Source organism: Alexandromys fortis, unplaced genomic scaffold, assembly GCF_014885135.2.
Source record: "Alexandromys fortis isolate MF-2015 unplaced genomic scaffold, M_Fortis_MF-2015_v1.1 scaffold_36, whole genome shotgun sequence".
NCBI classification, from domain to species: domain Eukaryota; kingdom Metazoa; phylum Chordata; class Mammalia; order Rodentia; family Cricetidae; genus Alexandromys; species Alexandromys fortis.
This window is the reverse complement of record NW_026067915.1, coordinates 4,871,025-4,931,972: the sequence shown is the minus strand read 5'-3', so window position 1 is coordinate 4,931,972 and position 60,948 is coordinate 4,871,025. Positions and strand designations below refer to the sequence as shown.

The following is a 60,948-nucleotide window of genomic DNA, read 5'->3' as shown; positions in this document are numbered from 1 at the left end:
GCTTTTTTGAAGATTCTTTTAGAGTACTGATCACAGATTACTGAAGTTGTTTGAAGGTGGTAAATATGATACTTTTAGTGTATTAAATAAATCATGAAATAATCAGATTTTAAGCTTTGATAAATTAGTTTTAAGATCAATATCTGTGAATTCAATTATTTTCACCTTTCACAGGGGCAAACCACAAAAGATAAGTCATACTTATATTTTAGCTTTTTCCTCCTGAACCTTGAGCCTTTTCTGTGCATCCCTGTCTAGTTTAAGTCGCCATAATGGTGTCTAGATTTTAGTGGTGCTTCTGAAGCTCACAGGCTCAGGAGTCACCTGGCCACCTAGCTCTCAGGCTGCCTCTTAGTGGCTCAGGGCGAGCCTTGCAGTCTGACTGTCAGTTCTGGATGGCAATGGCGCTGGCCCAGCCTGCGCTCACCACAGTTCTTCAACTTGATCAAAGTACCAAGTAAACTTGGCCAATATTCAAGTCTGCTAAAACATGTTCAATGTTTATTTTTAAATAATTGTGCAAAGTGTAGCCCTTTAGTACAGAGTGCAAAAAAGAGAAATTAGCAATTGTACTTTTATTTTAAAACAATGGAATACAATTTCTGTGTCATCTTCATAATAATACATATTGAGATCTTACAAAATTTTTAATTGATGAAAATTTTACTATAAATATACAAATAAAAACTAATGTGGCAATATTTATAAAAATCTATAAAAATATTTAATTTCAGTATAAAAGTGACAGCTAATTGACTGAGGTATAGCAAGATTGATTTAGACCACTTAAGGAAAGAGAACTGTCATGACTTCTTTTTGTGTGTTGAGGACTACACTCAGGGTCTGATGCATGCCACCACTATGTCCCCAGCTCTACTTTTTTATTTTGTGACAAGGTCTCACTAAGTTGCCCAGGCTGGCCTTGAACTCACTCTAAGCTGGCCCTGTCTGTCCTTGAGAACTCCGAGGCCTGTGAGCAGCTGGGAGTCGGGCCTGGCCTGTGCCACAGTGAGATCAGAGTGGTACAGAGCCTGTGGTTGCCCTCAGACACGGCAGTGCGGCACATTGCTAAGCTTCCCTGGAGACAGCGCAGAAAGCAAGGGCTGACTAAAGCAGCTTAGCAGAAAGGAAGACTGGAAAGCAAAGCCAGGCATGCACTTGTGATCCCAGCACCCAGGAGGCCAAGGAGGGATGATCAACCTGAGCTGCACAGACCCACACACCCAGTAAGAGGCTGGGGAGATACTCAGTTGGTGAAGCGTTTGCCATGGGAGCATAAGGACCTAAGTTCAATACCAGAATCCCCTTTAGAAAGCTGGGCATAGGGATGGAGGAATGTAGTCCTGTCTCGGGAGGTGGAGACAGGTGGTTAGGTTACCAGGATTCAGGCAGGCCAGTCCGCCTAGCTAAGTGAGCGAGCACCAGGTCACTGAGACACTGTCTCAAAAACAAAAAACAACAAAAAAAACAAGGCTGACCTCTGATCTCCACATGTACAGGTACATGTGTGTGCATATTCTCACAAACCCAGAAAAAGAAAAACAAGAATTCCCACCTAGTTGGTTTCTCTGAAGACTGTTCAGATCTTTCATAAATATCCCTTTAGCCCTTGGGCATTGTTTGAGGTAGAGGACAGGGTCAGAGCCCTGCTGGGGACACCACCAGTGACTGGCAGGCAGGCTAATCATGGAATTCCTAAACCCCGGGCTCCTGCCAGCTCTTGTTCAGAGACAACCCACTCCTCAAGTCATTAGAGTGCTGATTTCTACACCCTGGATCTCATCCCATGGGAAATGGATTCTTTAATCAAATCGGACACAATAATTCATTATAATTCAATACAACCTCATACAAATACCAGTTAAATAAGTAGGAAAAATGATTTTCTTTAAAAATACTGTTTTGAATTCAAACGCTCCAGATGTCTGTTTTATCCTGAGGTATTCCTGCAGAAAACTGGAGCTGTTACCTTTGTCCTTGGGGAAGGAAAATATTAGGTGAATGAGTTGCTTTAAAGATAAACGTGTCCCCACTTGACGACTGCCTTGAAGGAGCTTTTCCACCCAGAAGTGATGCCTCTGCTTCTTTTATCTCCATTGCCCTTTTGTACAGTTCAGCAGCCTTTTCAAAATTCCCTTCTTCATAGCTTTCAAAGAAAAAGACACAAGAAATAGGCTTATTATCAGGAAGCAGCTCTCCTTTCTAAATAGCCATCCTAGACACAGAAAACTACATTGCAAATAATTTCCCATTCCCATTGCACTTTCTTTCTCCTCGTGTATGCATGCGTGTTCACTCAGGTAGACCAGTTAGCCAGAGTTCCCAAACTCACCTATATCTACACTGGGGAATTCTGTCTCTTGTATGTGCACCATTAAAATCATGTTGTAATGGTGTAATGGTAACAAGTGTTGTTGTCATCTGTGTCCCGAGGTGAACACACAGGAGTGAGCTAAACTCAGCACACTTACCTCATCAGCTCTGACGTAAGTGGCCCTATCAGGCCAGAGGCAGTAGCCGGATAAGCCATCTTCACTAGTGGCCACGATACACGAAAAGTAAGCCCACCTCACCCTGATTCTGAGTATCACTTGAGTATCTAAAGCTACATGAGACCAAAACAACTAGTTCTCTCTCCAAGAAAGACTTCTCAGCAATGAATATTTCATGCTGTCCTGTGACAAGTCAAAACTATTCAAGAACTGGGATAAATGAGAAGCCAGGAAAGTTCTTACCTGAGCACAGCTAAGTTTTTTAATGTTTCTCCAACCCGAGGATGCATCCGCCCCAAGCTATCTTCATAGATCTTCAGTGCTCTTTCATAAAGTGGCAGGGCTTCACTGTGCTTTTTCTTATTAAAAAAAATAGTGCTCGCTTAAACATACTGTTTATGAAATTACTATTAATGTATTCTATACTGAGCTGACCTACTTTGGTCAGCATTTTAAAAATCTTAATATCCTCCTATGAGATGCAAGTAAGCATTATTTTATGACCAGTTTTAACTGGAGAATCGGTACACAAGAAAGTCAAAACTCATTTAAGTCCTGGTACCAATTAACCTGAATCCGTGATGTAAGCACAAGCCTGCTCGTGACCCAGCAGGTACTTAGGCAGATGCTCAGAGACTGTCCTGTGGGTGACAGGGGTCCCCAGAAGGTGAAAAGCAAACCTGAACCCAGCAGTCAGCTGGTGTTTAGCTGAGACCAGCTTACAATTCTAACTTCAGTAATGTTTGAGGTATTTAAAAGAGAAGCATTAAATGGTAAAAAGCATTATTTTCTTTACTGTGCCATTAACTCGCATATATATATATTACCTTCAGATCATTCATTTGTAAACAGCTGAAAATGTAGATGCTTACCATTTGGCTGTGAAGGACTGCCAAGTTCACCAAGGCAGTAGCGACACTGGGGTGCTTTGAGCCAAAGGATTTCTGCCGAATTTCAACAGCCAATTCATACAAAGGTACAGCTTTGTCAACTCTTCCCTGAAAAACAAGAACGTAATCTAACAATATGAGAGCTATAATAGATACTGTCTGACCAGAGCTCTCCCCAGAAATAAATGCATCAAACAAAGATGCAGAAGCACCTTCTACAGCTGAAAACCCAATAGACCAAATGGAGCTGTTGGGAACTCAGCCATTGTCTGATAACTTGGAAAACGCTCTGTTTACTCTTTAGTGTTTGCGGTGGGAGAAAAGCCCAAAGGCGTAGATCTGTTACTGTACTTAACTCATGGAGGCATCAAAATAAAACCACTTCCCAACTGCCAAGTCCCCTCTGGGGTTTCCTGGGATTTCTCAGCCACAGAAGCTGGCCTGAGAGACAGCGCATTAGCTCACTACATGAGCTTCGGTGCCGGGGCCACCAGCAAGGGAGCCACCCAATTCTTAAGAGAGCCAACCGCTCTGCCACTGCACCACTCAGAGCAGACTGTGGCCAACTTTTGTTTTGCACAGATACAAGAACCCAAACTTTACCCCCAAGGCAAAGAGCTGATATTTAATTGTTGATAAAATCAGAGAGGATTGAAATAAAACAAAAATTTTGTAAAAATAAATAAATAAATAATAAGGCACTGTCTGCAGCCTTGGCCGCTGGCCATTTGGTGTGTTTTTGTTAATAGCAAGTACAGTTAGTGGGTTTGAAAATTCCTGAGATGTAATATAAAAAGAGATCACATTCATAATGTTGATAAAACAGTTTGTATTTGAAAGGAACTCATCTACAATGTTGGTGGATTTGTAGTTGGAATGTATTTTCCGAAAACTAAATCAGTATCTTAATTGAATTAAATCTGAAACAATAGAAACCTTCACATTCTCAATCTGCTAGAAATTAAACAACGTTGTTTTAAAAAGCTCACCTGAAATAACCTCCCATCGGGACAAACTAACTAGCTCGAGCAGTCATGGCTTCTCTGGTACATTATAAAGCATGCAGGCATGGTGGGGCGGACTTACTGTTTTCTTATACAAGATAGCGAGATGCTTCACTGTGTAGGCCAGAGAAGGGTGGTCGGGCGCCAAGGCTCGTCTGCGGATGTCCAGGGCTCGCTCGTAGAGCGCCTGGGCTTTATCATACTGCTTCTTTTCGTTGTAAAGAGCCGCCAAGTTATTCAGGGACTGGGCACAGTCTGGGTGATCTGGCCCCAGAAGCCGCTCCCTCATCTCCAAGGAACGCTTCAGAAACTGCTCTGCCGTTCTGCAACAAACCCCCAAATGCCTTAAACAATTTCTTCTCTAGGCGTCCTAAGCCCTAGTGATGTGGAGGACAGAAACCTGTTTCTCCCTAGACACACCAAAGTGAAGGAGTCAGGCCAAGTCCAGCCCTTTACCTTCCCCCCACCCTTTGTTTTCCATGAGGCATCAGTTCACCATCCACTTCTCCCAGAAAATCCCACAGCTATTTTTGGGAACCTAAGACCTTCATAGTGATCAGACCTGTGCCAATGAAAGGCGTTGGCATCCCTTCCTTTTCCTTAGGAGTTAGTACCAACAAAACAAAACCTGTTAGTAAACAGAACTTAAGTGAAGTGGATGAATGCTGTGGGAACTCCTGCTGCCAATAGCCTTTAAGATACCAGCCTGCTTGGGCGTGGTCTCTTACACTATAAATGTAGCTGTAAAGCCTGCACTCGCTTTCTGCCTTCCAGATCTCCCTTCTGGCTGCTAGACTGTTCCTGTTCCCCATGGTTCTTGTTCCCCATTTGTGCAGAGGACTATAGTCTAGGACTATGATCTGTGAGTCTACTCCTAAATAAATACCCCTTTATCATAAATGATTCTGAATTAGTGTGGCATCAGATGAGAGTTGCACTTTTCTGAAGTTTCAAATTTGCTGGCTGTTTCTGACAGCTGAAGAGACCTATACACACGTGGCTTTCAGACACTGGAGGTGGAGGTATGTGGAGGCTCTTCTGTTCACGTGAATTAAAGGGTAATACAGTAGCCGGCCACAGTTTCTACCATGGCCCTAACAGTTTGGAGTTGCCTCTGAGATCTCATATATGAGCACCCACTTTTCACAAGCACAAAGGCCACACCAGGGGAGCTGCAGAATAACCCTGAGGCTCAGAGACTCCATGGAAAGGAAAAACCATCAAACAGGAAGCTGGCAGAGCTCTTTTCTAAATCTTTGTTTCCCCTAACTTTGGATTTGATTGACATGTAAAACAGCTTTGTACCAAAGAGCCACAGTGAGTACTTAATCTCCGAATGCCCTGGTACTCACTCGAGGTTGTTTTGAAGGTAGTAGAGGACACCCAGTTCGTTGAGGGTGCGGGCATTCTCAGGCTTCTCCTGGCCTAGCGTGAGCTCTTCTAACTGCAGAGCCCGTCTGCGGAGCAGGGCAAACCCGTACTGCAACACAAAAGCGTAACCACTGAGCACCAACCTTCATTCTGGAAGTATCTACTGGTGTCCTAACAACTTTCTCTTTCGTCTTGATGGCAGCTATTTTAAGTAGCACGTGTATTTATTTCTACACGGAATCTTGTTCACAAATTCATTCAACTTTATGAGATTATTTTAGTATGGGATATGTCAAAGCACTTCAGAAAAGACTAGAAACAGCTCGCTGATCTTTACCAACTCTGGTGCTACAGATACAAACATCAGGTCCTTGCAGTTTGCAATAACCGTGCTTGTGTGCACAGCGTGCAGGCAGAAGCCAGCTGTCAGCTATGGCAGGTCCTCGGTGTTGACTCCCAGTTTCTGCCCACCTTATATTTAGAAATGGTGTCACTCACCGGGACCTGGGATCACCAACTAGGCTAGGAGAGTGACAGTGATTCCCCGGTGTCTACCTCCACAGTGCTGGGATTACAGGAATGCCAGCAGGCCTGCCTTTGATTTCATTAATGTGAGGGTTGGGAATCCAGCACAGGTCATCATGTTGGTGCAGCAAACATTTTGCTCACTGACTATCTCCTTAGGCCCAGGAACAGAGAACTTTAAGCCAAACATGCTATATTTAGGTTTCTATCAGCAACCTAGAAACATTTAAAACATTGTTTGCTTATGGGAAACAGTTTTCTCATTTGAATTTCACAGAAGATGCTGAACTTCTATTTCCTTCCCTAACTTTGTAAAAAAGAGTCAAAGTAGCTTGAACAGCACCTCCCAGAGTCTACCTTCAGCTGAGCTTTCTAACTTAAAAGCCCGACTGAGGGTTGGGCTGTTCACCAGCACCACTCTCAATATGTGCTTAGAAATAAGAGGACACAGCCAGTCAGGGCCTCGCCTGTGGACACCTGAAGCTTGTGGACACCTCGCTTGTGGACACCTGAAGCTCTCCAGCGCGAGGTGTGCGCACTCATGAGTTCCCGTCTCATCCTCCCCTCGGGTTCAAAGGACAACAAGGACGCAGTCTCATTACCAGGCCGCCTTTTCTCCTTGTGGCTTGCTGACGGATTATAACGGATTTTTTCCTAAAATGTTCAGCTTGTTCATATCTTTAAAAAAAAAAAAAACGAGAGGGAGGAGGGGGAGAGGGAAAATGGTGAGTCAGGGAAAAGAGCATTCCAAGAGCATAGTCATGATTCAGGGAGACAGAAAACACTCTGGTACAGCCTGGGGTGGTTTCAATAGTTAAAACAACAGGAGTCTAGTGGCAGCTCGTGCAGTTCAAAATCTATGAGGAAACCCACAGAGTCCTCTATAAGGCTCACATTGAAATGTTTTAAACTGATTTAATGCAGTCTGAATCTCTAGCAGTCTAAATCACTGAAAAATCTCAAACTTAGGTTTACAGTGAGCACCTTTTACCTGGACAGGCTAATTTTTGGTTAGCTATAGATGCAAAACTCCAGACAAAGTTAGAGTATAAAGCCATACTTACAGAAGTTCAAAAGAAAAATTTCCAGAAAGCCCCTCCAATGGTGGGGGAAGAGAAAGGATTTCTGAGAGAGGAAGAGAGGCCACTCAGCAGGTGCCTTGTAGGTAGAAAAGCCTTACAAAAGTGTATTATTGTCTTACTCAAATGGCATCAGGGATCACACCTGGGGACACACACAAGCTAGGCAGATGCTCTACTGCTGACGTATACCCTCACTTTGACAGCCTTTTTATTATACTTTCTCCAGCCAACATTTCCTATAAAGGATCTGTGGTTGATAGTTTAGGCTTTGTGAGCACGCGGCCTCTGCCAAAACTAAGGAAACCACAGAGTCGACCACAGATAAAACCTAAATAAAAAAATGTGTCTGGGAGTCGATAAAACCTTCTTGCCAAACTGGACTTGGCCACCAGGCAATGGCTCATGGTCCCTGAAGTGGTGATGTGCTCAGCTTTACAGTGATGGCTGGTGGAAGAGTCGGAGTTCAAACCTCAAACGACATTACTTCCACACTCACGCTCTATCCCTCATGCATCTTCAATGAAAATCCAAAACCAGAGACCCGGGGATTCTAATTTTCTTTCTGTATCCCAGGAAGACCAGAAAATGCCACCTGAACACCATGCATGGGATAAAGGGCCCCAAAGCAAGTTCCTGCATTAGAAACACCCGCCCCCTCCATGACGTCAGCATGTGAGGCACGGAAGACTTACTTATTTTGTTTATGGTACAAGGCTGCGAGTGCCTCGAGCTCCCGGGCAGCATGTGGATGGTCGACGCCGTAAGCGTTTTCCGAGATCTCCAAGGCCTGTTTATAAAGCTGCTCTGCATCCCCAAACTTCTTCCACTGGACGTACACACTGGCCAGTTGGTGGAGGGACTGGGCTACTCTCGGGTGGTCAGGATCTAACGCGGTCTCCCGAATCTCTAGGGATCTCTGTAAGGGCACCACAGCCTGGGAACAAAGGACAGAGGCTGATCGACGCGGCAATTAAAGGGCTAATCAAACCCCACAGAAACCCCACCAGAAAGAAAACGGCTGGGAAGAAGAGACATATAAACAAGGAAACAGGGAGAGTCATCCTGCCTCTGAATCACTGAGGTTACCTGGCTGAGAAGGCCGAGATCCTTTAGAAACCGGCCAAGGGTTTCATACAAGTCAGCCAGGCACAGCATGTTCTCCTCGCCTTCGCAGTTCCCATACTGCTTCAGGGACTCAAAGTACTCGGCCGCCATGGCACCTTTGTCTTTGCCAACGAACTGCCAGTAACTCAGCAACTCGGCAAAGTGTCCTCTGTTCCAACAGACAATGTTAACTTGACGAAACCGTACTTTAAAATCTACAGCGAATAAAAATGCCGGAGTTCCTTTCTAGGGAGCTGTTGACAGTTTGTGCAGGGGCAATCATAGCGCAGTGACAATTTGTCCCACTGCTCCCAGCTGTGGCGTGGAGGAGACTGTCTGACCTCCCCCCACCCCTCACCATTGTCTGCACAGAAAGGGACGTCAACCTCGCCTGCTGTGTGAGTGCACAGCGTGGCGGGAAGGCCTTTGCAAGCTGCCAGCTGTCACTAAGATCTTGCTTAGTCTCTGGTGCAGATTCCCTGGAATCCCTGGTAGACATTTCATGCCGAAATCATTTTAAATGATGGGAATTAGAATAGGAGAAACTGGCGAAGCTGACCAGCTTCCATTGCATATCCACCTCGTGATTGCCACTACATGGGTGTGTGTGTGCGCGCGTGCACGCACGTGAATGTGCGTGCGTGTGTGTCAGAATAGCAGAAACTAGCACAGCATATCAGCTCCCATCGCAAATCCACCTTGTGATTGCCTCTGCACGGTTGTGTGTGTGTGTGTGTGTGTGAGCGTGTGCATGCGTATGCCTGCTTGTGCATGTGTGTGCGTGACCGTGTTCATCTGCAGGTAATACTGAGGAGAACAAGAGGGATACCATTCAAAATTGCCCTGGGGTCATTGCAGCTGACTTTTGTAAAGCAGAACTTACTTCCCCCTGGACAAACAAGATCTCCCGATAATTTATAAACTATCATGGAAACCCCCGAACCCCCACCCACTGTCTGTATTTCAGGTGCTGCTGAAACTATTCTGATTTAAATGTAAAAACAATTCCATTTTGTCAGCGTTGTTAAGCACACAACCACTAACTGTTGAAATCCACCCTCTGGGGAGAGGACGTAGAAGGAGCCGCGGACCTTTTGTAAAGGTCCTGAGACACGAAGAGATTGAGGAGGCAGTCGTGCAGCTTCTGCTTGCTTCCTTGCTGCTGGAAAAGCCACGGGAGCTCGTCTGCACTTCTCCAGGTCACTCTGTCCTGACTGCGGGAGAAAGGAGGCCACACGGGGAGACCTTCAGCTAGGCCAATATCAGGAACGTTTACCATTCCCACTGTGAGACAAACCCCTGATATTCTGGCGCGGACTCGTCCCCAGGCCACTATGAGGAAGCAATAAAACACTGAAACATTGAAGGGGTTGGGAAAGTAAAAGCCCCAGAGCATTCAAACTCCACAGGCCAAAGGTCTCTTCCTAAACCAAGGCAGAAAACCTTCAAAGGACCTAATACACATACACAGAGGTACATGTACTTGTGTGTGCGTGCATGAGAGAGAGCATTCACATGTATGATATATATTTTAGTTATTTAAACAGAATAAAATTAAAGGTAACAAGTTGATCTTTTATCAATGTCATAAGAAAATTTCCATAAAATGGCATTTTTTTTTCTTGATATTAGGTAGATACTGGACTACTTTCTTGCCTTTAAAGTTATTTATTTGTTTCTTTTTTATTTAAATTTGAGATAGGGAAGGAAGGAAGGTCTCACTCAATTTAGGCTAGACTTGAACTTGCTCAGTAGCCCAGACAGACTTTAAACCTACATTCCTCCTGCCTCAGTTTCCCTAGAAACTGGTATTAAGGCCTGTGCCACTTGACCCGGCTGAATTTTACACTCTAACTTAGAAGCTAAGAGAGAGAAACAAGAACTCAAAGGCAGAGTGTGTTGCAGAAGAACAGGGAGGACATTTCTGATACCTGAGCTGGGAGGTGAAATAGTTGATCAACTTTTGCCTGTATGAAGAGATGAGGGTAGGGTCTGCCATGTACTCCAGCCTCACTGTTTCCCAGGCCTGGAGAGAGAAGAAAAAGGACACCAGATTCTGTTTTAAGTCACTGTACATCTAACAGCGGATTTGCAAAATGCAATTTATTAATTCTCTTTTATAGTTATATAGTAGAAATAGCCCTACAATATTTTTAAATTGAGGATATGCTAATGCCATAAACTCAGTTTAGTATAAAAATTAAGAATTCAAAGCACAATTTAATTTAAATGCTTTCCTTTACAAGAGTTGCTGAGGTCATGGTGTCTCTTAACAGCAATAGAAACCCTAACTGAGACAGAAGTTGGTACCAGGGACTGGGGTATTGCTGTGAGAGGCCCAACCATGCTTTGTTTGGAGGACTACAAACCTTGGGACTGTGTATTAGAAAAGAAGTTGAAAGCTCTAAATGGAGTTTAATGGGCCATACTAGTAGGAGCATGGATTTGAACTGTGGGGACCTGGCTCAAGCGGATTCAGAGAAGAATGTAATATGTGGCCTAGAGAACACTCTTGGGATATTTTGGTTAAGAGTGTGGCTGCTTTCTGCCCTTGTCTAAAAACTATGCCTGAGGCTACACTGAAGAGGTTTTTGTTGTTGTTGTTTTGGTGTGTGTGTGCCCATGTGTGTGCATGCACACACACACGTGCACACCTGTGTGTTGAGTTGCCATGGTCATCGTGTCTCTTCACAGTATTAAAACCTTAACTAAGACAGTGACAAAGGAGCAAAGCTGTGGAATGACAAACGTTTACAGTGACGGATGTGACGAAGCACCCTCGGGTGAAAGAATTCCTATACTGCTCAGTCACGGCAGACATATGATAGGAATTCTCTTAGTCAGCGGTTTCTGAAGAGTTACAACTGTGGGCCCATAGCAAGTCTGACACCTTCAAGGACCTCTACAGTCTCGTCACAGCCCTGTGAGAAGCTGGAAAGTCTGCACAGCATGGGGCTAGCCCAGAACAGCTTCTGAGCTGGGTGGAAGGGCTATAAAACTCCTTTGATTCTCCTCAGGTTTGCATTCCTGGGAAGAAACTCCCTGATTTTGCTTCATGTGTTTTATGACTTGAATTTCGATCCTTTCTATTTTTAACATTCTATATGTAACATGTAACATGAAAGATACTTTCTTGTTTTATTTATTTATTTTGAGGCTCACAGCATCTTGCTATGTAGCCTAGGCTGGCCTAGGATTTACAAAGCTCCTTCCTCAGCCTCCCAGGATTATAGGCTTGTGCCACCATACCCAGTTCCTCTTAATAAATGTTGTGGGGTTTGAGACATGATCTCATACAGCCCAGGCTAGACTACATAGCAGAGGCTAGACTTGAACTCCTGATCCTTCTGTATCTACATCACAGGTACTGGGATAATGGCTGGCATGTGCCCCTGAGCCTGGTTCCTTTTAGTAAAATTGTAAGTGTTCAATACACCATTGTAAACGACAGAGACAATATTTTGCAACAGATATTTAGAACGAAAGCCCCTTGGCACCACCTTTGAAGCAATAGACAACAGACAATGCTTAGTGTCAGATAAGCTCACATGCAATCTAAAGCCAACACATAAAACTAAAGTGTAACGCCGAATTTTGGCTTCTGATGCTAACATTGGAAACGTTTAACATGGTATAATATAGTATGGAATGCTACGGTGATACTTGTAAGTAAAAAAAACCCCTTTGCATTAAAAAGATGTTTGAAATAATATTTACCTGCAGATGCTGGAACCTGAGCAAGCCACAGCTGTAAGTCAGCAGACACATTTTGTGTAAACTGTGAACAATGGAGGTCAAGGAGGCCCAGGACATCTCTGGATAGAGCTCCATCAGCTCCGACTCACTCACACCATTGTGACTAACGTTGATGAGGCAGAGAATCTAAACAGAGAGCAGAGCACACAGGGACCATAGGGCACCTCAGAAATCACAGCCGAGAATTTCTAAAACTCCTTAAGATTTATTAACTTTTTATCCAAACTTTGTCTCAAAGAAAGTAGAGAAGTAACTGAAGAAGTCATCCTGATGTCAACTTCTGACCTCCACATGTGTACAAACTGACAAGTGCGTTTTCCCACGCATACACCTGGAAGTACATGCAGATATCACATACACACACAGGTACACACACAGGTACACACACATGTACATACACACGAACACACACAGACACACACAGAGACACACGCATGCACACACACACCCCTTAGCCAAGACAATCACAAGAAATAACAGAAAAAGACAACTTGCTCGATGAAATGTGAAAGCTTGTCTTAAGGTTCTAAGACAATATATCATTGGAGAAAAAGCTAAACTGAATAGAAAAGCCTAGAAACAGACCCACAATTTCACGTGAGCTTGACATCTGCCAGGCAGCATTCCAAGTCAGAAGAGAATATACATTATTTCATAAAATAGCAGTCTGATAGCCGCATAATGAAAGGAGAAATAAAAAGTAGATATTTTTCTCTCACATAAACTAAAATGAATCCACATGAATTAAAGTCATACACACAGATTATAAAGTGTTTTTGACGGAAACTACATGAACATACACTACACAGGGGCCATTTAAAACAATGGAGTTTTTAAACACACATCAGACCAGAACTGTTGGTAAATTTCATTTTACCAAAATGAAAATTTAAATAAACACCATCGCAGGTGACAAGACACAAAGGAAAAAGACACAGAATTTGCATTCAGTATGAAAATTTAAGAACTTCAGACCAATAAGGAAAAGAAAACGAGGAGTCGGGAGATGGCTCAGTGGTTAAAAACAGTTGCTGTTCTTTCAGGGGACACGCATTCAGTTCCCAGCATCCACACTAGGAGGCTCACAACCACAGGTAACTCCAGTTCCAAGGCATCCAGAGCCCTCTTCTGGCCTCCTGGAGGACCACCACTCACATATGCACCCCAACAGACATACAGCTATACACAGAATTTAAAAAAAAAAAAAAATCAAAATGAATTCTACAAGAAAAACAAGTACAGATGATCAAAAAACCTAATTTAATAAGGAGTAAAAGTCAAGCATGGTGGTGCAAACCTATAATCCCAACCCTTGGATGGCTGGCCCTGGAGGATGGCTGTGAGTTTGAGACCAGCCTGCGTCCCAGGGCACCCAGAGCTATAGAGCAACTCTGTCATATAAAACACAAGGAACGGGACAATGAATAACCACGAAAGCAAAATTTCAGTGATAATCTGGTGGGTGCTGCCCTCTGGCAGGTGCTGCCCTCCAGCAGGGGCACTGTTCCTCACCTGTGTCACCAGCTCTTTATCCACATCACTTGGCATGGCTTCCCGGATGGAGCGGAGCACGAGTCTGTACAAGGAAACTGTATCTTGACACTGCAGGCACTGACGAAGGGTTTTATCCAAGTTGCCTGCTCTCCCGGCACTGTGGGAATTGAGAACAGACCGAATCTCATACAGGCTGCCAATATCTGTGAGGAATCTGGGGCACATAAAAACAATGACCTCTATTTTTGCACTATAACCCATAATGGGAATTCAATAAAAATACAGAGAAATGATAGTTTTCTGGGACTGCCGGAGTCACTGGGTTTATTTTATTATACCATTTAATCCATGTCAAAGAACATGTGCTGAGAGTTAATTTAATGTTCACTGTGGAACATAAAAATGAGGAAGGGTTGGCTAGACTTTAGAACAGACAGTGGAAGACCCCTCCTGATCACTCCGTCCTCAACACTGAGCCACAGTCTCCCGAGTGAGTGTGAGTGTGATGTCAGGAAACGGGGGGACATCCGAGGCCAGTGAAGCTAGTTTGAGCAGCCATCACTTTACAGAGAAAGTGGACTGCAGCAAGACGAACAAGATGAACCCCAGCAGAACCAAGGGAGACGCCCACTCACCACGCCATCATTTTGCTGAAAAGGGTGACGTAGAGGGCATTGCAGGTCGCTGCGGAACGGCAGTGTTGGTCTAGCTGCTTCTCCTACACCAGTTTCCAAAGAAAACAAAACGGAAGTAAGAAAAGCAGCCTGGGCTCATTGCTCCTGGGCCAGCCACAGCTGTCCCAGCAGAAGGACACTGTCTCTGTTGCTAACCCTGATGTCACAGGTGTAACAGAGGGAGTCTGGCTGCAGCCAGACTTCCAGCTGCCGAAGGAAGATGCAGCCAATAGAGAGACACTTTTCATTTTGTAAGAATACCTACTTGACACTATATACTCTTCCTAAATGCTAAAATATTTGGGTTGCTTCTTCTATGTCTGTCATTAAAAACAGAATGGGGGTAACTTGGGAGGTAGCTCAGGGGATAAACAGCTTGCTCCATGAGAATCTGAGGTCAGATCCTGAGGAGCCCACATTAAGAAGCTGGGTGTGGGGGTATATGCCTGTAACCCCAGCAGTGGGAGGTGGGATAGGAATAGGGTGGGATGGCAGAGACAGGCGGGCTTCTGGAGTTTAACCAAATGCTGAGCACCTGGTTCAGTGAGACTCTGGCTCAAAACAATAAAATGGGGAGCAATAGGGGATAACATCTGACTCTAATCTCTGGCCTCCACATGCATCCACATACACACAGGTATACACAGGTATACACATGGGTGCATGCACCACATACACACAGGTACACACATGTATACACATGGGTGCATATACCCACATACGCACAGGTATACACAGGTACACACATGGGTGCATGCACCACATACACACAGGTACACACATGGGTGCATGTACCCGCATACACACAGGTACACACATGCACAGCACACACACACACACACATAGTTTAAAGGGAAGAATTATTACCAAAATAATCACTGAAATCCAGATTTCCTCATGAGAACAGAGCTCCTATATTGAATTTGAAGTCTGGCAGTAGAGAAAACAGTGGAGTGGGAACGCTCACCTGCTCTCTGCTCAGCGTTGTGTCTACAGAGCTGCATTCTGCAACTATCATGGATTTTGCATCTTTGGAGCTTAAAGGATCGAGATGCAGTGTAGGCCACAACCTTTTGTTTAAAGAGGAAAAAAAGAAAAAAATTTCTAACAATGCAACAAAGACCATAATCCACCACAAACCCGTGGATTTAAAACCATTAGATGAGTTGTTTTTATGCGATTTTATAAAATAAGCTAATGGAATCTGCTAATCCCATTAAATTGTTGCTTTATTCATTCTAAGGTTTACCATTACATCGACCAATAGTCAAAGCGGAATGCCATAAGCTACATACTTGCTGGCTAAGCGGGACACATCTCTACTTCTACCTTCAGGACTTGCATTAAACTAGACGCAGTGCTCAGGAGGAGCAGTTCAAGACGGTCTCTGCACTCAGCTTCTTACAGGGCAACTGACTGGGGACAGGAAAGATCTTATGCACAAAGTACAAATATACACACATATCTGCTTATAGATACACACGGACATAAGTGCATACACACAGCATTAAAATTTCTCAAAAGGCTTGTCTGGTGGAAAAAGGCTTTCTCGTAGGAAAGGACCTTTATAAAGTTTTTCCCTGGGTAAAAAAAAAAATAAGTTAAGGAACTTTCCTCCAGCATTCAACCCTTATATGACTTTTCTGAGGGCTGTCAATAAAAGTGAGCCTGCATTCTAGGATAGCGGGTCTCTAGACCACAATTCTCAAGCCCCTGTCCACTTCCCTCACCCACAAATTCACCTGTTTACTAGGTGTCCCTACTTGGACTAACAATTTACAATTCAAACTACACTCTCCCAAGAAACAAACCTACTAGCTCCTCCCCGCAAACATGCCCAGTCTGTGTCTCCCGTTCAGCCCAGGAAGTCACAATTAGCTTTCACTTCTTCCTTCAGACAACTTGCAGTCATTCCCATTTTCTCCCTTTCCCTCCCACCTCAGCTCTGACTTCACCCCCAAGTCCTTCAGGTGGTGCCTTCTCCTTGAGGTCACCCACCTCTCCCCAGCCTCACTGAGGATGCACACCAAGGACCTTCCCTTGCCTGCCCGGGGAAATAGCTCTCCGTCTGAGGGATCGGACTCTCCCTCTGAGGGACCCACACCACATACTTCACCTACCTCCACGCTGCCGGGCAGCTCTCCACATTCACGGAGACAATGACTCTGACATTCACCGGCAGGGGGTCTATCAGCCACTTCATGTGCTTCTCCACTTGCTGAAGAACAGACAGCGGAAGTCAGGTTATAACAACAGCATTTCAGAGCAGTCCCTGAGTTCTCCAATAGGGTACCATTCTCATTACACTGTCCTTATTAAGGACACAACCCTTATTTGGGAAGGGTTGATCCTAGGTTGGCAAAACACTCTTATCACCAAATTTGAATTCTGAACATCTAAGGAAATATTTTTGCCTTAAAAATATGTCAAAATAAATACTTTTTGCTAAGTATGTAGATTTACTTGATGCGACTGTCTGTGAAAATACAGTGTAAATTTTAATTCAGACACTTCTTCTCCTGCAGTTAAGTGGAACTGGATAGAACAGCATCATTCCCTTCCCCCAGCATGGAACTGGGATGCCTGCTGCAGACATCGCTGGTACTCTGGTCGTCTAAGGCATCTGCTAATAGAACACACTGAGAGAAGCACCTGCACTTGATCTATGGAGTCGATGATGATGATGATGCTGCCCTGATGCCTGGCAGAGAGCTTTTCCAGCCAGTGTGGAAATTCTTCCAGAAGCTTAGCAGGATCCAGTGTCAGTGCAGAAACGGCCCAAAAGTGCTGCATCAGCTGTGGAGTGACGAGGTGACACCAGCGCAAAGTAAATCAGCCGTACTCCATGACTGCAGAGAGTGCTTTCATCCTCACTGTGAACATCAACGCTGACTCCCCACGGTGCTGGTGTCAAGTGCTAGTGTGTGCGTGCGTGCGTGCATGTGTGTGCGTGTGTGTGTGAGTGTACATGTGTGCGCCTGCATGCGAGGGCCAGAGGGTGACATTGGGTGTCCTCAGTGGCTTCTCTACCTTATCTTTTCAGACTGGGTCTCCCACAGAACCTGGAGTTCAGTGACTGGTTAGCCTAGTGGCCAGAAAGTCCCACGGATCCTCCCGTCTCCGTCCACCCCCTTGTGCTATGGTTAGAGACATGCATGCTGCCATGCCTGAGTGTCTACATGAATGCTGGACTGCAAACTCAGGTTTCTGCATGCACAGCAGCTATGAGCTTCAGGGTGGGTCCTGGGAACCGAATCTGGGTCCTCTGTAAAGGCAAAAGTGCTCTTAGCCACCTTCTCTCCAGTCCCAAGGACTACTTTCTAAACCTTATACAAAACCAAAATAACTGCCACAGGTTAAATATCCCTCATGCAAGATGTTTGGCACCGGGAGTGTTTCAGATTTCAGATTGTGGGGATCTGGAGAATGTTTGCATATGATAGTGAGTGATCTTGGGAACAGGACTGAAGTCTAAATGTGAAATTCATAACGCCCTCTACAAGTAGCCTGAAGGCAAGTCTAAACCTCCCAAAGCAAGCCAGTGTTTTAACCGTGACATGTCACATAAGATGAGACATGGAATTTTCCACGTGAGTTGTCATGCTGATACTCAAAAAGCTCCAGATGTCAGCTGGGGCTGTAGCTCAGCGGCAGAATGCCTGCCTTGCACGCATGAGGTCCAGTGTTCAATCTCCACAACTACCAAAATGTTTCAGATTTTAGCAGCTCCGATTTCAAATTAGTGATGTTCTACCTACAATCCCGAAAGCCTGCTTATTATTATTGTCTCGACCCCAAGAGCCCCAGAATCTGCATAATATCCAGGTGGCTTCAGAACACGCATGACATACCTTCAGGGTCAGCCGCTTGATAATCAAGGAGGGTTCCGAGCTGGTTGACATGGGTCGCCCCACAAAATGAGACAGGATCAGCGTGTTAGGGAAATGCTTCTGCTGCAGCTGAATCCTGAAGGAAAGACACGGGACTTTTATAAACTCTCCGCAGCAACAAATACACACAGAGCCAGACATCAAATGTGGCTTCAGTGTTTTTAATTACATGGTTAGTCACACTGGAATAAATAAGGAGATTAGTGATTCCACTCTATTTTTAGAACCTTTTAAACTAATAGCCTCATCTTAATTAGCAGATGATGTTAATTAACATAAAATGTTAATAAAAGGGGCACTGACTTTTAACTAAATGCAGGCTGTTAGAGGAGGTGGATACTGGGAGGTGAGGAGTTCAAAGTCATCCTTAGTTACACAGCGAGGCTGAAATCAGGCCATTTTGTGCTACCTGAGACCCTATCTCTAAAAAAACAAGACAGTGAAAAGAATGGTTTAGTAGCATTGGGTCATACCACTTTGATAAAAGAAGGGACTTTCCAGACCCTGGTCCTCCAGACACCAGGAGGGGTGGGATCGGGGCTGGCGCCACCACCAGATCATCCAAGCGCTGGTAATACTAGAAACAAAAAAAAAGGATTTACATTGTAAGATTGCACACGCCTCTGAGAACACTAAGCGGAACTGGCACTCGACTTCTTTAGGTCCTCTGAAGACACTAGAGGGAACAGACCTGCGGCGGGCCAACAGCACACACGTGGCTGCTGTTCTGTACATGGCTGCTTAAAGCAGGAGATGAGCCCCGTGGCTTTGCTGTAACAGAGTGAGGGAGAGTATGGACTGTGGCGGGTTTTTACAACGTTCAGATGTTTGGTGAAATGCTGCAGAGAAGACACGGGTCACACCGGAGCTCCTCGACCACAGGAAGTGTCCCCATGCTGTGCAGTCCCAGGCAGCAACCCTAGATTTCCTCAGCAGAAGGATGAACTCGGAGTTTCGAAGCCTGCCTCAGTTTCCAAGGTTTACGGGTCCAAACAAAAGGAGGCTTCAGGATTCTTCTGAACCCTTCCCCACCAGTCTTCCAGGCTGTCCTGGAGAGCCAAGCTCAGTCAGACTCTGAAATCTTCATGAAACTGAATCTTTGCAAAGTCCAAAAACCCATCCTTCCCTGGCTTTCCCCAGCCATGCAAAACCAGCTCAGACCAAGAAGGCTATGATCAGAAAAGTAAAATGCCACAATACTTCTTAGGAGTGCCCAGGGCCAGCTTAGTGCTGCTATGTCTACCAACATCTAACTGACTGCTGCTGATGTTTTAAATTCCTAATATCTTGTGGCGGGCTTTGGGCTGGTTTTACGGCAGTAAAATCTCAACTGCAGGAAAGCATCATCTGTGGTGTAGACATTTGTATCTAGACACAAATCAACTGCCATGGATCCCCAGTGGCTCAGAGCGGTGTTGCATCTGAAGGAACAGAGGGAGGCCTTGTTGACTTATTACCCTAACTATCCCAACAACTCCGTCAATGGTTCTATAGAAACCCACTTAAAGGTCTAGAGTCCCATGTTGGGGCTTCTTGCTGCCAAGAACGTGGACCACAGTTCATGTTTATTCCATGTATGCTCATGGGGAAATCATGTCAGACTTCAGTTTCTTCTTCTATACCGCAGTCTCAGTATCTCTCTTAAAACAACCACTACTTAATATTACCCTCATGCCAGCTGCTGTCTGTTTTAGGGGTGTCATCAGGCTTAATATTTGCAACATTGCCCTGCGAGAGAAGGAACACTAGGTATTCTCCTTTTGTGGATAAGAAGGTCAAGTTGAGAGTGACCAGAGATTTGACAGAACCAAGCAATGAGCACAGTCTAAATTCTAAGAACTCTATAAAAATGTGTCTGCTCACATTAACTTCTGTGACAGCCTTAGAAATTAATTTGTAGACTCAAGTTGAGATGGCTCAGCCCATTAAAGGTGCTTGCCACGAAGCCTGGCGGCCTGACTTCATCCCCTGGGCACACGTGGTGGAAGCAGAGGACCAACTTTTTAAAGTTGTTCTCCGATAGCCTCACATGTACCACGGCATGTGTGCCCCCCACTACATAATGTCACCCAAATTTAAAAATTGATTTGTACATTACTTTGTGATATTATTAGGTGTTTTTTAAGTCGGACATGTTTCTTAGTAGACGTCAGGTTGTTAATCCTTATAAATGCTGATTAGACCAAAAGTGGATGGCTGATCTGCCTATTGAATGAACAACTAGAGTTTATTTCCTGAACACTTGGCACTTTAGCTCTTTAACAGTTAGGAAGAACAACAGCCTGGCTTTGCTACCATCGTATTCCCTAGCCTGATCTGGGGGAGTCGCAGATGGCAGCATAATGGGTGCGTGGCTGATGAATCTTCATCTTTAGCAATATTGGGGTTCAGAATACATGTCAAAGTCACATAGTCTTTCCGTGATACAGATCTAAGCGCATCCCAACGTGGGTCATCCAGCCTTGAGAGCAGGTAACACAGTCACCAACCCAAATATACTCAGGTGAAAGAATTGTTAGATGACAACCTTTAAGCCATAACTTATTTCTATTATTTTTAATTGTGTGTGTATGTGTGCACGTGTATGTGTGTGCACACAGGCATGTGTGTGCAGTTGCATGTGGAATCCTGAAGCTAACATCTGGTGTCTTCTGTTATCACACCACACCTTATTTTTTGAGACAGGGTCTCTCCTTGGGCCCAGGTTCACTGACTGGCTAAGCTGACTGTCCAATGAGCTCCCTAGATCGTCCTGTGCCTCTGCCCTCCTCATGCACTGGGGTTACAGACATGAGCCACCACTCTGGACTTTTAACATGGGTGCTTGGGATCTGAACTTGGACCACCATGCTTACGTGAGAAGAACTTTCCCAGCTGTGCCACCCCCAGGCCAGCACCTGATCGCTGACGTGGACCAGTGTCTCAGAAGCTTACCTTCTCGAATCCCAGTTCGTGGGCTGAGTTAGAAGCCTGCTGAAAGGCTTCCATCTGCTCTTGTTCATCGTGTATGTCCCACAGCACATCCCCCAAATCATCCTCTTCTGGAGTGGAATCCTCACTGCCTACATCCTTCACCTCCACGTCTGTGATCTCAAGGCCGAGGATGTCCTGAGCACAAAGAACAAGTACAGGAAAGCAAATGAAACTCAGAGACTTTGAAGCTGGAGTCAGCTTGCTGGGCCTTACCTGCCGAGGGTGGGCAAGTCCAGACTTCGGCTTCGAAGAACAAGAGTTATTAGACGTACCCCCAAGAATAAATTTGTAACCTAAGAACCCTAGTTTAAAATGAAAACACTAAAATATAAAGATTAATAGTTCTTCTCAATTAAAAATAAAAGCAGAGTACTATTTGTGTGATGAAATTTGTTTTCTGAAAAATGCCATGTAATAGTTGTAATTATATTTGGCTAGAGAATCACTTTTAAAAAAGCGTGTGTGCACATGTGCATGTGTGTATGCGTGTGCGTAAGTGTGGAGTCAAGAGACAAAGACTAACTTGGGCATCATCCTCAGGAATACTTACCTCCTTTGAGACAGGGTCTCTCACTGGCAAGAGCTCACCATGGCTAGCTAGTGAGCCTAAGGGAATCCTTCTGTCTGCACATCCCCAGTGTTAGGATAACAAGCACAAACCATCAGGCCTGGTATTTTTAAGTGTGTGCTTAATCTCCAGCTCGGTTCCTTATGTGTGTGAGGCAGGCATTCTACAGAGTGAACAATCTCTTCAGCCCACTACTGAATAATTTCAAAGGCCACACTAATGCCTAAGAAATACCGTATAAGATTGAATTCCCGAGATTGAGTTTCTTTCTTTTCTTTTTCTTTTTTTAAGAAAGTTTTTTTGAGACAGGGTTTCCTCTGTGTAGCCTAGTTGTCCTGGAACTCACTATGTAGACCAGGCTGGCCTTGAACTTGGAGATTTGCCTGCCTCTGCCTCCCAATTTCTGGTACTAAAGGTGTGTGCCACTACCGCCTGGTATGAGATGGATTTTCTTGACTCCAGGCCTCTCTACTGCCACATTTAATCTCTATATTAGATCACTGAAAATATATTGATGATAAGTATGTCTTATTTCATTTTACTTATCTTGGTCCTAACTTTTGTAAGACTGAAAAGCTCAGAATCCTCCTGGCAATCTTTCTACTCGAGATCAGCATGCAAATGCGCTGCCATAGGTCTCCTGGTTAAGTTTTGGGCTCACTCTTCTCTGATGACAAATCTCCATATCTGTAATTCAATTTAAATAGAAAAGATGAAGCTGGACATGGTGGCACACACCTTTAGTCCCAGCACGTGGGAGGCAGAGGCAGGCGGATCTCCAAGAATTCGAAGCCGCTCTGTTCTACAGAGTGAGTTCCAGGACAGCCAGGGCTGGTACACAGAGAAACCCTGTCTCAAAAAGCAAAAGCAAAACAAAACAGAAGATGATGTGACCCCCTCCTTCTCCAGTGAGGTCTCTGGCTCCTGGGAAGAGCTGGGCATCCTTAGGCCAACATGGCACACCTTCCCATCATGCCCTTTCACTTGGAGATAACAGTGCTGCCAGCCTTTTGGTACTAGTTATTGGTGCTTTTGCTGAAATAATTCTGAAATGATTTTTTTTGCATAAAGAATAAGCTCAGGCATAATACCAAGCAGCTACGGAAAACATAGGCATTTAAAAAAATACATGAGATTTCAACGAAACTTCTAGCTCCAGATGCATCCATGGACCATGTTTCCGTTCCCCCAAAACCATGTTTCCATTCCCCCAAAAGGTTAGAAATGGCAAGGTGGGGGCATCTCAAATATGTAAAAAACCCCAGTCCACAAAGATCACAAGAAGCCTCTTTGAGGAGTACAACGCCCACTTGTACAAATGCCTCCTCTGGAGTTCCGTGTTTGCAATACATTTACACCTAGCAGGTGTTGAAGGCAGCCAGCTCTGTGAGGCACATCCTGACATTACCAGGGTCTCACCCAGGGACCAACTCCCAAAGAACAATGGCGCTCTCCTGGGGAGCCAGTCTCAAAAATGACACACAAGTAGCTTTGTCTGGAAAACTCTTTCAAGAAAATACTATTGGGGTATTTTAGATGAAAGCTTACAGAGAAAAGCATATTTACCTGTTTAATAATCTTTTCCACACTGATGTAAATTTTATACACTCCCTCCACAGGATCCCCTGAGTGATGGACGATCTAGGGAAAAGGGCTCAGAAGTAACATGGACATGCAGTAACAGCAGCAGCAGCAGCAGGAGAAGTCTTTCAACATTTTAACTTTTTTATCCCAGCAAACTCCTTACAAGAAAGATTGTAAACTTGTTGTTCAGAAGAGGAAACCGAGGCAAGTTAAAAGGCTGGTCTGAGGTCACACAGGGATATGGTGGGGGCATCTCATTTCAACCCTCTCCCTTGGGTTAGGACCCCCGGAATCTCTCATCTAGATGCCTGCTACCCTCCAGACTACTCTATTCTCACAAAACCACGGACATCACTGGCAGAGGTTCACACCAGGCCCTGACATTCTGCTCAGTGCCAACCAATACTCCCAGCCCCACTCCAAGGGAAAACGCCAGGTCTTTAAACAGCTTCTGAGGTATTTCGGGACTGATCTAACTGGGCCACCTTCCTGTACGTGCCCTCTCCAGACATGCTGGCTTCCTTTCCCATGCTCATTCACCTCCTGGCTGTGGCTTAATTCTGCCACGCATGCTCTGTGACATATGTTCTGTGTTTTACCTTGGCTTTGTTGGTCTTGCTTAGGTTAGAAACTTGATCCAGGAACTGCTGGACGGAGTCGGAAATGACTTCCCCATCCTCCAAACGATGGTAGATTAATCGTGGTTTTCCTTCTGGGTTCTGCAGAAAGGCTTCTTCGCAGTCTTCTAGTAGAAAACTAGATTGGAAATCACCATCTCTCGGGTTACGCTGTACTGGGCAGCAGATTCTTGGTGAGCAGTCTAAGTGCCCAAATGGACTTTACCATAGTTGAAAGGGCTCAGACAGATACAAAGGGAAAAAAAGCTCTCTCTCTCTCTCTCTCTCTCTCTCTCTCTCTCTCTCTCTCTCTCTCTCTGTGTGTGTGTGTGTGTGAGTGTGCGCCCAGAGATCAGTGTCAAATGCCTTCCAGTGCCACTCTCTGCAGAACCTGGAGCTCAGTGAGTCAGCTAGCCTGGCTGGTCACAAGCCACAGGGATCTATGTGCTCCTCTCTCCCTCCCCTGTGCTGAAATTACAGATCTTCATAGCATCCATCTTCTATGTAGGTTCAGGGATTCGAACTCGGGTCCTCATGTATGCATAACAAACACTTCACCTACTGAGCCATCTTTCCCGTTCCAAAATTGGGTCATTTTACAGTACTATTCTTTTTTCTCTCATTAAAATAGTTCTTTAATAAATCTATTAAAAGCAGGACCAGTGGCTGGATCCCGACATTTTATGGGCTTTGGGATTTTGAGGCAATCACATGACCACACTGCAGTCGTCTCAACAGAGAGACGGTAAAGATTCAGGTGCAGTCAAGAAGCCATCCTCCAGCTACAGCTTCTACTTGGGGTTTAAAAAGTAGCTGAGGAATGCCCACACCACAGCTCTTCATTCTATTTGCTTTTCTCGGCTTTGGCTGTTTTTTCTTTTCTTTTCTTTTTTTCACATGTTTCTGGATTTTATTTTTCCTCTTCTCTCTCTGGGCTTCCTTGACCATTTTTTTTCTTTCCTTTTTATCAGCGTCAGGGTCAGCAGTGTGTTCTTCATGTTGGGCATTATCTCCCTGCTCTTCCGAGTCTGTGTCTACTATTCTGACATGGTCTTAAAAATAGTGCGTTCACTAGCCAGAGAATAAGACTTATAAATTATGCCTTAAGCTATAAAGCTTCATAATTGATTTATTTTAAGCATACAAATTCTCAAAAAATACAGTTTGTGCATGGCTAAAAATAATGAAGCAGATTTATGAAACTGTGTGTCCCATATGTACAGCAGGACTAATTATTGATCAGGAAGGTACTCCCCTATGAAGCTCCCAAGCTGTTTGGGGCTGCTCTTCTTAGATTCGTCTTTTGGGAAGTTGAGAGAGTCAGCCAATCAGAAGCAGAGTAATCTGAGAAGAACAAAAGCCCCAGCAGCTGTATCTGTGGCCTGATGCTCATTGCTCCTGTCACACTTCTGTGTATTTGTTCATGGAGAGGGAGACTTCCTGGGGATTGAACCCAGGCCTCGTGCATGCAAGGTAAGTGCTGCACCACCGAGCTGCACTCGCAGCCCCAACCACCACGACAGTCCGAAGGAACAGAGGAAAGAATGCAATAAAATGAGGGAAATGTAAGCACAAGAAAGCTGAAGCAGAAACGTAAGAAATTAAAATTCTGATTATTTAAAAAGAAATTTTTTTTTTCGAGACAGGGTTTCTCTGTGTAACATATAACAGCCCTGGTTGTCCTGGAACTCGCTTTGTAGACCAGGCTGGCCTCGAACTTACAGAGATCTGCCTGCCTCTGCCTCCTGAGTGCTGGGATTAAAGCTGTGTGCCACCACTGCCTGACTAAAAGAATCATTTAAGAAAACCAAAATTTTAGTTAAAGGAGATAACAAATAATAGAAAATAAATGGAAGGGGAACTCAAGTTTAAAATGAGGAAGACAGAAACAAATGCTAAAGCATAAAGAGGAGAGTTATCTTAAACAAGCAAATGTCTTAAAGAAAAAGCAGATTAAAAATAAGAATTAAAGAAGAATAATTTAACAATGAAGGACATGTATTACCAAATAATATAAGATACAACCCAAACATCAGGTATTAAAGATGATACACCCTTAATGAATACGAAAACAAAGAGAGAACAATAGAGAAATGGGATTCCGCTGGGGGGCAACCAGTTGAAGGGCATTGTAGACACACTCGGAGAAAAGCTCTGTTAGTTCTCTCCACCTAGCCACTAAGTTGTCTGTCGACCCCTTCTGTTTTCTTTGTGTGTTTGTGTGCGTGGGAATGTGTGCGTTGTGTATGAGTATAGTGTGTATGTTGTGAGTGAGTGTGTCTGTGTGAATAAGTGTGTGGTGTGTGTGTGTCTGGTATGAGTATGTATATGTGTTTGTGTGTGTAACTGGGCATTGAATCTAAGGCTTCATGCACACAAGGTAATTATTACTCTACCACTGAGTTTTCTCCTCTCTTCCAGCCTCCCCCTCATTAGTGCTGGGATTACAGGCATGCATGACAATGCCAGATTTTGTGAGGTGTTGGAGACTGACCCCAGAATCTTGTGCACGGCAGGAAAGTCCTCCACCAACCGGGCCACATATCTAGACCTTGAGACAGGATCTTGCTAAGTTGTCTGGGCTAGGCTGCAACTTGCAATCCTGCGTCAGTTTGCTGAGCAGTTGAGAGGCCCAGCTACAAGGCAGAGTCTTCGAGACAAGGATAGGATTTACTGCAGGGAAAGTGGTGAAACTGGACATCTAAGGCAATTAAAGTCAAGGGCAACTCACACTCTGCAGGGCTAAACCCAGTCAGACAACAAGGCTAGATGGAACAGCTCACGCCCCTTTTTGTCCCATTTTGTCTTTTATCTACACCATCTATATTTGATTGACTGAAAACACCCACAGGTAAGATTCATTATATTATAATAATATTCACATTGAAACTTCATGTCTCTTAAATTGTATTCCAAGAAAGACAACAATGGGGTTGCCTGTGGACTGATACGGGAAGCCACCAGCTTTTCCTGTAGTTCAGATGGTAAACATTAGGCTGTGTAGGACAGTTTCCATTTTGCTGTTATAGTATGAAAGCAGCTACTAAAAACATGTACACAAATCAGTGAATGTGACTGTGTTCCAATAAAACTTTATTTACAAAAGCTGATAATGGGCAGGGTTAGCCCTGGGCCACTGTTGCCAACTGCTGCCCAAAGCAATTCTTATATTAATGATGCTGATAGATCTAATGGTATAAAGCTTTACATTTTTTTATCTGAGTGTGAGGGAGTTATAATATTTATTAGATTTCACACACTGCTTTCGACTATGAGAATGGAATTAGGTAAGTCCTTTGAAGTTCCTTTGGCAGTGATCTCTTTACAGCTAATGTGATGGTAAACTAGAGATCTTTTCCAGCTTACCTTGGTAACGTTGAGTGAAGGAATAAAGCAACTAGAGAACTCTTCTCGAGTTCCCATTTTCTTACGGTGAGGTACTGGTTTTCAACATCTATTGGAAAATAAATGGCCTGGAAGAAATATCCCATGGTCTCACACATTCTCTTAAGTTTAGGTGAATGGTCCTAAAAATGAATTAGGATATATTAAAGCATGACATATTTAACTGATAGGGGTACAGAGAGGATCTTATTACTCAAAAGACATATTTTAAACAGCTTGTATTCTAAGCAGTAACCTAATACAAAAAAGATCACATTTTAAAGAAAATATTACAGAGCAAAAGTAAATTTCTCTCTAGCACAAAAATTAATAGTTTAATAACATGACTATTTTCTAGCTCATAAAATGATTTATTTATTTCACAATCAAGCAACAGAAGAAAAGTATTAGGTTAGTTTGATTTGGTATTTCTTGGTATTATTTTTATCAGGGATAATTTGCTTTCTTGTTTTAAAGGATTCAAAGGTAAATCTCTCTCTCTCTCTCTCTCTCTCTCTCTCTCTCTCTGTGTGTGTGTGTGTGTGTGTATTGTGTGCGTGTAGAATACGGTGATCTGAGCTAGGAATTGCAGTTTCAATGACAGCAGGCTTGCCTTGCATAAAAATGCCCATGATTTCAATGCAGAAACATAAAATGTTAAAAATCTTAATGAAAAAAATATCAGTCTACAACAAAGAATATTAGCAAATAATGATGATTTTTATTAAAGGAATTAGTCAGATGCCTCTAGTTGTCTTTGGGAGGAACTTATATCCAACTACAAGATGGAAGCTGTGAACTATAAAATATTATAGAATTTTACCAAGATTGAGTAATATCATAAAGGAGTGTTAAGGAAATCTACTAAGAGTCTGTAGACCATGGATTTAGCAGGTTTATTCTTGGGCATGAAGATGTACTTGAAATTCACTTGAGACAGTAGAGATAGAGTTTTCCTACAAAAGGTCAGTTGTAAATTTTTTTTAAAATAATAATGCCTAATAATTCATCTGTTTTAGTAGGGACCTTTTAAATATTTGGTTTCTGTCCCAGTTAACTGCTTTGGTAGTGCAGCCACAGATTTCTCTCTCTCTCTCTCTCTCACACACACACACACACACACAGACACACACACACACACACCATACAGCCTGGGAGTGTTCCAATAACACTTTTTTAAATAGATACTAAAGTGTAGATTTCATATAATTTTCACCTAACAAAATAGTCTTCTTATGTTTCCTTTTTCCAATAATTTAGAACAGTGGTTCTCAAGCCATGGGTCACCCTTTAGCAAACTTCTATCTTCAAAAATATTTACATTATGATTCACAAAAGTAGCAACAAAAATAATTTTATGGCTGGGGGTCACACAACATGAAGAACTGTATTAAAGGGTTGTGGCATTTAGGAAGGCTGAGAACCACTGATTTAAAATTTAAAATATAAAAACAAATCTTAGCTCTGGGTCATACTTCAGGTAGCAAGTCCGAAGTGGCCACAGGCTGTAGTCCATGGAGCTCTAATTTTGCTTTTGAATAACTCCATGGGATGCCTTGAGAAGTTCAAAGTCATGATAAGGATTAAACTTTAGTATTATCTGAAATAGCTTTCAGGACAGCAACTACATCAGACAAGGCCAACGAAGGGCTCAAACACGGAAGACAATAGCTAATGAAATATGAAAAGGCCATTTTAATATACAGATTCTTAACTATATTTTGTACTTTTACATTAAGACATTGGCATCTCGTTTTGTTGTTTGTTTTGAGTTTTGTTTTTTGGAGCGAGACAGGGTTTCTCTGTGTAGCCTTGGCTGTCCTGGACCTCACTCAGTAGACCAGGCTGAATTCACAGAGCTCCACCCGCCTCTACTTCCCAAGTGCAGGAGTTAAAGGAGTATACCACTAAGACATCAGAATCTTAATGATATATTTTAGGTATAAAATTAGATATAAATAGAAAGTAGCCAGAATGCTTCAACATCTTAGTTTCGTCTTCATGCCTTCGCTCCTGTCCTTGCTTTACTAGTAAATTAGATGAAAACTAGGAGCCTTAACACAATCACAATGTCTACCTTACGCACGTGAATACGGAACCAAGCGCATCATAAGCAAAGCCTTATTAATGCTTTCAGCTTTTTCAGCTGGATAACCTCATAGGTAGTGAGATACTTAGTTTAAATGCAATTATATTCTGGATATAGCATTAATTTGTATTGTGTTTTGAGATAGGATCTCACTATGTAGTCCAGGCTAGCCTCCAACTCACCTCAGTCCTCTTACCTCTGTCCTGAGTGCTCCGGTTACAGATACGTGCCACTACCCCAGCTATTAACTTGTATTTTCTTTTCTTTCTCTCTTTTTTTTTGAAACATTTATTTATTTTAATTTTATGCATATGGGTGTTTGCCTGCATGTGTGTATATGCATTATGAGCATGCCTGGTGCCCATAGAGGCCAGAAGAGGGCATCCAATGCTCTGTGACAGGAATTATATTATATTAATTATATTATAGCCATTTGTTAGCTGCTGTGTGGGCGCTGGAAACAAACGCGGGTCCTCTACAAGAGCCGCTAAAGTTCTTAACTGCTGAGCCTCTCTCCAGCCCCAGACTCTGTATTCTCAGTGAGTTAATACACAATTTATGAATATCTCACCTTCAGGAAAAGTTCCACTTCAGGCTGGGTTTCGTCTGTGTAGATGAGGTAACATCTGACGGAGTGACTCCACAGGGAACGTGAGAACAAGGGCGTGACTTGCAATAAGCCAGCCACGGCAGTGTCCCAGTCATCTGGAAGTAAAATGTTCGTAAATCGATGAAAACCTTACCACCAGACACCTGACAAAATAATTCCAAGTAAGTCTGAAAAGAGCATAACAGACATAGACTAGAACCCGCTGTCGTGTTAATACCAGCAAAACTAGAATAACGTATTAGAAAGTAATTAATTTCTAGCCTCAACTTCTCCTCTGGGATTTGAGGTAATGTATGCCAGTGGTCTCCCCTGGAGACAATGGATCCCCAGGGTAGTGGCTGTAATTCTGTTTTTCGTGAGCCACTCAGTTGCGCTGCTAGTTGAAGGGAGCCTGCCTTCCCAAGTGATGTGTCATTTTGCCTTCTTAGTCTTGAACTCCAATGAAGCTAAAAGTGAGTTCGAGAATGGTGTAAAATGAAAAGTAGTTTTCTGTTATTTAGTGGGAAGGAAAAATTATGAAATACCTGACAATAACAAATATAAAAATATTGTTTCTCAGTTAAACTACATCGTATCCTTGTGGCTCAACAAAAGCACCTGTGAATTCTTGAGAATAGCACAGTTACTAGAACCTGGGTGGCCAGGCTAGTAGGAGGGTCATAGTATCCTGATGAAAAGTGTGTCACCTCAGCTTGGGCAGTCGTAGCCTCCCTCTGTGCATGCTGGCTTGCCAATAGAAGGTGCCAGAACACCAACATCATGTGCACAAGATTCTAGAGCACGAAGAGTCACAGGCAAGGGGCTGGTTACCTCGGTTGATGTTTGCAAAGGGTCCTTCCACATCTATAGAACTGTGGGCAAACTCAGGGCCTCTGAAGGACTGCTGAAGCTGGATCATGCTGCCTATGGAAGGCTCGCTTCCCAAGGCTCTGCTGGGCCAGTATTCACATTGGGTTCCAGTAGCTGTTGCAACAAGGAATTGGAATTTCAAAAACAACCAAGCTACCAAATATTTTAAAACTCACTACATATGTCAAATAGTATTTCTCTTGTCAAGATGTTCTATTTATAAATAAAACAAGCATTCAAATAATGGTTTTCAAAATATTTTGGCACTGACTTTTGGCAAAGCATTTCAGTGCTGGTTAGCACAATTCTGGTTATCATCTCAAATTCAAAGAAAGGATTAAAATAGGAAAGAAGGAAGAGAAAAAGAAACAAAGGAATTTTAGTAAGAGGCAGTTTAGGGCAGTGAGATGATTCAGTAGGCAAAGGCACTTGCCACCAAACCTGAGGACTTGCGTACAATACTCGGAGTGAGATTAGCAGAAGGAGAGAACTGATTCTCACAGGGTATCTATCCTCTGACATCCACACGCGTGCACTTCCAGCCACATGCACACACATACATACACAGATACATATACTCAAGATAAATAAACAAAATGAAAAAGAGGCAGTTTTAAAACACCACAAACAATTCTATAAGTCTACTTGCAAATGGACATTTACACATCAGTTAAAATGTAAAGGAATCCCCCCCCGCCTCATACGTAGCCCCAGCTGTCCTGGAACTCACTATGTAGACCAGACTAACTTCAAACACACATAGATTACCTGCCTCTGCCCCGAGTGCTGAAATTCATGGCATATGCTGATGTGGGATTCCCCTCTGTATGTTATGAATATGTTTTATTGCCATTGGTTATTAGACAAACTGTTTTGGCCAATGGATTAGTAGAGTAAAGCCAGGTAGGAAATCCGAACAGAGATATAGAGAGAAAGTAGGTGGAGTCGAGGAGACGTCATGTAGCTGCCAAAGGAGAAAGATGCCAACTGCCAGCCAGAACCTTACTGGTAGGCGACAACCTCATGGCAATACACAGATTAAAAGAAATGGGTTAATTTAAGATGTGAGAGTTAGCTAAAAATATGCCTAAGCTATTGGTCAAACAGTGTTGTAATTAATATAGTTTCTGTGTGATTATTCAGGTCTGAGTGCCGGGAAACAATCTCTGTAGCAGTCTCTGCCTACAATATGCTACCAGGCGGAGCTCCTGAAGGGACTTTAAACACAGACCATAACGGGGCATTGATAACTTGTGTCCTTTAGGTTTAAATTGATGTGTCAATGAGAAAGACCAAGAAGGCAGCATTGGCTTGTGTCTATTAACTTGCCAGGACATTACAGCAACTTTGATACATTGTACATATGAAGAAGCCAATATGGAATGGAAGCAGTCAGTAAGTCATGTGATAGCAGGAGGCACTTTCTTAGCTGTTCTTGGTCAGTTGGGATCACTGCATCTTTTTCTCAAAATGCTGCTCACAACCACTGAGAATAAAATGAAGGCCGGTCAGGAACAGGCAGGTGCTGTATCTTACTCCCCAGTACATCCTTTGTAAGGCTAGAATTCCACCTTTATAAACAGGAGGATCACATCATCTCCTTATACCTACAGGAAGCTTTTCCTTTACCTTGTAAAGCTCATTAACACTTTCTTGAATCGTGGGAAATGTCTTGAATTATAGACTTTTCTTTCTTGCTAGAAAAATGTAGGTGTGACCAGCAGTGGGTACCTTGGGCGGGGACAGGCATGTGGAGAGAGAGCGCACATGTACACCACGGGTCAGGATGGTTGGCAGAGCATGAGGACAAGAGAAAGCCTAGCCCGAACTACCAAGGACAGGAGGTCCTAGCAGCTAAGAGAGTACCAAAAGGCCTCTTCTGTGTGTAAGAGCATGGCACGCATTAATCCTGCACACAGAGCGTAAAGGGAATACGGCAGTCGGTTCTGAGCATCGCAGCGGCCCTGCGGGCGGAAAGGGTAACGTGAACATGAAATGCCCGTACCCGTGACGTCCGTGCAGCTGTCATCAGAATCAGACTCTCCAGGGTCGAAAACTTGGATACCCTGAGCCTGCAGCCTCTGAAGTTTGCTCTCCAGTTCCCGCTTGGCCCTCAGTAAGTCCTGGATTTCATTTTCTTTGGTCTCCCTAAAAATCTTTTAAAACGTAGAATTTAATTTTGAGACTCTTTTTCTAATCACAAAGTTGTGCCACCAACTTTTCAGGGGGGAAAAAGCCATTCATTCATAAAGTCACTTTTCATTTGGTTCTCAGTCTCCTCTGAGATGACGTCCTCAGACCTTTTATTGCTCCCCAGTTGAACCCACTGGAAGTCTAGCAGCATGAAGGGGAGTCTTATGTGACATCTAACAAATTTGTTTCCTTCCTACCAAATACCAAACATTTTCAAACGCTCCATCTCACGAAGGAACCACATTCTTGGAGGCTGGAGAGAGGGTACAGTGGCTAAGAATACATGCTGCTCTTGGAGCAAACCTGAGTTTTGATTCCTTTTGATTCCTAACACTCATGTTGGGCAGCTCACACTGGCCTGTGACTCTGGCTCCAAGAGATCTTATGACTCTAGGCCCCACAGGCACTGCATCCATGTGTGTTTGTATATACATACACACACAATTAAAAATAAAAATAAAAATTCATTCTTTAATCTTTCAATATCTCATCTAAAATGTTCACTTTCCTATCTCTCTATCAAATAAACAACACCTAGCTGAAAATAGGAAACACTTTCTTCTCCAGCTCTTGTGACCTTCATACATGTTACTTCATTTATCTCTGTTCATCACGATAGCAAATGAACTTTTTTCTGTTGTGTTTTTCAAGACAAGCTCTCATTACGTAGACCAGGCTGGCCTTGAACTTACAGAGATCTGCTTGTCTCTGTCTCCAGAGTGCTGGGATTAAAGGCATGGGCCGCCACATCTGGATCAAATGAACACTTTTTTAAAAAATAGTTTTTAATCCGTGACACTGGGGGTGTGTGTAGAAATATAAGGAATTTACCTTGAATTGCCTTTTAACTCTGTCTCTGTCGTGTTCAAATGTAACTGCTCTCTCCATGGCTTGGTATTTTGCTTCCAGTGCCCCCTCTTTTTCCCGCAGTATCTTCTGATAAGTTTTCTGAAGTGCCTGGAATAATTCACCTGTTATCTCTTAACAAAAACAGCCTTGCCTTCTGACATATATGTTACACATATTAGGATTTAATATTCTACTCCCTATTTTTATCAACTATTAAGCATGTCTATGTCATCATTTTATTCATGCAAAATAGAAAAAAATGCAAACATGTTTGAATGCTAGCAAGCAGGTTCTGCGGCAATGAGCTTTCAATGGGCATGAACACCTTTTCTTTGAAATACTGCACCAGCTCCCAAGTTTTCTATGCCTCGGGTTTTCTAAGAGAATAAGAAATGCAATTTGTACGGCTTGGCTTGAAGAATAATCAACTATGAAAGTTTCCACGCTCCGCGACAATATAGATTAACCGTTTTACTGCCCCCTGAGCCATTCAGTCTGATTCCACGGCGGGCCTCCAGTAAATGTCAACACGGCTGAGTGAAATAAATGTGGGAGAATTTCCTCAAGATTATGCAGGCAAGAAAGGAGCAGCAGGTTATATAAGGAACTGGGATTGCTGACCAGTGACCTGTGACTTTGGGTCTGCCAGCCCTCTCTACGCTGGCTTCTTCATCCTGCTCCTTCCCACCTGCCATCCCACATGGCTCTCAGTGGGCAGTAGTGCCACACATGAAATCAGACCGGAAATGCACAGGTCCACCTTATATGGGCAAGTGCATTGGTCAGCCAGTGGAACGTGAGGGCAGCAGGAGCTGCAGCAAGGAACATCCCCAGAGAATATGCTAACGGCGTACTAGATAATGATGGAAATGAAGCCTGACTAAAAGAAGGCGCCATCTTTTATGTAAATAAGCCCGAGCTATTTATTTAACGCCTACTTCAATGGGCCCTGGAGCTCTTGGGCTGTCAGAGATCTCACCCAGGGAAAAGAAAGGAGAAAAATTTTGCTTTACCTACTATCTGAATGAACTAAAGCCGATCTGATGTTATAAGGCCTACAAAGCATCAAAATAACGATGAGTCCATTGGCCAAATGGACTACGGGAATTTGAGTACTCTCAAGGAAGGTTTTCAACCACAGGAGTTAAAAACGGTGAAACCAGGAGGTTTCCATAAAAATTCCTATCATATCATTAAAACCCCAAACTTCAGGACGTCGCAAAGAAACTGAGCCAAGCGCTCCATGTTGGAGATACGTTAAATGGGGAGGAGTTGTATGAAGTTTCATCACAGTGTGGCATTTGTGGCTTCAGGACTTGGGATGATTGATTCAAGGTGTCTAGATGAATGAACCGGAAATTGAAAAGGGGGAGGAAAGAAGCTGATAAGAAATTAGTTTAGATTCAAATAATGATTCCTCGTAAACAAGGAGAAGTTTCTGTCCAACTTGGAAAACAACTTGGTTTGTAGGCTGGGGCAGGATGGTGGTGCCACCAAGTGGCTGAGCGGCACACCCGGGTCTCAGTTTCCCCAGCGCTTCCCGCTCACAACACGCTCTGTCCCGCTTTACCTGCAGCTCCGCCCGCAGCCTCTTGTTCTCGGTGTCCAGCTTGGCCTCTCGGCGACCCATGGACAGCAACTCCTGGTTCTTGCTGACCCGGAAGATCTCATACTCCTTCTTGAGCCGCTCGAACTCGGCTGCCGCGTACTCCAGCTCTGGCACTGACGAGCCGGTGGACTTGAAGCTGGCTCCCAGCAGCCCGCCGCCGCCCGCCGCGCGAGGCAGCGACCCGGGCCCGGCTCCCGCTCCCCTGCGGAACGAGCTGCGCAGCAGGCGGGCCTTGGGCTTCACCTCCACCGGGATCTCGCAGGCCTCGCCGCCGCCCGCCCCGTACGTGTCCTCGATCACCTCCCCGCCAGCAGGACTCACCAGCGACGAGGCTGTCCCCATGGTGCCCACGGCCAGCCGCGGCTGCTCGCTGGGTCCCAGTAGAAGGTGGGGCCAAGAGGGCGGGGCCTGGAAAGTAGGGCGGAGCGCAGGGGCGAGGGGGTGTGACCAGGAGGCAAGGGCGGGGCCAGGAGGGGCGGGGTCCCGCTGGTGGGGCGTGGCCAAATGGTGGGGCGGGGTGCAGAAGCGGGGAGGGCGGAGCGGGGCCTGAGAGAACAGCAGAGCAGTTGTGAGTGGGGCCTGGAGAGACGGGGAGCGTAAAGTGGCACAGAGAGGAGGCGTGGTGTCAAAGAGAAGGCGTCCAGGAAAGGGCGGAGCCAGGCCTTAGGGGCGTGAACAAACAAGCAGGGCGTGCTGCGGCTGCAGGAGAGGACTCGGTCTGCAAAGAGGGGTGGGACGTGGCAGCGAGAGGAGGCGTGGTCAGGTGAGGCCAGGGCCCGAAGTGGAGGTGGGGCCGGGGTTTGGGGACGTGACCGGGTAAGTGGGACGCAATGTGGCAGCCGGGGAGAGTCTAAGTGGGAGGGTCCAGGCGTGACAGCTGGGGGGAGGGGGGGCGGGTATCGGCAGGAGAAAAGAGCGGCACCCAGAGGGCGGAGCCAGGTTTCAGGGGCAAGGCCGTTCAAGTGGGGCTGGAGCTTCTGCTGGGGAGCTAGCGGCCTGCAGAGAGGGGCCGGACGAGGCAGGGTTGCGAAAAAGGAGCGTGGGGGAAGAGCGGAGTGGGTACCACAGACCGGAGCTGGCGGGCCTGAGAGCTGGCTTTTCAGTAACGGGCTGCAGGATTGAGTTGGGCAAGCCGGGGGGGTGGGGGGGCGGCGGACCAGGAGAGGAGCTATACTCCAGGACGTCTAGAAGGGAGGACTTCAGACTAGGACCTAGGCTAAAAGCGAGAAGGGCGCTGCTTCGCTTACTTTGCGAGAACTAGATCGCACACCCACCTGCTCTTGCTCCACCGCTGTCCCAAACTAGGGTCTCCTCTCCCTAGAGGCAGTTCAGGGCCTAGTGTGTCTCTCAGTATGCATGTAACAAATAATGTTGTCCAGGAAAGAACTTCAAGGCGTCACCACCTGAGACCACGGGATCCATCCTTTGATAAGATCAGGTTTTATAACTCATGGCAACTGGGACGCTGGGGATCGTACACTAGACGAAAGGAAATTATTACAATTATAGAGTCTGCAGGAAGGGAACACTTGCTATCATTTTCGATTCTGTTCCTGGTTGCCCTTGGTCTGTTAGCTTGTCTTCCTACCCACTCCAGGTTGGTGCCCAAGGTTAAAGGGGACAAAAAGGGCAGAAATGACTTTGCTTGACACTGTTGTGAGCTGTGAGCTGGTACTCTTTATGCATGTCCTTTCCTTCTTAGGAAGTACCCAAATTCTTTAAAGTGCCAGCCATTATTCTCTGATTACTGGAAATTCCCTTGCCCAAGTGTGATATAATTTTATTCCAGTTCTTGCTTACTCCTTCCCCGGTTGCAAGGAAACTAGTGGCATTTTAAGCATGTGTCCATGCAGAGCTTCCTGCATGGCGACTCGGGTGACCATAGGGTCCCATCTGACCCACAGACACTGTCGGGTTTCCTGAAAAGCTGAGATAACCATACAAGACGTCTACAGTGACACACTGGGCCTGGTACCTGAGACAAGAAAAGGGAAGCAGGGAGACTGGGCAGAAGGAGAGATTGCATTCTGCTGCATTCCCGACAAGGACCTCGGCTGTCCTGCACAGATTGTAAAAGCTGGGATGGCTCTGTAGATTGTTCTAAATTGGTTTGTGGGCTAGGACTTCATACTTTGCTTAATCTAGTCATCTGCTCTCTTTAGCTGGGGGAGACTGATGGCTGAGAGTGGTCTGCTCACAGCATTGTTAGCGGCTGAAGTCGAATCCATCAGTCGCCTCTACCACATAGCAAACAGTCTTTCCTCCAGAGAACTCTGGGAATGCCGGTCCGATCCAACCTATGAACAACAACTGCTCCTGAACTCCTTCCACCAAAGTAGCTGGTCATCTTTTCTGCTGGCCTTTGTATTTTTCTGAGTTGAAGGGTTACATATTAATTTCTTCAGGTAGTACCCTGAGACTTTTCAGGGGAAATATTTCCTCTGCCATAGAACCCAAAGAATTCCCTACATTCTCAAATTCTCTTTGGTTGCTAATTTCTGATGTCAGTTCCATCAACATAGATCAGAGATTTAAGAACCATTCTCCAGATTTCTTTTCTTTCTCCTTCCCTCCTTCTTTCCTTTTCTTTCTAAACCAGGGTGCCCCGTAGCTCGGATTGGCCTCAGTCTTTCTTTGTAGCGAAGGATGACCTTAGACTCCTGATCCTCCTGTCTCTACCTCCCAGGTGCTGTGATTACCACTAGATGCCACCATGGTATGTTTAAGCAGAGCATGCTTGCCGGACACAACTGATTTTTTTCCACGTCCCTGTCCCATTCTCTAGATACCTGACAATTTGTTTGAAAATGTTCATGTTTGGGATGTGGCTCAGCTGAAGACATCTATGAGTGTGCCATCACCCACCCCTTCCAAAAAGTGACAGAAAAGATGACAGTGTGGGAGCTTAGAGCCCCAAATCAACCAATCCCTGCTTTCCCTTCACCTCTTTGGTGATGAACCCTGTTTGACATGTATTTCACCCTTGTTGGGCCACTTTCCTTCTGCCTCCTACATGGCTGCTGTTTCCTTGTGGTACTCGCTGCTAACCCCGTTTCTTCAGAATGTGGTGTCCTTCTCCGATAGTCACCCAGAATTCTGCACGAGCTTCTCTGTTGAGCGTTCACGCCCATGGCAGCAGTTCTGGCAATCATGGCGCACCCTGTGCAAGAACCACTTCCTAACTCCATTCTGCATCAGCTGCATCTGCGTTTGTGTGGACTGATTTCCACTGTCAGCTTGGCAGGATTCAGAGTCCTCTAGAAGACACATGCATGTCTGTGAGGGCATTTTCCTGAGAAGTTTAACTGACAGCGGTGAAGTGTACACAACCATTCTTCCCACTGGGGCCCCAGAGCGAGTAGACAGGAGAGAGCAACTGGACAGTCAGGATTCATCTCTGTTTTTTGGCTGAGGTTACAATGTGAACAACTTCCTTGCCTTCCTGCCAGACGGACTATACTCTCAAGCTGTGAGCCAAAATAAAACTACCCTTCCTCCCTTTTTCCCTCCTTCTCTCGCTCCCTCCCTCACTTTCCTCCTTCATGTCTCTCTTTTCTCCCTCCCCTCCCTCCTTCCCTCTCTTTCCCTTTGCTCTCTCCCTCCCTCTCTCCTTTTCCCTCCCTCCCTCTTTCCTCCCTCCCTCCCTCTCTCCCTCCCTTCCTTCAGTTACTTTTTGTCACAGCAATGAGAAAATTAATGCTCCATTTTGCTAACTAGGAGGGATTTTTATTTTGTAACCTTTGGTTGTTATTGTTGCTGCACCAGCTGTTATAGGCTCTCTCCTGAGCATGTGCAGTAGAACAAATAACTGACGCTCTGGGAAGACCTATTATGACTGTAGCCAGAGACTGCTCAAGTGTTTCCTGGCCACCCAGACCTGAATAATCACACAGAAGCTATATTAATTACAACACTGCTTGACCAATGACTTGTGCGTACTCCTAGCTAGCTCTTACATCTTAAATTAACCCATTCCTATTAATCTATGTATCACCACAAGGTTGTAGCCTACTGGTGAGGTGTTAGTGGCATCCTTCTCCTTCGGCAGCTACATGGCATCTCCTTGACTCTGTCTACTCTTTATATCTCTGTTCAGAGTTCCCACCTGGCTTTGCTCTGCTAAGCCATTTACCGAAACAGCTTTATTCATCAACCAATAAAAGCAACACACACACTGAAGGACACCCCACATCATATGACTTCAGTTCTCACAGAGCTCACAGATTAGACTAGTTGTCACTACCATCTTCAAATACTGTCAGATGGCTTTGTAGATTCTCCAGACACAAATCTGGGTTTGTTGAGACCCTGAAGCTGTCTACATCTATAGAGACAATGACAAAGACATCATCTTTTACATCAAGTAACTATACGTACATTCATGTTCACCTTGGATACGCATACATTAATGCCAAGGTGGGCAAACCAAGTAAATGAGCTCAAAGATGACCATGTGAAGGGGGCTGGTAGTAGATTTCCACCAAGTTTATTAATCGTAAAGCATGGCAAAAAATGCAATCTAATCTCAATTTCATCATCTGTTCTTAATGCTTACCTACCTACCTGATTCTGCGTTTTCAAAGTGTAACACTGAACATAAAGATGCACTGAGGAGTAAAATCTCTAGCAGGTGGCTTGTGACTGATTACAGATAGATGCTTTGGGGACAGAGAAATGGCAAAGGCCCTTCCTTGCTGCTGAGACTGATGGCCCAAGTTCAATTCTTGAGATTCATGTCACAGAGGTAGAGAATTGATCCCTGAAAGTTGTTCTCTGACTCACAACTATATGCCACAGGGTAATTTAAAAAGATAGCATAAACCAGGCACTGGTTGCGCTTAATCCTAGCACTCGGGGAGGCAGAGGCAGATGGATCTCTGTGAGTTCAAGGCCTGCCAGGGTCTACAGAGTGAGTGTGAGTTCCTGGACAGCCAGAAACACACAGAGAAACCCTGTCTTGGAAAGAAAAAAAAAGATAGCATAAGAGTGGGTCCTTTTTGAGATAGGGTCTCACTTTGTAGCCCAGCCTGGTCCTCAACCCGCTTCCTCCAGATTACAGATATGCATCGCCACACCTGCCCTGGCTACAAACAGTTTTAACACTTTGCTCATTGAAAGATGATACAGTTTACAACAAGAAGGGGCTATGTGTGTGGGACCAAGTGCCAAAGGGGAATGTATTGCCCTTGTTAAAAAAGCACGAAGAATTCCAAGCAACAGCATCAGTCTTAGCCCCAAAGTACAGCCCTTTGAGTATGGGGCCCTGGGGACTAGCATATGGAAGTCTTCATGGGGTCACATGAGACTACCACTGCTTTGACCAAAAAACTGTAGCAGAAGTGACATTGTTACAGTTTCTAAGATGAGTCTTCGAGAGAATGGCCTGGCCGCTCCATTTAGAGTGTCCTGGAACTCCCTGGGAGACTATAAACAGACTGGCAGGCTGGTGAGTTCATGAGCCAGTGACAGCCTCAGCTGAGCCCAGACTTCCAGGGACCCTTCCCAACGTGTGATAAAGCCATCTTTTCAGTTTTGAGCAGCCCACTTAGTATCCGGGTGCCAAGTGACTTCAGTGTACCCCACAGTGAGCAGAGCCACTTGGCAACTAAGGAAGGCAGAAATATAACAAAACCGCTCTTCCTTCCAGCCACCACCTTTTGGAAGAATTTGTTCTCACACCCGAAGGGGGAAAAAATGCTTTCATTTGATTTGAGTGACAGGTCAGATGAGCAAACAGCGATGCTGCTCTCCAAAACGGGACTGGGAAGAAATGACACCATGTATTTGGTTCTCAGATTCTGGGACAGCTGGGTGTGGTGGCTCAGCACTGATCTCCTAGCTAAGGGGGCTGAGGTGGGAAGATCGCCGTGAGTCCAGCCGACCTGAGTTCAGTGTTAGGCTATCACACACCCAAGGAGGTGGAGGAGAGGAGGAGAGGAGGGAGAAAAAGAAGGATCAGGAAGAAGAACAAAGAGAAAGAAATGATGAATGAATTACTTGGGATACTTATTAGAAATGGACAGATACTGAGTTTCTGAGATCGGACTTTTCAAACCTTCATGCTCAGTTACTCCCAGGTGATACACACCTACTTTACAATCTCAGCACCACCGAGTTTGCATAAAAATATGGATAGGAATGACTTATGTCCTTACTGAGTTTAGTAGGATCGCTCCCTAACTGCACTCACACCATGGCTCTGAAAAGGGACTCACTGCTCAGATGTCATCACGGAGCTAATGGATTACACTCTACAGGATAAGTACAGGGAATCATGATGGTTGGAATCTACCCCATCAGTTGAGACACACTGCTGGGAACAGGGAATCATGATGGTTAAAATCTACCCCATCAGTTGAGACACACTGCTGGGAACAGGGAATCATGATGGTTGGAATCTACCCCTTCAGCTGAGACACGGCTGTAGAATAAGGACTCATCCTTGACACTCATTAAACTCACTTGGAGAACTTGAAAAAAAGAAAGCTGATGTCCAGGCCTCAACCCAGAACTATTAAGCCAGGACCTCCAAGGAATGGGGTCTGTACACCATTGCTTCTTAAAAGCTCCACAGAGCCTTGTAATTGGCAGTCCAGGTTGAAAATCAATGGTTTCATCCCTGCCATCTGTCTCCTTATTGCTAATGTGTGCACGGTCCCCTTTGGTAAGCTTTTCTCTCTCTCTCTCTCTCTCTCTCTCTCTCTCTCTCTCTCTCTCTCTCTCTAATATTCTTTCTTTATCATCTTGAGATAGGGAGTGAATCTGAAAATTTTGTCTTCAATAGCATTTGATTTGAACCTTAAAAAGAGGCACCTGTCTTTATCACACGCATCCATAGCACCTTGGAATAAGTACCTCATGGTCTGGAAATGCTACAGTCGAGTCTTTCTAGAGAAAAACCTTACCGTTTAATTACTTCAGTCTTTTTCATTTACACAAGTGAGGCCTCCTTATTACAAAGTCCATAAGCAAGACTCCAATTTGGGGAATCACCAATTGAGGATTTCTTCATCCATCGGTAATTTCACACTTTGACCAGTAGGTGGCAGTGTAACTTAGGAAAAAGCGACTTGGCAGGCGTGTCGCCTGCTCTAGGAAGGATCATCTTTCTGAAGTGAAGCTAGGGTGGTGTGTTAGTCACTAATGACTACGCTGCTGTACTTAGTTTACATCAGAAGTAATAACGTGACTCAGCAATAGGTTTGAAACAGACAAGAGCGGGGCTCCACGTTTCTTTTTAAATAGATAAGAAATATTTAAGTTCTCGAGGATCATATGGTCTCTGCCATAATCATTAAATTTCGTCATTATATCACAAAATGGCCCTACCGATAGACAAAAGAAAGGCATGGTTATAGTCCAATAAAACTTTATGTGCAATCACAAGTGACTGGCCGAGTTAAGCATGGGACTAAGCTCAAGTCCTGGCTTGAAGAGGGGAATTCTCCTCAAGCCTGGGTGGCTTTCAGAACTGGTTAAAACTTACATACATCGAATTTACTAGATCAAAATATTTATGAGTGAGTGGTGCTCATACAATGGAATAAAAACAAAAAAATAAAAAAACCTCCTTGTGGGCCCGGCAGTGGTGGCGCACGCCTTTAATCCCAGCACTCGGGAGGCAGAGGCAGGTGGATCTCTGTGAGTTTGAGGCCAGCCTGGTTTATAAGAGCTAGTTCCAGGACAGGAACCAAAAGCTACGGAGAAACCCTGTCTCGAAAATCCAAAAAAAAAAAAAAAAAAAAAAAAAAAAAAAAAAAAAAAAAAAACCCTCAAAAAAAAAAAAAAAAAAAAAAAAAAAAAAAAAAAAAAAAAAAGTAAAAACCTCCTTGTGACTGAAGGAAACATTAAGCCCCAAATAAAGTTAACTGTCTCTTGGGGAGCTGTAGATAAGGCTCAGCTTGGCATAATATCATATTCTCAGTATCTGAATAACTACCCACAGTGTAAAAGATATAAATAGAAAGCTTAGGCTCCCTTTATAGGTACTCTCAAGAGAAGGCTCGTTTAGGGCTGGGATGAAGCTCGGTTGGCTAAGCGCTGCCTTGGCATGCACCAAGCCCCATGCTTGATCAAAAACCACACCTCAAAAACGGTGTGGTGGCACAGTCTGTAATTTCACACCCTACGGTGATTATAGGGCTACACAAGACCTTGTCTCAAGGAGGATGAGGAAAGGGAGAGATGTCTGTACAAAGCCTGGTACTGGGAATGTCTTCCCCCTCGGCACAACCTGGCCTATTTTCTGATGTGGGATTCCCCTCTGTATGCTATGAATACCACTGATTAATAAAGAAACTGCTTTGAACCTATAGCAAGGAAGAACTTAGCTAGGTGGGGAAAAATAAACTGAATGCTGGGAGAAAGAAGGCGGAGTCAGAGAGAAGCCATGTAGCCCTGCCATAGACAGACGCCAGGACTTTACCTGGTAGGCCACAGCCTCATGGCAATACACAGATTAATAGAAACTGATTAAATTAAGATATAAGAGTTAGACAAAAATATGCTTAAGCGATTGGCCAAACAGTATTGCAAATAAGATGGTTTCTGAGTGATTATTTCTTGAGTCTGGTGGCCGGGAAACAAACAAGCGGCCTCCTGCAACAATTTTCCATCCTTCCTGGAAGGAGAGATGACAAAGGAAACAGTAGAGGGGAAGGAAAAGTCACAAGTAGCACCCACCGTACAATACTCAGAGTTGGCTGCTGTCCCCATCTGCGACAGACAAATGAACACTAAATCTCTTCACAAGTGATGCGTGTGTTAAAATGGTTAATCTTAACTTCGAGTTTAAATGATGAAGGATTCATCATTTAGATAGTCCCATTCATGACTAAAATTTTAATAATTATCATCATAAATTGATAGATTTTGTTTTCGTGTGTGTTATGTGTTGGGTGGTTAATTTAAGATTTTTTTCTCTCTATTTTCTCTCTGTGTGTGAAGATGTGAGTGTGTGGGTGCATGTGGAGGCCAGGGGTTGACAGCAGACATCTTCTTCCAATCATGTTCTTCCTTAGCTTTTTCTATTTTTTAATTAAAAAATCAGCATACAAGGTATTAGATGCCATTACGGTGTTTTTGAACGGTATACCCCAGACAGCAGGCCTGAGCAGTGCAAGCCCATGGTTCACTTCAGCTCTATTTACAACAGCAGGGAAAGGAACCGGACTAGATAGCCTTCCACAGAAGAATAAATAATGAAAATATGTTATTCGTCTCCCTCCTTTTTTGAGATAAGCTTCTTTTTTAAATCTAAAGCTTGCTAATTTGGTTAGATGGGCTGGATCGCAAGTCCTAGGAATCCTCCTGCCTCTGGGCTGGGATTACAGGCACACTGCCGATGTAGGATGTCCTTCTGTATGCTATGACTATGTGCTTTTCTTATTGGTTGATGAATAAAATTGTTTCAGCCAGTGGCTAGGCAGAAAATACCTAGGTGAGAAATCTAAACAAAGCTAGGGGAAGAGAGAAGATGAAGTCAGGAAGATGCCCCGTTAGCCACACAAGAAGAGAGATGCCAACAACATCCTAAAGAGAAAGATGTCAGAACAGAGGTAATGCCATGGCCATGTGGTGATACACAGATCAGTAGAAATGGTTAATTTATAAGAGAGAGAGAGAGAGAGAGGAGCGCTAGCCAGTAAGAAGCCTAAGCCATTGACCAAACAATCGTAACTGATAATAAGCCTCAGAGTGGTTATTTCATAAGCGGCTGTGGGGACCCAGTGGATGGAGAGAAACAAGTACAGCCGGATGGAGAAAACTCTCCATCTACGCTGCCACGCCCAGCTTTATTTAACGTGGGTGCGGGAATGGGAGTTATAGCCCTCATGGCCACGCAGCAAACACTTTACTCACTGAGCCATGGCCCCAACCCAATAATCTTCCTTAGTACTCTCAGCGTATTGCCAGGGAAACCAAGCTAAGCAAGGTAGCCTGTGGCTGATTCAGCACGGAGCTGAATAATTACTATGGACAGAAAGTGCATAATTAAAACCCCTGGAACTCCATCCCTGTCCGCCTTGCACAGATGTGTGCTTTCTGCAGATGAATTCTGAGAACCCAGCAATGCATCTGCCCTTAGGGTATGAAATCTGAGTCAGCTCTTTGTCCACGTTCGTGCCTTCTAGGCTCTATGAAGATCCTGGATACTGGAGCTGGACATGGGAGCGCATACCTGTAATCCCAGTATTAGAGAGGTGGATCGGGAGTTAAAGGTTACCCATGGCTACTGTTGATGCAAAAAAACCGAGCTTCACCTCAAAGGCAATAAAAGATAGTTCATACCGCAGTCAAACATGAGTGACCGTGGCCCAGGAATGTATATTTAGGTCTTCTCAAATGCGGTGCTCCAACACGGAAGCAGTTTTCATGGAGTTTTTATAGAGACAAAACAAAGAATCTATAAGTTGAGGCATTAAAAAAGAAACACATTGGTGGCAGCATTAAGTGGGCAGTTACGCCAGGCCGAGGAGTCTCAACCATAGGCCTCAGATGGTATCTGACGGCATTCTTAGCCCTTCCATGGGTGGGGAATAGGGTTTTGTTAATAGCTTCCAGAGGTTTCTCTCTGTTTCTTAGAATGTTAGGTCTGATGCGAAGGTGGGGAAGGAAAGGATGTTGGGGGAGGCTATCAAAAGAAGTGGTAACTAGGTTATAGGAACACCCCAAACTCCCCATAGTCATGAAGGCTCACCCCTCATTGGCCTATGCAATCAGCTTCTTCCCAGGAGTTTGTATACAGAGAGTGAGTTCAAGACCAGCTGGTGTCACATGTGGCCCATTTCATTAAAATAGAACAGGATAAAAATTTAAAAACCGAGTACCCCTTACACAGGTAAGTGGGTTTAACCCACCAGTTGCTGTAGGGAGGAGATATCGAGGATAGGATAGGAAACAGGTTGTCCTGCAGTTTCTGGGGCATAGATTCTAGCAAATTCGTTGTGTGTGTCATTTGGCTTCTTTCCATTTCCTCCTCTGAAAAAGGGAACAAGAATAGTTCACTTCATGGCAGTTATAGACAGCCAAACCAGGAACTTGGAGTTGGTCCTAGCTTATTCCCTGAAGATGCACAGAACAAGACCAAAACCAAGCACCCACCCCAAACCCAGTTTCTTTAGCTCCATGCTTTCTCTGTGAAACTTAGCCAGGCAACCCCTACGAAAAACCCCAAGACAACACTGACAGGTGTACTGCATCTTCAGAGGACTGGGATGCTTTGACAGTTCACTAAGATCCAGCTCCTTTGACAGACACTGGAGTATCTGCATCCTCACTTAGACAACAAATCCTAAACGAGCATCTCTTTACTGGTTCTGGCTATTCTATTTTGAACACAAGAAAGAGCATTCTGCAGAGATGAATCTGTTGAATTCTGAGGTTAAAAGTCAGCAAACACAATTTCTTTCTTCCTTTCATTTTTTTTTTGAGACGGGGTTTCTCTATATAGCCCTGACTATTCTGGAACTTACTCTGTAGACCAAATTAGCCTCAAATTTACAGAGATCTGCCTGCTTCTGCCTCCCCAGGGCTGAGATTAAAGGCGTGTGCCAACCCTGCCCATCTTGCCTTTCTTTTCTTTTTCTTTTCTTCTTTCTTTCTTTCTTTCTTTCTTTCTTTCTTTCTTTCTTTCTTTCTTTCTTTCTTTCTTTCTTTCGTATATATGAGTTCTTTTTTGGTTGCTTTTATTGAGCTATACAATTTTCTCCCTTCCTCTACTCTCCCCTTCTACGCTCTTCCATGACCCCTTGCTCCCAGTTTACTCAGGAGATCTTGCCTTTTTCTCTTTCCTATGTAGATCCATGCATGTCTCTCCTAGGGTCCCCTTTGTTGTCTAAGTTCTCTGGGGTTGTTGACGGTAGGCTGGGTTTTCTTTGCTTTATGTCTAAAAGCCACTTATGATGAGTACATATTATATTTGTCCTTCTGGGTCTGGGTTACCTCACTCAATATGGTGTTTTTCTAGATCCATCCATTTGCCTGTAATTTCAAGATGTCATTACTTTTTACCACTGTGTAGTACTCCATTGTATAAATGCACCACATTTTTTCCCATTCTTCAGTTGAGGGGTATCTAGGTTATTTTACTTAAGGAAATGCTCAACATTCTTGGCCATCAGAGAAATGCAAATCAAAACAACTCTGAGATTCCATCTTACACCTGTAAGAATGGCCAAGATCAAAAACAGCTTATGCTGGAGAGGACTGGGATAAAGGGAAAACTCCTCCATTGCTGGTGGAAGTGCAAACACTTGTACAGCCACTTTGGGAATCAGTATGGTGATTTCTCAGAAAATTAGGAAATAATCTATTTCAAGACCAAGCAATAACACTTTTGAGTATATACCCCCAATGTTCAATCATACCACAAGGACATGTGCTCAATTATATAACTATATAATAGTAGCATTATTTGTAATAACCAGAGCCTGCCTTTTCTTAATTTTTAATTAATAAATAAAAATTGTGTATGTTCACTTTGTCCAACATGCTATTTATATATATATGTTATGGAATGGCTATATATATTTAATAACCTATATATTCATAATTTTTGTGTTGAGAACACTTGCAATCTATTCTCTTAGCAATTTTTAAGAATATAACACATTTCTATTTATAGTCATCATAACATAATAGGTCTCTTGAATTTATCACTCCAGCTTAACAGAAAATTGGTACCCATTGGCCAATGACTCTCTAATCCCTGCCGATGACTTTCCGCCTTCATGAGGCCACTCCTCTCTTTGCTTTGTGACTTCTCATTAGTTCTTTTTCAGATCTCACATGTAAGTGAGGCCAGGTGGTATTCGTTCTTCTGCATGGACACCCAGCTTGGTTTTATTTTGAGGCTGTTATTAAGAATGTCATAAGATGGGCATACAGCTGTTCCTTCACACACTCCTTTCATTTCCTTTGGGGACACACACAACAGTTGGGTGGCTGGAGTGTATGTTCATTCTATTTTTAATATTTTGAGCAACCCCAGCACCATGTTCCCTGATGGAAACACTAATTTGCATCCCTACCAGCTGTGTGTGAGCCCTTCATTTTCTCCACAACCTTGCCAACGCTCGTCCACCATCTCTTCAGTCGCACTTAGCCTGACAGGAGAGCCATGTCCCTGCACTGCGCTGCTGCTGGCCTCCCCTATTGATTAGAGATGTTGAGCATTTATTGCACACCTTTTGACTATCGGACTTCTTCTGAGGAATATCCACTTAGGTTTGTTGCCCATTTTAAAAGCAAGTTGTTCATTATCTTGCTGTTGAGTTGGCTTCCATATGGATTCAGGACCCTAGCCTCTTGCAGATGCGCAGTTTGCACGTGATTCTCTTCCTAGCTGTTCTCTTTACTCTCCTGATGGTCTCCTTTGCTTCACAGAAACCATCCAGTTGCCCCCTTTGTCTGCTTCTGTTTTGGTTGCCTGCGCCTTTCCTGAGAAGGCAGTGCCCTGGGCAGCATCGAGGCGCTTTCCTCCTATTCCCTCACTGTTGTATGACTTCAGTTCTTGTATTTTAGTCTTTCCCCTTTCCCAGTTAATTTCTGTACATTCGGGGGTGGCAAGGTCCAGTGTGATTACTTCTGCGTGTTGACACCCAGTTTCCCCAGGTCCATTATGGAAGAGATTGCCTGCTCCCAACTCTACGCTCCCAGCACCTTTGCCAGCAGCCAGTACAGCCAACGCATGGGCTTCTTTCTGGGCTTTCCATTCTGTTCTATTTGTCTACATCCCTAATGTTATGCCAGCACCATCCTGCCTTTTATTATTATTATTATTATTACTTTTGTTACTCTAGCCTCATGGCAGATTTTGAAATCCAATAGCATGATGCCTCCAGCTTTGGTCTTCCTGCTTAAGATAGCTTTGCCTTTGGGGGTCTTCTGTGGTTTGACATGGCTCTTAGGATTTCTTTCCCCTTCTACTTGTGGGAGGAGTCAGTGTTAATGGGGTCACTCTGTGTTTGTAGATTGTCATTATGGACATTGTAACTACTAATTCCTGTGAACACAGGGTAACTGTCCACTTTTCTTACGCTTTCTCTAATTTCTTTTTTTTAAAGTTTTTATTTATTTATTTTGCAATGGTGTTTTGTCTGCATATATGTCTGTGTGGGGGTGCCACATGTTGGAATTACAGACAGGTGTGGGCTCCTATACGGGTGCTGGGAATTAAACCCAGGTCCTCTGTACAAGCAGTTAGTGCTCTTAGCTGCTGAGGTATCCCCCCAGCACCTCCAATTTCTTTTTGGTAGCATCTGAGTTGCCTCCAAACATCATTTTATTAGACATAAGCAATTATTGTAGTTTAAGTGTGAACTGCCCTCAAAGGCTCATGGGTTTGGGCAGTACTCAGGTGGAGCTGTTGGGGATTTCCAGCTTGGTGCCCCATTCCACTTTCATATCTTACTCCTCCCATTCCAGACTCCACCCCCTCAAAAAGCCCACCAAGGGTCAGCTCCTCCCCTGGGGACTGCTCAAGACCACACCTATAGGCTGCTTAAGACCTGGTGGCCATATTGGCCACATGATTCCTCTTGTGCCCTCCTGAGGGTTACCCACGAGTTGCTTTGCTCTGTTCATTAAACCTGAATTCAATAATTCGGTTCGATTGGCTTATTACATCAGTGGCAGATATCCAATAACCGAGGATTCAAAACTTATCAGGAGCTGCTGTTTTGGAAGGTTATCAGATCTTTAGGAGGTGGAGCCTTACTCTTTTACAGCATGGGTTCACATCCTGCCTGCTTTCTGCTTCTTGGACCAGATTCCATGCTTTTCCCATGATTCCATGTATCCTTTCTTAAGTCCTGAGGCGAAAGAAGCTCTTCTTCTGTGAGTTGCTTCATTTTGGTAACTTGGTCATAGCAATAGCAAGGGAAAGGTAGCCAGTACACAGACTGACAAACCGGATCTGATACAAACAACAGCAGAGTCCTCCAAACCTGGTGATGGTGAGGGTGTGTGCTTGTGGTGGAACCCAGCACTCGGGGAGCTGAGGCAGGAGGACCTTGAGTGGAAGTCCAGTCTGGGTTACAAAGGGAAACCCTCAAAAATCTATCTACAAAATGAAACAAGCAACACTCCTCACCCACACACGACCACTGCCCTGAAAGTAGAAGGAAAGGTCATGTTCTATGGTGGAGGAAACACAACCAGGATAGAATACGGTTTCTACCTTGATGCTTAAGCATTAATTGCTAGTACAAAATTACAGGTTGTAAAAACTCGTAGGGAATAGTTTGCTTAATCTCTTTTTATTATCTATAATTAAAGTTTTATCTACTCAGTGGGTCTCTGAACTCTCCCCCAAACTGTGCCCTTTGCATTTCTCAGCTCCTCTGGGCTTGGTATGGTTCTATCTTTAGCGGTGAGGTTGGCTGCTATGTGTGTGCAGGTGATATTTGAAATGTGTGTACAGGTGATATTTGAATTCAACCACCTATGGCATCTTCATCCCTCTGTTCATTCTTATCTTGCTCCTTGCCCAATGCCTCCCTCCACAAAACATCCATTTATACTCACATTATAAAGCCCGCAAAAGCCTGTCTTCTAATATGTCCCCCCCAAATAGCAACCACAGTCTTTCCCCTCAAATCTAGTAGCCTGTCCCTGTTTGTGACCTAATTAGTAGGATCTGGTAGCACCCACTCATGCCAGTTTCTGCAAACTTATGAGATTTCCAATCACTAGGGCAAGTTTTAGAAATTCAAGTCCACTGGCCTGGCCTTATTCTGTACCTCACACAGGTTGTTTTCCTTCCTTCGTGATTGCTCGCGATTCTCTTTAGGGTAGTGGAAGATGGGGGTGCAAAGATCTTTAGAGCCAGAGGTCAGGGAGGATAGGGGGCAAAACTGTCACGGAACTGGGGGTGACAGCAAGAGATCAAGGCCATCGACATCCCAACAGTGGTTGTGGGAAGGGTGGATGCTTTCAATTCTCGAAAAATTAAGAAAAAAAGAGAAACAAACCAAAACCAAAAACCCAACAAGCAAGAGCAAACCCACCCGAGTAGAAACTTCAGATTTACTTAAAATCTTTGTTTTTCTTCTGTGACATGCCATTCGTCACTTAGAATTGTTCTTTTTCTGTTTGAAAGGGTTTTTGAGACAGGGTCTCACTCTATAGCCCAGACTGACCTGGAACGCACTATGTTACCCAGTCTGGTTTCAGACTTGGGGCAATGCTCTAGCCTCAGCCTTCTCGGTCCTGGGATTATAGGTGTGAACCACATTCCTTGGCTATGTTTTCTCTAAAAATATACTAGTGGTCCTTCATCAGAAAACTTTCAATTATCTTGAAATCTCAGTGTGTAAAACATCTGTGATGCTAGCTGCTTCCAGTCATATCAAGGGAGGGGGATATAACCTTCTCTGAGAGATTTTTATATAATATATTGAAGTAGAACCTTGCCTTTGGACTCTATACTAGGAGATTCAATTACTAACACACAAGCAATTTTAATTCTAGTACAGTTTCGTAGAACACTGCCACAGTGAAGCCTCAGAGGACAGAACCACATTATCAAGTCCCTTTCCTTGGGATAGAAACAAACACTCTTTGAGTAAATTAGATCCATCTTTACCTTAAGAAATAAAACTTCAGGCTTCCCATCATTGCCTGAAAAGTAATTTTGTCCTCCTGACAACATTAAATTATTCTGAAGGCTTTGGCTTTTAGGAGAAAATTGGCTTTCCCAGAACTAGCTATGTTTCTCAATTCCTTTTCCTTTCTTAGAAATATTTCCCACATATTATGAGCTCTATCAGAAGTTATAACGGGTCATTTCTCTTCTGTGTCTTCATGGATTTAAAAACAATGTTTACATAAGTCAATATATTAGTATATTTGAATATTTGTTATCAACGGTAAATGCTCTATCTCTCTCTTCCTTTCCTCTCATACAGACATCTAACAAATTCTTGAGTTCTGCTTCTGTTTAAAAGGAAAAGAAAAAAGTTAATAAATGGAAGGCTTCAGGCTTAGTTTAATTTCTTGGTGCTGTGATAGAGCATCTTGACAAGAAGCCACTTAAAGGAGAAAGGGTTTAGCTGGCAGTTCACTGTGGCTTGTGTTAGGGAAGGAAGTAGACACAGTAGCTTAAGCAGCTGGACACATTGTATCCACAACCCAGAGACAGAGAGCAAGGAATGTGTGCTGTTGTTCAGCTCTCTTCTCTGCCTACACGACCCAGAATCCCACAGTGGGAATGGGACTGCCCAGAGTGGCCTTGTCTTCACACCTCAGAGAAAGCAATCAGGATAATCCCTCCGTAGGTATTTTGAGAGGCCTGTCTTCCAGGTGATCTTAAATTCTGTCACGCTGACCACAGTAACCACCACAACACCTTAGCTTTCTCTAGATTAACCATCAGTGCTAAAAATCACCTTTCCTCTGCGTGCTAGCTCTCTGCACATTCCTTCCTGTCTTCCAATTTTCATTGTTTCCCCAGGCATCTCATCATGTGTCCTTGGCTTGTTTGAATTTACCCTGAGCTACCAACTTTTGAAGTCCTCTCAGCAATGTTGGAACTTGAAAATGTATTCTTTACTCTGCTTTCTTGTGTGTGTGTGTGGGGGGGGGCGTGCGTGCGTGCGCGTGCATGTGCTTGCTCTTTCTGTGGGACATCTTAGTTCTATAATAATCTTAAATCCTATCCTGTAATCATCTTTACGTAGTTACGACTCACTCATATTTAAGCCCCACCCCTCTTTCTGTCCCTCTTCCTTCCTTGCAGCATTTCCCTGCTTTCCTTTGGGGTCACTTTTGTGTCCCTGAAAATCTGTGTACCTGTAGCATTTCAGTCTACGCTGATCTTAAATTTGCTGGTCTTAAATTCTCTTTGTTTCGCTTACTTCTCCTGAAGCATGTTTTTGCTGGCTGTAGGATTCTGGGCAGGCAGTTCTCCCCCGCCCCCTTCCTTATTATTTTTAACAGGCTATGTCCCAACCCTGTAACTTTCATTACTTCTGTTTGATAGTCGTCTGTAAGTCTTGCTGTTGCGTCCCTGAAGCTAATGCTTCTTGTTTTTCTCTTGGGTGCTTTAGAAAATTTTCTTGTTATCTCTCACTTTCAGACTACGGGCATCTTGCTTGGAATTTGGTTTGATATTTTAGCTTGACAATTTTTGCAGATTCTCAGCCAGCTCCTCTTCACATCTCGTCTCTACTACATTTCCTCCCCCTTCTTATTCTAGTTCTTTGGTTAAATATATGTGTGACCTTTTTACTCTATTTTATTTGTCTTGGCTTTTTTTTTCCTGCCAGAATTTTAAGATTGTTCTACAGTCTGAATATTTTATAATGAACTCTCTTTGCTTCTGGCAATATTTATCTTACTTGCCTTAAAATAATCTATTGAATTCATATATTGGATTTACTCATTTAGTTTTATTTGCCCATTGTACTAGAATTTTAATTTAATTCACTGAAATAGTCGTTTCATTTCATAACGTTCTCCACACTGTCGTCTGTTTTCTTAAGCATATTAATCTCTCAGAAACCCCACTGAATCAGAATATTTCCACTAAAAACAATTCTGCCGGAAGATGATTACCATCTTGGCCCACAGAATCTTACCTCCACAGGTAAAAGTTAATATAAAAAAGAGTAAAAAGTCATGACAAGCAGCTGTATCAAAAGAAAAGGATCCAGAATTTATAATTTATGCATGGTTTTAATACCTCTGTATGATGAATCCATCCCTGAGAAGTAAACTGTGGTTTAAATGTGAGGCCCTCCATTGCCTCTGGCATTTGAGTGCTTGGTTCCCAGATGGTGTAGCTGTTGGGGAGGCCTGAGAGGTGTGGCCTTGTTGGAGGAAAGATGGCCGGAGGTGGGCTTTGAGAGTTTAAAGACTCAGGCTGGCTTGGGTTCATTCTCCCTGCTTTGTGCTTGTGGTTCGAGGTGTGAGCCCTTAGCTTGCTGTTCCTGCCGCCGTGCCTGCACCCCACCATCATGGACTTGAACCCCCCGAGACTGGGAACACCAACAGACTCTTCTATAAGTTGCTGTGGTCCTGGGTTTCACAACAGCAATAGAAAAGCAATCAGTACATAAGCCAAGCACAGAAGGAACCCTTCCTGAGAAAGTCACTACAGACAGAGCTGAGGTTAATCTTAATTCAGGAGAATGCCACATAGAACTTCCATCTCTAATAAGAAAGTATTGTTTACCATGCATGACATTTTTTTTCTTTTTTTAAACCTTTTATAAGAATCTCAAACATATGTAAAGTAAATAGAATGACTTATATAGATGGAGTAGGTATCATAATGGATCCCCCCCATCATCCAAGCTAAAAACAATTCACTATTTGGATATTATTTCAATTGATAATTATTTTACATAGTCTTAAACCCAATCTCTAATCCTCAATTGTTACTTTTACAAAAATTTAAGAAATAATTTATAAACATTGAAAAACAAACCTTAGCTGTAAAGTTTTGACAAAAGGCTATCGGTATAGCCTTGCTGTTAATAGCTAAATTGTGACAACTCCAGATTCACTACTGAAGCCTTAATTCCCAGGCTGACTGTGTTTGTACCAGAGACTACAAGGAGATGATAAGGGGTCTGTGAGACTGTAAGGATTGAGTTATGACCCTTAGGGCTGCAGGAAGAAAGCTGGAGAACAGAGCCCTGTGCACTCAAAGAAGGAAACTCAGCATCAAACAACATCTTGAGCCTGAATTTCTCAACCTCTAAAACTCAAGAAATAAACATGTTTTTTACGCTACCTGTCTGTGGTATTTTGTTACAGTAGTCCTGGAAGACTGACACATGCTAAGCAAATGGTTAGGGAGCATCTTAATTTACTAAGGCAATCCTAGGAAACATCTTAACCTGCCCAGGCAATACTAGAGGACATCTTAACCCACCCAGACACTCCCTAGGGGACATCTTAACCCACCCAGACACTCCCTAGGGGACATCTTAACCCACCCAGACACTCCCTAGGGGACTTCTTAACCCACCCAGACACTTCCTAGGGGACTTCTTAACCCACCCAGACACTCCCTAGGGGACATATTAGTCCACCCTGACAATCTTAGGAGACATATTAATCCACCCAGACAATCCTAGGGACATCTTAGTCCACCCTGACCATCCTTCTTTTTCTGCTTTCTAGGCAGATAGTGTTTTAGTTTTTTGTTTGTGTTTAGTTTTTTAATCTCATGTCTTAGGTTTTCCCCCTGTTGCTGTGATAAAATACTGACGAAAGCAACTTGAGGGAGAAAGGGTTCATTTAGCTCACAGTCCCAGGTTACAGTCCTCCATGGTGGAAGCCACACAGTCAGAAACTTGAGGAAGCTGGACACATTTCATCCCCGGTCAAGCAGAAAGCGATCATTCATGCTAGTACAGGTCAAGATTGATTTCCTGCTCAGAGAACAGGATGCCTGCTCAGGGAACAGGAGCCTCTGCTCATAGAACAGGAAGGATCCTCTGCTCAGGGAACAGGATCCTCTGCTCAGGGAACAGGATGCCCTGCTCAAGGAACAGGATGCCCCACTCAGAGAACAGGATCCTCTGCTCAGGGAACAGAATCCCCTGCTCAGGGAACAGTCCTGCCCACAGATAAGATGGATCTTCCTTTGTCAACGAACACAGTCAGGATAATCCCCAACAGGCATACCCAGAGACTCATCTTTTAGGTGGTTCTAGATTCTGCCAACATGACAATTAACACTGACCATTACACCTTATATTAGCATCGTCTCTTTTTAAAATCTATAGAGCTGACACAACTTAGTGTGTTACTTTTTGTTTCTTTGACTCAGTATCGTGTCTCTGAGACTACGTTGTTATGTAGTAAACAGTTCTTTAGTTTTTCGTGACCAGTAGTATTCCAGTACATGAATGTATTATAATTTATTTGTTCTCAGGTGAGTTGTAGGCACATGTGGGCTCAACTTTTGGTCGTTGTGAGTAAAACTGTCTTGAGTATTATTTCAATTTGTTTAGTACACAGAAGTTTGGATTTCTCGTAAAGGTCTAGCTGTGGAATTGTTGGGTGTGTATATTTTATACCATGTATTAAAAGAGGCCATATATGTTTTAGCCATGGGCTGTGTAAGGATGCTTCACAGGAATTTTAGATTATAGTTTTTTAACAATAAGTGATGTAGTTGACATTTTAATTTCACTTTTTAATTTGCATATTAGTCATTTGTATATTTTCCTTTGTGAAATGTCTTTGGTATCTTTGCCTATTTTCAATTGATCATTATTATTAACTTGTAGCAATTCATTACATGTTCTGAATATGTCCTTTGTCAGACTCATGGCCTAGGATATTTTCTGTATTTCTGTGGCATGCCTATTCCCTTTCTTTTTGAAGTTAATGGAATTTGCTCTTGGAAAATCTCAAGCACGTATATAATGCAATTACTCCTATTCCCTGTTATCTCTTTCTAGTCCTGTATAGTCATTTCCCATTATCTTCCCAAGATTCATGTCTTTTTGTTTGGTTTGTGTCCCCCCTGGGTTTGGTCAAGACTATATGGACATGGGATTGGAACTATTCATTGAAGTCTGGCAGGTCCACCAGTGAGTGCATACTGAAGCCAGTGGCTCCCTCTCACCTAAAGTCTATCAATCACCTGCAGTTTTGCAGTAAGGGGTAGGGGTTCACGAGCCTCTCTTGAGCCTTGAGAAAAGGGTCTGTCTCGTGCAAGTAACCTTAGCTGCTGTGAGTTCATGATTACATTGATTGTGTCTTGTCAAGATGGTGGTGTTTCATTGTCCTTCTTGTCTTCTGGCTCTTATAGTCTTTTGATTGCTCTTCTGTAATGTTCCCAGAGTCTTAGAGAGGATGGTATAAATGACTAGTTTAGGGTCGAGCCCTCTTCTGGCTCTTATTCTTAGCACTGGGCAGCTGTGAATGCTGCCCTCACCATGGTTCACTGCAAAGAGAGGCTTCTCTCATTAGACTTGAGAGTAGCTTTTGTCTAAGGGTGTAAAGACAGATATTTAGAAGGCCTCTTGATTTTATGACTATTTAGCTGAATGTCAATAGACATGTTCCCCAATGCCTACAACCTGTGGAGCCATCATGGGTTTTTAATCAGGCTTACACTATTAGGATAGTTGCCCTCTGTGGCAGACCTCAAATCCAATCATAAAGTGGTTGGTTACCTTTGAAACAGTGGTGCCACTATTGTATGTGTGAGTGCATATTCCCTGGCATGTTGATATCATAGTCTGTAGATCCAATTTACTCATAAGACCATTAATCTCTCTCTCTTTTTTTTTGTTTTGTTTTTTTTTTTTCGAGGCAGGGTTTCTCTGTGGTTTTAGAGCCTGTCCTGGAACTAGCTCTGTAGACCAGGCTGGTCTTGAACTCACAGAGATCCACCTGCCTCTGCCTCCCAAGTGCTGGGATTAAAGGCATGCGCCACCATCGCCCAGCTGACCATTAATCTCTTAATTATCCTGCATAACAACTTTCACACTTTGAAAGCTAGCAGGAAGGAGGTTTCCAGCTTTTTGGTTTATTCACGTCTTGCAAACAAGACATGTAACATCATCAACAATGGAGTTCTTATCATTTGTTCTTGCGGGTAACCAACTGAAAACAACTGTGTTGCTTTGCGGGGGAGGGGGGAGGAACCTTTGGTGATTTGAGTAAGAACTGTTTCTCATGGACTCAGGTATTGAACACTTGGTCCCCACTTTGTGGTACTGACTGAGGAGGTTATGGAGCCTTTAGAAGTTGGAGCCTTGCTGGAGGAAGTATGTATGCCACTAGGGTTGGGGTTTGAGAGTTTATATCCTAACTATATAGCCTCATCCATGTCCCGTTTGAACTCTCTGCTTTGTATTTGTGGTTGCAGATGTGACCAGCCAGCTTACTGCTCTGGTTGCCTGCTGCTATGCCTTCTTCATCATTTTGGACTATATTTAGTATCTTAGTAACTGTTGTATTGCTGTAAGGAGGAACCTTGACCAAGGCAACTTATAAGAGAAAGCATTTAATTTAGGGGCTTGCTTACAGTTTCAGAGGGTTAGTCCATGATCATTATGGCAGGGAGCCTGGCAACAGGAGGGAGTCAGGGAGGCAGGGATAGTACTGGAACAGTAGTTGAAAACTTTCATCTGATCTACAAGTTGGAGAGAGAGAGAGAGAGAGAGAGAGAGAGAGAGAGAGAGAGAGAGAGAAGAGAGAAGAGAGAAGAGAGAAGAGAGAAGAGAGAAGAGAGAAGAGAGAAGAGAGAAGAGAGAAGAGAGAGACTGGTCCTTGAATGGGCTTTTTAAGCCTTAATGCTCACCCCCACTGTCACACCTCCTCTAACAAGGCCACACCTACTTCAGCAAGGCCACACCTCCTAATCTTTCCCAAACAGTTCTCTTAACTGGGGACCAAGCATTCAAACATTGGAGCCCGTGGAAACCACTCTCATTCACACCCCCACACTTCTGGAACTGTGAGCCCAAAAAAACCTCTTCATTCTAGAAGATGCTCTTGGTTATGATATCAGGTCAGCCACAGAAAAGTAACTAATATCAGGTCTTTGGGGGGTCACTTGGCCTACAGCTCCTAAGAAGGCAGCCCACGCCAGGGACTGGGGTCTTTAGTGTCTCATTGCTTCCAGGGACAGCATTATCTTTGCCACAAAGCTTATTTATTTATCTTTAAACTACCCCCCCTTTTTTTTTTAAAAAAATCTTTTTTAAATGGTTTTCTTTTACTTTTTTTTTTAAAAAAAGATTGTTTATTTTTATGTGCATTGCTGGTTTGCCTGCATGTACATCTGTGAGGGCATCAGAACTGGAGTTACAGAGAGTTGTGAGCCACCTTGTAGGTGCTGGGAATTGAACCCAGGACCCCTGGAAGAGCAGCCGGTGCCCTTAACCACTGAGCCGACTCTCCAGCCCTTTAATGATTTTTGAATTGGGCTATATGGCAGCAGGCTTCAATGCGTTTTCACAGTCCCTTTGTTTCAGGCAGCCCTCCTGCTTCTTCTTTTTCTTACGCTAACTCTTGAAGAGCATGAGTTTTAAATTTTGATGAAATCCAAATTTTCAAGAAGTTCCTCTTGTTTATCTCTGTCTACATTCTATTTACAAGGCCCCTATAACATTATAAAAACACTGTCTCTGCTTCCTTTGAAAAGATTTGGGGTTCTTTTTCACTTGCCTGTTTAGGCCTATAGTATATCTTCATATGAACAAACCTAAGATCATGCTGTTCACAAAGCTTTGACTCTTGCTTCTACCTGAGGTCGTTTCATCTCTCCCTCTTCACACACCGATGGAAAGACTTCCTAAGTAACAGCAGAGGCTGTTCTGACTTCCTAGGCCACAGATAAGACAGCATGTATTTAAGCCTTCCTTTAGTTTGCATTATTTAAGTTGTTCTCTCTCAATAATATTTGCAACAATTTTTTTTTGCATATGGATGTGCATTTTGGACTGATTTCTCAAAGATGAATTACTGGGCCAAATGGTATGAAATATCTTGAGACTCCGGATAATCATCATGTTCTCAAATGCATTCCAGAAAAAAAATTTAATCATTTAAATGCCTTCCAGCTTGGATGAAGGATGTAGCTAGGTAGTAAACTGTGTGCTTAGCATATGCAAAGCACTGTGCTTAATCCCCAGCACCAATTAGTTAATTAATTAATAAAATCAATTCCTTGGAGCAATACAATAATACTTAGCTCATTGCACCCTGCCTTCAAGTGTTACCTTTCTTAATGTGTTTAAGAAGGTATTTTTTGCAATGTCACTTAATATTTCTTCTATTATCAGATTGGAAGTTTTTTTTTTTTTATGTGCATTGGTGTTTTGCCATGGGTGTCGGGTCCCCTGGAACTGGAGTTGCAAAAAATTGTAAGCTGCCATATGGGTGCAGAAAACCTGAGTTTTCTGGAAGAGCAGTCAGTGTTCTTAACTGCTGAGCCATCTCTCCAGCCCCAAACTGAAGTTTTAAAATATATTTATCAGCCTCACTTTCCTCATTCAGAATCAGAATAGCTTTTTAATTTTTTATTTTTTGTTTTTTTGAGACAGGGTTTCTCTATAGCTTTGGAGCCTGTCCTGGAACTAGCTCTTGTAGACCAGGCTGGTCTCAAACTCACAGAATGGCTCGTTTATTGTACTGTTCACTTAGGCATTACTTATTTTTAGGGACTCTACTCCTTTTGAGTCATCCAAGAAACATATGAAGGATATTAACCACTTATTTCACACCACATATTTCAGTTTTTGGTGAGATTGTTTACATGTGGTGTTTGCTGTTGTTAGTGGACCTAGTAAATTTTTTTGCTAGTGCTATGAAGATGCTTATGAGTGTACAATTGTAAGAACTCGGAGGTGAGGAAGGTCAACA

At 43.8% G+C, this 60,948-nt stretch overlaps 1 protein-coding gene across 2 annotated transcripts; it reads right to left on the bottom strand.

The window, feature by feature from the left end:
- Positions 1-558: 558 nt before the first annotated feature.
- Positions 559-35,988, bottom strand: Nphp3 (nephrocystin 3). 2 transcript variants are annotated; one of them, XM_050139516.1, is made up of 27 exons: positions 35,569-35,988; positions 33,981-34,106; positions 32,962-33,112; positions 30,918-31,070; positions 30,069-30,202; positions 27,391-27,551; positions 24,007-24,163; positions 23,390-23,464; positions 21,217-21,390; positions 18,756-18,859; positions 18,244-18,358; positions 17,045-17,188; positions 16,513-16,610; positions 15,360-15,462; positions 14,354-14,436; positions 13,737-13,875; positions 12,186-12,350; positions 10,400-10,494; positions 9,560-9,682; positions 8,451-8,637; positions 8,057-8,298; positions 6,885-6,960; positions 5,739-5,866; positions 4,469-4,709; positions 3,365-3,490; positions 2,736-2,851; positions 559-2,146 (listed from the first exon to the last, which is right to left on the bottom strand). In XM_050139516.1, exons 1-27 carry the CDS (start codon positions 35,947-35,949, stop codon positions 1,966-1,968), a joined length of 3,978 nt encoding a protein of 1,325 aa, XP_049995473.1. In that variant the 5' UTR covers positions 35,950-35,988; the 3' UTR covers positions 559-1,965. The 2 variants fall into 2 exon arrangements, with proteins under 2 accessions (XP_049995473.1, XP_049995474.1); XM_050139517.1 differs by having other exon boundaries at positions 33,981-34,120; positions 35,569-35,682.
- Positions 35,989-60,948: the final 24,960 nt, after the last annotated feature.

Bases quoted from the DNA above. Each gene is read 5' to 3' on its own strand.
- Nphp3 (XM_050139516.1), bottom strand. From the start codon at position 35,949: ATGGGGACAGCCTCGTCGCTGGTGAGTCCTGCTGGCGGGGAGGTGATC. The intron at 30,203-30,917 runs GTAACCAGCCCC...TTTTACTTCCAG, and splicing joins CTTTGCAAACATCAACCGAG to ATGACTGGGACACTGCCGTG. The intron at 9,683-10,399 runs GTATCAGAAATG...TTTCTCCCGCAG, and splicing joins TATTTCACCTCCCAGCTCAG to TCAGGACAGAGTGACCTGGA.